Source organism: Zalophus californianus, chromosome 13 (assembly GCF_009762305.2).
Source record: "Zalophus californianus isolate mZalCal1 chromosome 13, mZalCal1.pri.v2, whole genome shotgun sequence".
NCBI lineage: Eukaryota > Metazoa > Chordata > Mammalia > Carnivora > Otariidae > Zalophus > Zalophus californianus.
Genome location: NC_045607.1, coordinates 73,858,084 through 73,929,073, shown reverse-complemented (window position 1 = coordinate 73,929,073; position 70,990 = coordinate 73,858,084). Strand labels below are relative to the sequence as shown.

The window sequence follows — 70,990 nt, the reverse complement described above, 5'->3', positions numbered from 1 at the left end:
TCCCTCCTAGCTCCAGAGAGAACAAATGGTGTCCCCAGTCATAACCTCAGGCCTGATTCCACAAGTCTTAATTCTCTATTCTAGGATTAATCTCGTGTCAGGATGATTAATAGCAGAAACATCTATTCAACAGAGATGTGGTCTAGCTCGATTGTCCTTATTAAGCCAGATAATCACAGAATAATCTTACACTTTTAATACAGTTCCCAAAGCCTGTGGTTTTCAGGATTGTCAATTCTCATCTTTTATGCAGTGATAGCCAAAATGACATGGCCAGAGACAGGAGAAAATTTGAATCCACTGACTAATTTAACTCTCACCTGGCCAGCGCTTTGATGTGCGCTGCCAACTTTTACCTCTGGGTACACTACTCTTTCTACATTTTTATAGGTGACTAACTCTTGATTTTCTAGTGCCATCTTCTTTCTTCTAAAATAACTTCACTGATTCATCAGATTACAGTCAAAACATATAGCAATGTGAGTCATTCTTTCACATATAGGTAACTTAATGTCTTTCTCCACTCCAACTTATTTATTTTCTTACCTTAAAGATTTTATTTATCTATTTTTGAGAGAGAGTAAGCAGGAGGAGGGGCAGAGGGAGAAGCAGACTCCCTGTCGAGCAGGGAGCCCGATGTGGGAATTGATGTGGGACTCGATCCCACCACACTGAGATCATGACCTGAGCCAAAGGGAGACACTTAACCAACTGAGCCACCCAGGCACCCTCCATTTTAAAAAAATGTATTGATTCCATAGTTAAACTCTTAATTACCTTTTCTTTTCAAGTCCTCAGGAGACACCTCTTTGTTGCTGCCATGTATGAACATCATCTTTCCTTCATAGAAGGAAAAAAGCCAATATCCTACAGAGAGTTTCTTGACTGAGCAGTAATATAAATCCCCTTACATTTAAGGGAAAGAGGCCTAAGAATCAAAAGAATTAGGCAACCAGCACCACCACCCTTCACATTGTTTTTTAATTTCTAAAAAAAAGAACATTGGACTAAATGGTTTTAATTAACCATACATCTTGCTCTACAAATCTAAAAACCTACAAGACAATATTTTTAGTCTCCAAGTATTCATTTGCAATAATTTGGAAAGAATTTGAATGGCAGGACAATTACAATGGTTATCGAGTTTTTATATTAGTACCCTCAGTTTTTGTGGTTCAAAATAACAGAAAGGATCAAATTATACTTCTTTTTCTCATTGCATATGATGTCATGTTTGGAAAATCCATGAAATCTCTGAAACCTGGAGGCCGGGAATCTACATAGTAAATAATAAGACAATGCATGGCTCCTGGAACTTTTGGTCATAGTTCCTGAGGGCAAAGGACAATAGCCACAGGAATTGTCAGTCGTGATTTGGAGCTTTAATTTCAAAAATCCTAGATGGCATACATTTGGAAGGGACCTTAGAAATTTGGATGGATGGCCAGAGAAGATCTTTTGTTCCTGAACAATGAGGATGACTCTCTAATGATTTATGGTTTTTCTGGAAGTTACCTGAGGTGACTTTATTTCATTTGGTGAAACAGTTGCTGGGCTTTCCTCTAAACCCGAGGTGAAGATGTAACTCTTGCAAAATTTCTCCAATTATTTCAATTTGTTCCAAAACTCTCTGACCCTACAAACCTCTCTTACTTGAAATACCTCAAAATAATTGTGGTTCACACTTGGAGTTGTAGCTCCCTGAAAGTTTGACCCACGTACTCTATCTTGCTGGGCTTTCAAAACTCCTGGAAACTCCAAAGTACTGAACAACTGAATGTCATGTGGTTCTGGGTATTTACAGCTGCTCTATCACTTATCAGCCGTGTGACCTTGAGCAAGTAGTGAAACTTCTCTAAAGCCTTAGCTTCCTCATCTGAAAGTCAGGAAGTTAGCACAAATGCGTATAATATTATTATAAGAATTAGGTGAGTGGATGTGCAGTGACTGTGGTAAGCATTTAATAATAGAAACAGCAACTTGTTCTCTGTCTTCTAGGATGGTCTTAAAAGTGTATAATCAATCAAACTGGCACCTCTGTGGGATGATAAGATCCTTGGGGATAACAAAAAATCAATTCCCAGCTGATTAATTCTTTTTTTTTCCCCATAATTCTGCTTTGGGAGAAGAGGAAAGAGAGTCAGAAGGAAGCAGGGCGAAGCCATGGAATATTGTCCTCCAGAAGCTGGCTGCCTTTAGCTGGGTGTGCTGTGTCCTGGGAGGATGCGGATTGAGAATGTGACCTGCTGTAACTCTGATGTGGGGGCGTGATCTTCAGCCAGCATGAATTATCCTATTTTAAATGTGTAGCTCTGCTTTCCTTTATATTTATTTTTCTTCTCTTTCTTCTCTTTTTAATGGTCAGCCTCTTTCTTTTGTTTTGGTTTGTTTTTTTTTTTCTCTAGAGCTGCCTAAATAAAGTACGGATTTACACATCCAAATGGATTCATTCAAATTCCTGCCCTGCCCCTGCCCAGGAGTTATTCAACCTTTCTGTAGATCAATGTACTCATTTGATATATAGAATATTAAAATATCTAATAATACATAATAAAAATATCTTTATCCACAAATATTGCATTGCTCAAAATATGAATGTTCCACATTCATTTAGTGAACTCAAGACAATCTTGTGATATTTTCTCTGTGCTCCCCAGCTTTCTTCTTTAAACTCTTTGTTTTTCTTTTTTACCTCCTTTACCTCTCTCTACCTCTCTTCCTATCTTTTATTGTACCTTCTTTCTCCACAACCCCCCCCATCATCTGCTTTAAAGATCTCCTCTACGAAGACTTTCTTGATTCTACAGGCAAGATTTAATCTGAATGCCCCCTCTTTATTCTCCCACACTATTCTGTGAATACCTTTATCTTGGCACTTATATATTAAGGAAAATTTCTGTTTATACATGTCTTTGAAACACATACTGCAAACTACTTGAGGGTAATGATCATCACCATTGTTGGCACATCTTAAATGTGGGTCATGTTAATTTCTGAGTGTCATCTGCCTTCCCCTCCCCCGTCTCCTTACTTTGTCCCCCTACCTTTGGCTTTTCTATCCTTGCTTTCTCTTTCCCATCGCATCTGTCACTCTTGTTTTATTCTCATTCTGATTCCACTATTATGGCCAAGAAAAACCATCTTCAGTACCCCTGTGGTCTCCAAGTTCCTTGCCCCCTTCACTGCTATCCACAAATTCTTAGAAAATATTCGTGGTTGTCTTCTTCGCTTCCTAGCACACCCATTTATTTCATGATCATTTCAGAACATTTGAAAGGTAGTTGGGAATTTTTTTAAAAAACATAATTTTAGTTAGTTTTCTTTTACTGCGGGCATAAGCCTTTTTTTCCTCAGTTTGACTATGCTTAAATCTAGAAGTACTCTAACTCACTGATCCTCCTTACCCCCATATCCAGGCAAAAACACTTGCAAAAACTTAGTCCTTTTTAATACTTGAATTTGTCAAAATGTATGAGAAATAATTCTACCCAAGATCACCAAAGAATAGAGATGCCACAGGTAGAGATTTAGTCCAACTTTATACTGGCCTCCAAGTTGGGTTGGGTGCTAAGTAGCCATTAACTCACTTGAAGATGCCATGAGAGGGAGCCCTTAGAACAAACTGACATGTTAATCCTATAGAAACAGCCTCGTCATTTCCTTACGTAGCTGACAAACTGCCTTCAATTAAGTTATTTAAAGTTAAGGTATTTAAATAACATAAATACTTTAATTTTAAATAACATGAATGATGGATTTCTTTTCGTATATAAATTGGGAGTTTCCAAAGGAGTGTTTCCCCTTGAAATAACTCCTGACTACTACCTCTCTTAGTCACTACAATAGGAAAGGATGAATAAGCAACACATTTTCTCAGCATCAGAGGAACTATTTTCCTGGTAGTCTACAGAATCTCAGAATTCTTAATCTAAAAGATAGATCTGCCAATATCTTATTTCCTTATCTTTTGTCAATATAAACTATCCAATCTATGAAGGTCTCAGTTTCCTCACCTGGGATATGAGGTGAAAACACTGGCTAATATCCGGGACCATTCCAACTTTAACATTCCCTGGATATGAGAGCTAAGCCAAACACAATGACTTGTTTAATAATTAAACTGGCCCTGTCGGAGATCAAACATTCATATCCATATATATTGCAGCGCATTGACTTTTTACAGTACTCAAAGTAACACAATACCTTCACACATAATAAAGGTCACTGCGGTATGGTTTTAGGATTTTCCTTTTTCTGAGACAGGGAATGTAGATCGATGGCTTTCTTTCTCTGCCTTGTTAGTAATACAGGCCTTTCCTTATCTCTTGAATCTTAGAAGATGGGTAGGGTTTTGGCAAGTGGAGCTTAGGTGGGGCCTTCCATGTGTCAGGGACAAGACGAGCAAAGGCAGAGTGAAGAATGGATTTGGGGAATGGCGTGTGATTTTACATGGGGAGAGAAGCGTTTCACAATCTCTGTCCTGCAGAATCCTGGTTTGAAATGATATGAATGTAGTTCTGAGGCAAAAGCATTTGGGAAAATCTAGAGACCACACATCCCCTTGTGAGATTCAACTTACATGTTGTTGCACTATAGACTCTGAGAAGTTTTTGAAGGAAAGGACTGATTTAACTTTGTTTAATTCAGTCTTACTCAAATTTACTTGACAACTGAACCCTTTTCTCAGAGCAAACCTCCAACTGACTAACAGAACTATGTTTTGTGGAAAGCCAGTTTGAGAAATGCTAACACAAGACCATAGGGTATTTCCCTGTTGGACAGCCATATAATTTTTTTCTCTCATAACACCTCACTATTTAACGCCCTAACATTTATCACCTTGCAGGAATCAGGTTTTAGCCTTCGGCTTTTCTTTGACTCATTGTGCCCCTTAAAGAAGCTCAAGAATTCTGGTGGCTTCATCTCTCATGTGGTTACTAAGAACTCTGAAGCATGTTTCATGGCTCTGGGCACTGACCACTCATTTCCTCTTGATTCCTTTTCTCTGACCTCAAATTTCTTGTGAATAGGAGCTAATTGTTTTCTTAACCTCTAGTGTCAAAACCAGCTACCTCTCATGTTCACCGACTTATGGTTATAAGATGCAGTATTAAGTAAGATGACATGTGTAAAAACATAGCTCAGGGATTGACACATAGCATATGCTCGATCATATTGTATTTCCTTTCTTTGTTCAAAGGTGCCCAAACACTGCCAAAGTTCTTAAAGTATAGTAGAGTCATCTAATTTATCCAGCTCATCCAACCATCCAATGTTGATCTTTTTTCTTACCGTTATTACCCCTTATTTCCAATCATGACATTCCATTCCACAGTGAGTACATTATACGTTATTACTGCATTAATACCTTGGCTATTCCTTGACCAAAGTTTTCGTCATTCAGCTGACAGCCTCATTATCCTAATGGGTTTTTGAAAGGTATAAATAGAAACAATAAACACCAATTGCACTGATCATAAATGAATTTTTAGATCTTGATACACCCGTGTATTTGACACCAGATCAAGTTATGTCTAGCACCCTAAAATGTCCTCTGTCACCTCTTCCTACTCCATATTCCTCAGAAGTAACCCTTATACTGACCTCTCTCACCATACACCATATACATGGAAATACAAAGCATGTATTCTCTTGTGTCTGGTATCTTGGCACATATCAAGTATATCAGTAGTCTGTTTCTTTTATTGTGTCCCCCTAATTATTTAAAACCAAACATACAGTGTCAAGGCACCACTGATTTCTAAATATTATTACACTGATCTACACCTTCAGGAACTTTCCATGGTCTCTGTCTTCCTCTGACTTCCTCTCCAGTCTAATTCTCTCTCACATAACCAACCTCTGCCCGTCTTGATGCCATGATTCCCAACACACACCACTGCCCTGGTCAGACAGCGTGGCTCCTTGTTCCATAAACCATCTGTGCTCGCTCCTGACACTGCCTGTTCCTTGCCTTGAAGGCCCTTTGTTTCCTTTCCTACCTATCTGTTTAAGACTCATTTCAGACTCTACATCTTCTAAGGAGACTTCTCAGAAGTCAGTGCTTTTTTTTTGGAATTCTTCTTTAATAAACTCCCATAGCAAGTGTAATCTGTGCCCCCTAATTAATTACTAGTCCCACTGATAAGTGTTTTTTTCCATATGTGTTATTATTGTTCACAAATCAGATTATGATGACTTGAACCAGAAAGGATGTCATTTTCTTTTTCAGTGCAAGGATCTGTGATACTAAATTAAATGAAGCGGCTTTTCCATCACTTCTCATTCACCCCCAGCACTTGTCAAACATAAAGCACAAATAAAACTCATTGGTAAATAGGTTTCCCAGTCCGTGGTTCTGGATCCTAGGTCAAAGGTGTACTTCCATAGTGCTAATGGCTACTCTCATTATTGTCACACAACTCAAGAATTAGCTAAATCATTACAAATTTATAAACAGAGAAGATATTATAAGAAAACCAAGTGGATATCACAAGCTTAGGCCCAGGGGAGAGGTGTTATGTGAGTCATAGGTCAATGGGGCTCATACTTAATGATTTACTCTTCCAATTTTCCATTTTAATTAAGAAAGGGATATGCAAATATATTATTAATATTTAACAGTGTTGATAAAAAGGGAAAGAGAGAGAGGGGGAGGGAGAAGCTACTTTGAGGGCTTTGTGGAATTTATAAACAATTATGATTAGATGGGGAAAAAGAAGGAACAAGGGCCACCAGCCCACAAATGAGCCCAGAGAGAGAGAAGAGCTCATCTGGTTTGCAAGTGGAGAGGCTTGCCCTACAGAATTCTAGAAAACTTCCACAACCTGAGCAGTGTTGGCAGAAGGCAAATTAAATGGTCTTGGAAAATGCTGCAAAACCCTCACACAGAGAAAGTTGTCATGGTGTTCACTGTCTAGTTCCTCCTAACATGCAGACATTTATTAGAGTAAAGTCAGGTCTTCGTCATGTGGATTTCTTATTTGGGCAACTGGGTCAACTCAAAAAAGGCCAACTTAGACTACCAGAGTAAACAAGGAGAAGAAAAATAAAAAGAACAACTCACTCATCAGTATTTCTTCCCCAATATACTTAGCCTCCCTGATAACACATTACCTGCTTCCTACGGATAACACAGGAACTAGGTAGAACAATTAGGTAAACAGGTCCCTAGAGAAATTGAATTAATACAGAGAGTAAAAAACAAACAAACAAACAAACAATGCTTTAAACATAAAACTCAAAATTTTGTTCCCACAAAAAAGTGAGGTGATAGTTCAACAATAAAATAAGAGCAGCTGAGAGCTGAGAACATACAGCAAAGCCGGATCAAGTAAGAGAACATCTGTTTGCGGGCACCAGAATGTTAGAAAAAAGCAAAAGACATATAGGCCAAATTCTGGAGAGAAGGGAAACCCAGGCACAAGCTTGCCTTTTGGCACAGCTTTTCTCCTGGGGCATTTGCTGATTCAAAACTTACAGCCTAGGGGCTAAAAAGCCAAGTAGTTGAAAAGACAGTAAGCACAGAAGCCAAGTGGCAAGAGCTCCTACAAAAAGCAACAAAGACACCGAGAAGCAGGCCTCACAGGGCTGCAGAAACGATGGAGTTTAGATCCCAACAAGTAAAAGATCAGATATTTAAGTGGTAATCCCAGGGGCCACACCCTAAATAGATCACCTAAGTAGATGAGCCTTCACAAAGACAGAAATCGAGCTTTGAATGAGCTCAAACTGAGAATGGACTAAGGTTATCAGTCCCTGTGATAACTGTCTGCCATAAGCAAAAGTCAATCTTCTCAAGGAAAAGGTAACAACTGGAATGTGAAAGTATCTTGACTAGTCAATCTCTATAGTTTTCCAAAATCGATCCCAGTGTGTGTGTATACACATATATATACAAAACACAGCTCGACATACCAGGAAAAAAACTAAATGATCAAAACTAAGGAAAAATAAAAACCTCACACAGGAGAATGAGATATTCGACATACCGGATATATGCAATCTTTTTTTTAATTCCAGTTAGTGAACATACAGTGTAATATTAGTTTCAGGCATAGAATTTATATACAGCACCCGGTGCTCATCACCCCAAGTGCACTCCTTAATCCCCATCACCTGTTTAACTCCTCTCCCTACCTACCTCCCCTCCAGTAACCCTCAGTTTGTTCTCTATAGTTAAGAGTTTGTTTCTTGGTTTGCCTCTCTTTTTCCCCACACTAAATTCACTTGTTTTGATTCTTAAATTCCACATATGAGTGAAATCATATGGTATTTCTTTCTCTGACTGACTTCACTTAGCATAATACTCTCGCTCCATCCATGCATTGTTGCAAATGGCAAGATTTCATTCTTTTTAATGGCTGAGTAATATTCCTTTGCATATGTAGGCCACATCTTTATCCATTCATCAGTTGATGGACATTTGGGCTTTTCCGTAATTCGGCTATTGTTGATAATGCTGTTGTAAACAACACGGTGCATATATGCCTTCAAATTAGATTTTTGTATCCTTTGGGGAAATACCTAGTAGTACAATTGCTGGATCACAGAGTAGCTCTATATTTAACTTTTTCAGGAACCTCCATACTGTTTTCTGGAGTGGCTGCACCAGTTCTCATTCCCACCAACAGTGCAAGAGGGTTCCCCTTTCTCTACATCCTCACCAACACCTGTTGTTTCCTGGGTTGCTAATTTTAGTCATTCTGACTGGTGTTAGTTGATATCTCATTGTAGTTTTGATTTGTATTTCCCTGATGATGAGTGATGTTGAGCATCTTTCATTTGTTTGTGGTTCCATACAAATTTTAGGATTGTTCTAGCTCTGTGAAAACTGCTGTTGGTATTTTGATAAGGATTGCATTAAATGTGTAGATTGTTTTGGATAATATAGACATTTTAACAATGTTTGTTCTTCCAATCCATGAGCATGAAAAGTTTTTCTATTTCTTTGTGTCATCTTTGATTTCTTTTATCAGTGTTCTATAGTTTTCAGAGTACAGATCTTTTGCCTCTTTGTTTAGGTTTATTCCTAAATATCTTATGGTTTTTGGTGCAATTATAAATGGGATTAAGTCCTTGTTTTCTCTTTCTGCCACTTTATTACTGGTGTATAGAAATGCAACAGATTTCTGTACATTGATTTTGTATTCTGTGACTTTACTGAAGTCAGGACTGTATCAGTCCTAGCAAATTTTTGGTGGTCTTTTGTGTTTTCTATATAGAGTAGCATGTCATCTGCCAATAGTGAGAGTTTGACTTCATCCTTGCCAATTTGGATACATTTTATTTCTTTTTGTTGTCTGATTGCTGAGGCAAGGATTTCCAGTACTATGTTAAATAACAGTGGTGAGAGTGGACATCCTGTCTTGTTCCTAATCATAGAGGAAAACTCTCAGTTTTTCCCCATTAAGGATAATATTAGCTATGGGTTTTTCATATATGGCTTTTATTATGTTGAGGTATGTTCCCTCTAACCCCATTTTGTCGAGGGTTTTTATCATGAGTGAATGTTGTACTTTGTCTAATGCTTTTTCTGCATCTATCGAAAGGATCATATGGTTCTTATCCTTTTATTAATGTGATGTATCACAATGATTGCTTTGCAAATATGGAACTACCCTTGCAGCCCAGGGATAAATACCATTTTATCATGGTGAATGATTCTTTTAATGTATTGTTGGATTCAATTTGCTAGTATTATATCAAGAATTTTTGCATCCATGTTCATCAGGGATATTGGCCTTATAGTTCTCTATCTTGGTGTTTTGTCTGGTTTTGGTACCAGGGTAATGCTGGCCTCATAGAATGAATCTGGAAGTTTTCCTTCCATTTCTATTTTTTGGAATACTTTGAGAAGACTAGGTATTAACTCTTCTTTAAATGTTCGGTGGAGTTCCCCCTGTGAAGCCATTTGGCCCTCTTGTTTTGTTTGTTGGGATATTTTTGATTACTGAATCAATTTCTTTCCTGGTTATAGGTCTGTTCAAGTTTTCTATTTCTTCCTGTTTAAGTTTTGGTAGTTATATGTTTCTAGGAATTTATCCATTTCTTCCAGTTTGTCCAATTTGTTGGTATGTAATTTTTCATAATATTCTCACAATTGCTTGTATTTCTGTTATGTTGATTGTGATCTCTCCTCTCTCATTTACTTTTTTTATTTATTTGGGTCCTTTCTCTTCTTTTTGATAAATCTGGCTAAGAATCTATCAATTTTATTATTTTTTTCAAAGAACCAGATCCTGGTTTCAATGATCTTTTTTTTTTTTTTTTTTTAGTTTCTATATCATTTATTCCTGCTCTAATCTTTATCATTTCCCTTCTTTTGCTGGCTTTAGGTTTTCTTTGTTGTTCTTTTTCTAGCCCCTTTAGGTGTAAGGTTAGGTTGTTTATTTGAGATTTTTCTTGCTTCTTAAGGTAGGCCTGTATTGCTATATACTTCCCTCTCAGGACCGCTTTTCCTGGATCCCAAAGGTTTTGGACCATCATGTTTTCATTTTCATTTGTTTCCACGTATTTTTTTCATTATTCTTTGATTTTCGAGTTGACCCATTCATTGTTTAGTAGCATGTTGTTTAACCTCCATGTATTTGTGGTATTTCCAAATTTTTTCTTATGGTTGACTTCAACTTTCATAGCATTGTGGTCAGAAAATATGCATGGCATAATCTCAATCTTTTTGTACTTGTTGAGGTCTGATTTGTGACCTAGTATGTAGTCTATTCTGGAGAATGACTCATGTGCACACTTAAAGAACATTTAGTCTGCTGCTTTAGGATGGAATGTTCTGAATATATCTGTTAAGTCCATCTGGTCCAGTGTATCATTCAAAGCTATTGTTTCCTTGTTGATTTTCTGCTTAGATGATCTGTCCATTGATGTAAGTGGGGTATAAAGGTCCCCTACTGTTATTGTATATTATTATCAATGAATTCCTTTATGTTGTTATTGTTTTACATATTTGGGTGTTTCCATGTTGGAGGTATAAATATTTACACTTGTTAGGTATTCTTGTTGGATAGTCCCCTTTAGTATGATATAGTGCTCTTCTTCATTTCTTGTTAGTCTTTGGTTTAAAATCTAGTTTGTCTAAGTATTGCTACTCTGGCATTCTTTTGAAATCCATTTGCATGATAAATGTTTCTCCATCCCCTCACTTTTAATCTTCAGGTGTCTTTGGGTCTAAAATGAGTCTTTTGTAGGCAGCATATATCTGACACCCTCTGTCTTTTGATTGAAGCATTCAGTCCATTTACATTCAGAGTAATTTTGATAGATATGCATTCCATGCCATTTTATTACTTGTTTGGTCATTGTTTCTGGAGATTTTTTCTGTTCCTTTCTAGTCTTTGTCATTTTTGGTCTTTCCTCTCCACTCAAAGAGTCCCCTTTAATATTTCTTGCAGGGCTGGTTTAGTGGTCATGAACTCCTTTAATTTTTGTTTGTTCTGAATTCTGAACGATAGCTTTGCTGGATAGAATATTCCTGGCTGCATATTTTTCCCATTCAGCGTGTTGGATATATCATGCCACTCCCTTCTGTCTTGCCAAGTTTCTATGGAGAGATCTACAGCTAGCCTTATGGGTCTTCCCTTGTACATTAGGGACTTCTTTGTCATGCTGCTTTCAGGATTTTTACTTTATTGTTATATTTTGCAAATTTAATTACAATGCATCTTGGTGTTGGCCTGCTTTTGTTGATTTTGATGGGAGTTCTCTGTGTCTCCTGGATCTGGACATCTGTTTCTTTCCCCAGATTAGAGAAGTTTTTGCCTACAATCTCTTCAAATAAATTTTCTGCTCCCTCCCTTTCTTCTTCTTCTTCTGGGACTTCTGTGATATTAATGCTATTATGTTTGATAGGGTCACTGAGTCCTCTAAGTTTATTCTCATGGTCCATAATTCTCTCTTTTGTTCAGCTTCATTATTTTCCATTGTTTTATCTCCTATATCTCTTATTTGTTCCTCTGCTTCTTCCATCCTTGTGGACATTACATCCACTCAATTTCAAATTTCAGTTATTGCATTTTTCATTTCTGATTGATTGTTTCTTAATTTTATTATCTCTCTGGTAGGGGCCTCCTTATGAAAGTCTTCATTCTTTTCTCAAACCCAGTGAGTATCTTTATGATTGTTACTTTAAATTCTCCATCAGGCGTATTATTTATATCTGCTTTGATCAGATCTCTGGCTGTGACCTTATCTTGTTCTTTCTTTTGGGATGAATTCCTCTGTCTTGGTCTAAGTCTCTGTCTTCTTCTGCGTGTTAGAAAAGCTGCTATGTTTCCTGTTCCTCAGAGTAATGCCTTTATGAAGAAGAGATCATATAGTGTCCAGGGCCTGGTGATTCAGGGAGTATTTATGGTGTGTGCTGTGTGCACTATGCTGCTGTGTTTTGGTTGCTCTGTCCCTCAGGCCAGTCATCTTTAGAGCTTCTCCATGCCTGCAGTGGACAGTGTTTGGTCCTTGGCCAGAGTGTGGTGAGTTTTAATGAGGTGGGCTCTGGTCTTCTTGTTAAATGAGACCTGATGCTACTTCCACTAGAACTAAAACCTTGTAAAACTCCCTGGTCTGGAGTTGTGGTATGTGTGTGGGGGGGGGGCGGTGGGGGATCTGCTGGTCTTTTGGGGAAGGGGCCCACTGTGCTGACCCTTAGGCACACTTGCCAGAGAAAAGCAGTGTCAACAAGGTGCAGGAGGGCAGGACTTCGTGTAAGCAGGTTAGGCAGCCAGTGTTGACGCCATGCTGTTTAAGGAAGCTGTATGCTGTGGGGCAGGGGTTGGGGGGGTGGGGGGGTGGATGTGCCTGCAGGCTTCTTTGTTCCCAGAGAGGCACTTCTGCAAATGCCACTCCTCACAGACACATTCCAAGAAGAGTGAACAATGTCTCCCTTATGAGCCTTAGTCATGTCTCATATCTCACTCTCTGCCCCAGGGTTGTAAGTCTGCCTTCTTTCCAGGAGTAGGGCGCTACCCTCAGGGCACTATCCCAGCCAAGAACACTGACCTTTAAAACTCCAGTCTTTGAGCCCCGCTGGTTGTGAAAACTCATAAAAATCAGCCTCTCTCATTTTCCCAGCCAATGGTTTTGGGGAATCGTTCTCCATGTGCTTTCCCCTGTGTACTTCTATGTCTCGCCTTTTTCCACAAGTAGAACTCCTTTCTCTATGCAGCACCCGCAATCCATTTCTCTCCAAACCACATCTCCACACTTCCCACCTTCCTCCATGTGGCCTCTCTTCTCCCTCTAGTTGTGTAGTTTGTTTTGTCAGTACTCAGGTCAATTTTATGGATATTCAGAATGATTTGTTAGTTATCTAGTTGTGCTTTAGGGATGAGATGAGCATGGGTCCTCCTCCCATGCCATCATCTTAGCTCCCCTTCTCCCTCTAATCTGGATATATATATGATTTAATAAAGAAAATAACAGATGGCAAATAAGCATATGAAAAGATGCTACACATATGTCATCAGCAAATTTTAAATTAAAACAATAATGAGATACCACTACACACCTAGTCAAATGGCTGGAATCCAAAAACTGTAATACCAAAGCTGGTAAATGTGCAGAACATCAGGAAATCATGGCTAGTGGGAATGCAAAATGTTACAGTTACTTTGAAAGATGTTTGGCAGTTTTTTACCAAACTAAACATACTCTCACCATATCATCTAGTAATCATGCTCCTTGGAATTTACCCAAAGAGGTTGAAAAGTAATGTCCATGTAAACATCTACATGTGGATGTTTATAGCAACTTTTTTCATAATTGCCAAAGCTTAGAATCAACCAAGATGTTTTTCAATAGGTGAATGGATAAACAAACTGTGGTGTATCCATATAAAGGAATAGCATTCAGCAATACAAAGAAAAAGCTATCAAGCCATGAAAAGATATGGAAGAAGCTTCAATGCATATTACTAAGTGAAAAAAGCCATCTGCAAAGGCTACGTCTTATTTGATTCCAACTATATGAAGTTCAGGGAAAAGTAAAACTATAGAGATAGCAAAAAGATCAGTGGTTGCCAGAGGTTGGGGGGTAGGAGAGAGAGATTAATAAGTGCAGAACCGGAGGGGGGAGCTTTAGGACAGTAAAACTACTGTGTAAGATATTGTAATGGTGGATACATGTCATTACACATTGTCAAAACCTGTATAATGCACAAAACAATGAGTGAACTCTAAAGTGAACTATACACGTTAGTTAATAATAATGTATTAATATTGGTTCATTAACTGTAACAAATGTATTGCCCTAATGTTAGATGTTAATAATAGGGGAAGCTAGGTAGAAAGGTAAGGGGATATATAAGGACTCTGTACTTTCTGCTTAATTTTTCTGTAAACCAAAAACTGGTAAAAAAAAAAAAATAGCCTAGCAATTTAAAAAAATTTGCTAGACTTCCACACAAATCTTGCACACAAATACAGCCATAGCAGCAGTATTTCTAATAGCCAAAAACTGGAAATAACCAAATGTCCATTAGCTGATGAATGGAAAAGTAAAACATGATATATCCATACTATGGAATATTATTCAGCCATCCAAAGAAATGAAGTGCTGATATATATGCTACAGTGTGGATGAACCTTGAAAATGTGCTATAAAAGAAGCTAGTCACAAAAGGCTGCATAGTATATGATTCCATTTGTATGGAATGTATGGAATAGGTAAATCTGTAGAGACAGAAAGTATATTAGTGGTTGTCTAGGGTTGGGGGAAATAGGGAGTGAGTGACTACTAATAGGTATCATTTTCTTTTGGAGGAGGAGGCGATGAAAAATGTAAAATTGACTGTGGCAATAGATGCGCAACATATTAAATTGTACATTTAAATTGTATGGAAAGTAAATTATATCTTAATGAAGCTATTATTTAAAAACCGTGATTAGTGTATTCAAGAAAATCCATGGACAACATATGCAATTTAAGCAAAATTATCAATGGAAAGCAACCAAAGGAAAATTCTAGAATTAAAAAAGCAATAGTTGAAATGAAGCACTCAGTTGATTGGTTTAATATTACATTAGTCAAACACAAGAAAGGATTACTAAAGTCAATTTAAAAAATAACCAGACTAAAATTTGGAGGAGAAAATGATATAAAATAGAGAAATAAATATATAAGACATACGGAGTATATATAAAATCCTGTGACTTACTAGGCCCAAATTATGGGGGGCGGGGCAGGGACATGCAACCCATCTGAATCATAAGGGCTTCTCTTAAGGAAAAACGAGGTTCTGATGCCAGAGGTAGAAGGAATAAATTACAGAGAGAGAAAAAAAAAAAACAACAACAAACAATAGTAAACTATAATCCAGATACTCTAATAAATATAAGAGCTTCCATGGGGTTTTAACCTAGTACAAACAGTAAGAATATTACGTGACACATGGCACAGGGTGCTCAATATTGCTAAGGAAAAATGTCCTGGGGAGAAGTGTATTTAATTTTTTAATTTTTTTAGAGTCCTTACATAAGTGATACCATGTAGTATTTGTTTTTCTCTATCTGGCTTATAATGCCCTCCAGTTTGATCCATGTTGTTGCAAATGATAGGATTTCCTTCTTTTCTTAGGTTGAAAAATATTCCATTATATATCCGTATACCACATTTTCTTTATCCTTTCATCTGTCTGTGGACACCTAGGTTGTTTCCATACCTCAGCTGTTGTGAATAATGCTGCAATGAACAGAGTACAGGTAGCTCTTCAAGTAATGGTTATGTTTCCTTTAAACATGCATTTGACCAATGTTCTGTGGAATCGAAAAATCCATGTACAACTTTCAACCCCCCAAAAACTTAACTGTTAATAGCCTACTATTGACTGGAATCCTTACTGATAACATAAACAGTCAACTAACTAATACATAGTTAGTAGGTTATATGTATTATAAACTGTGTTCTTACAATCAAGTAAAGCTAGAGAAAAGAAAATGTTATTTAAAAAATCATAAGAAAGAGAAAATACAGTAGAGTACTGTACTATAAAATATCTACATATAAGTGGACCTGAACAGTTCAAACCTGTGGTTTTCAAGGGTCAACTGTATACCCAGAAATGGGAGGAAGGCTTTAAGACAAACTGACCATGTATAAAAGATGTGTGGGAATGGAAAACTCTGGACACCTAGAAAGGGGGACTATGGAGTGTTTGAAAGGACCATTGTTCCAGGTTATATACAGTTTAAGTTATGACATTTCAGCAAGCCTGTGTATGAAGACTTGCTTATTTTTCTGGATTTGAATAGACTGCAAAGGAGTCTTGCTAAGTTTTTGACCCACACCAAAAAAGGAGTGGAAATATTGTTTCTTTTATGATGAAACCGGAGGAAAGGCAAGCCTTATAAGCAGCATGAAGGCCCACTAGAATTTTCCCTGATGGTAGTGTTAATTCAGGAGAAGGGTCTAAGGCCATCGACCAATTCTGAAAGCAGAATATGGTTGCCGAGTCTTCACCCAGTGTATGAGATTACATTTCAGTGGCACATGATGAAGTGGCTATGTCACTGCTGGCAGAGCTGGTTGAGATGTTGAAAATGGCTCTCGAAGGAACTGGACAGTGGACACAGAAAAAGAACAAGTAAATCCAAAAGAGTGAAAGGACAAAATTAATAAACAGGAAAGCTAAAATAAAGAAAAGCTGTAACCTTGACAAATAAAACCAAAGAATTGTTCTTTAAAAAGACCATTAAAATAAGCAATATTTGGCAAATATGATAGACATGTGATTAGCCATAAAGCAGAGATTTTTAAAATTTTTTAAAAGATTTTATTTATTTATTTGACAGAGAGAGAGAGAGAACACAGGTTGGGGAGGCAGCACAGGGGGAGGGAGAAGTAGGCTCAATGAGGGGCTCCATCCCAGGAGCCTGGGATCATGACCTGAGCCAAAGGCAGATGCTTAGCTGACTGAGCCACCCAGGTGCCTCCAAAGACTTTTTTAAATTACAAAAGACTACCATGCTAAGTTTATACCAACACATTTGAAAATCTAGACAAGGTGCATGACTATTGAATAAATTGTAGGTATACTGACTTATATTGTGAGCAGAAAATACAAATAGCTTTGTGTAATTAGAGAGCATAATCAAAGATCTACACCTTAGAAAGGCATTGGTTGCCTTCCAATTCGTTAAAAAAAAAAAGCTAGAAAGACCCTAACACAAAAATCAGACATGGGAAATACACCAAAAAAGCAACCAGAGGTTGCTAGAGTACATTTCTTTTAAGCTCTTAGGTTCTAATTAATAGTAGCAAATGGATTCCAGCAACATATTGAAAAAAATATGTCATTAGGATCAAGTACGACTTGTCACCATAAAGCAGATTTGTAAAAGTAAAATAGTAGTTGGAAGGAAGAAAGAAATGTCCATATCCAATATCAAAATATACTACAAAGTTTTAAAAATATAAAAAGTTGTGGCAGTACATCACTATATCATTGAACCGGAAGAGGAACCCATGCATATTTGGGAAATAAAATATAGGAGAAATAAAGTACAGGCTGTCCTCGCTTGCGGAACTGCTAAGGTGGCAGGCAAGCTGATCTGTTTAAAGTGTTCTTAGTGAGAAAAATAGGACTGTTCCATGACCTTAAACGTTTTCTGACAAAACATTAGAAACTCTCTTCCTATTGGTTACAAAGGTATAGATGAATTTAAAAAATAGTAAACCTTATATTTAGTGAATAGACCATGATGAAAACATTAGAAATACTTAGAATTAACACGGTTTATTCCATTGTAAATATCTCATGATGCTTTCAGTTTCCGGTCCAGCATGCAAGGAGCTTGGAAGTCACAACTCCGTCCTAACGAGTAAAAAGCTGAACAAACTGAAAAATCAACAATTCTTCTTAGATTCATTAGGAGCGTGGAATCACAAGGACAAATCACTGTCCACAAAATTGGAGAGGCAGACAGGCAGATACAGAGAAGGGCAACTTACCAGAGCGGAAACCCAAGAGCAGAAATCTACGCAGAAACCAGTACCCAGGTAGGAAAACCTGAACTAGAATTGGCAAATTGCTAGAGGCTTACTATAAAAAAAAGAGTCTGTGAGTTAAAACTCCAGGGAAGCCCCATAATTTTGTGAGTTTTCCTTCTTGAAGCTCTACCAAAATGTCATTTTGCAGATGAGAGAAAAATCCCCTTAGGGTTCCGGCAGGGGGAGGAGAAAAGGCACAATTTTGAAATACAGCAGAGCATTCAGTCACTCTTACAGCCTGTCCTCAAGAGAAGCTATTTTGCCAGAGGCCTAACCTCTTGGGGTTTTGTCAAAGTCTAACTGAGCTAGAGGAAGGGAAATACCCAACTCCAGCCCTGTTGGGGGGAAAACCGAGAGGCACTTGTGAAGGGCGCAGCTCAGGGGCACAGGCTCACTACAAGACTGAAATCCAGTTGTAGGACTCTAGAATGCTTCCATGTCGCCACACCATCACATTACATCACTAAAGGCTTATTTACTGCAGTTAATCTCATCCAGTGCATCAAGTCGGGATTTTTTAAAGGATGGAAAATGGAATCATATAAAATGCTTAACTAACACCACAAATGGCAGAAAAAGAGTGGTAGACAAAAATAGGAAGAAAATGGGTTGCCTGGGTGGCTCAGTGAGTTAAGCGTCTGCCTTTGGCCCCAGTCGTGATCCCAGGGTCCTGGGATCGAGCCCTGCATCGGGCTCCCTGCTCAGCGGGGAGCCTGCGTCTCCCTCTCCCTCTGCCTGCAGCCCCCCTGCTTGTGCTCTCCCCCACCCCACATCAAGTAAATAAATAAAATCTTTGTAAAAAAAAAAGGGAGGAAAGAACAAGGGCAACAAATACAAAACAGTAACAAATATGGTAGATATTAATCCAATTATACCAATAACCACTTTAAATTGCAACAGTCTAAATATAACAATTAAAAGAGGGAGATTATCAGAGAGGATCAAAAAATAAGGTCTAACTATAAGAAACCTACTTTAAATGTAAAAATACATATAACTTAAAAGTAACTGGGTGGAGAAAAACATACCGTGCTAACACGAATCAGTGTGAGGAGCTATATTAATTTCAGACAGAGAAGACCTCAGGACAAAGAATAGTATCAGACACAAAGAGAGGTATTATATAATAATAAAGGGCTCGATTCTCCAAGGAGACAACAGTTTTTAATGTGTATGTACCTAACAACAAAGCATCCAAGTTTGTGAGACAAAACCTGATAAAAATGCAAGGAGAAAGAGATGAAGCCACGATTATAGCTGGAGATTTCTATATCCCTTCATCGTAAATGGATAGATCCAGCAGGTAGCAAATCAGTAAGAACTTGGCTGAATTTCACAAAACCATCGACCAAATGCATATAACAAACAGCTATAGACCACTTCATTTAACAACAGCAGAATACACGTCTCAAGCTCAGGTGGACTATACACCAAAACAGACCACGTTTTGGGCCCTAACACACAGCATGACAAATTTAAAACAACAGAAATCATAATGTCTGTTCTCGGACCACACTGAAACAAAACTAGGAATCAAGAACAAATAGATAGCTAGAAAATCCCCAAATACTTGGGAGATTAAACAACACACTTCTAAATAATACATGGGTCCAAAAAAAAAAAAAAATCTCAAGAGAAATTTTAAAATATTTTGAACAAAATGAAAATGAGAACAGAGCAAAACTTGTGGGATGCAGCAAAAACAGAGCATCGGGGAAATTTATAGCATTGAATGCATAACTAGAAAAGAAGAAAGATCTAAAAATCAATCACCTAAGCTTCTGCCTTAGGAAACTAGGAAAAGAAGAGCAAATACAATCCAAATTAAGCAGAAAAAAAGAAACAATAAAAAATCAGAGCAATAAATCAGAGAAATTGAAAACAGGAAATCAACAAAGTCACAAAAGCCAAAATCTGATTCTTTGAAAAGATAACTAAAATTAAAAAGGCTCTAACCAGGTTAATGAGACAGAGAAGTGACAAATTATTAATATCAGAAACGGAGGAAAGGATATCATCAATGAATATCCCATGGACATTAGAAGGATAGCAAAGGAATACTATGAGCAACCTATGCCCACACAGTTAAGAACCTGGATGACACAGACCAATTCCTTGAAAGACAAAATCTGTGAAAACTCACACAAAGAGAAAGATAATCTGAATAAACCTCCATTTATTTTAAAAGTTGAATCAATAATTAATAACTTTCAAAACAGAAAGCACCAGACCCAGATGCATTTACTGATTAACTTTACCATTTAAGGAAGAAATTATACCAATTCTTTTTTTCAAAATTTTATTATGTTATGTGAATCACCATACACTACATCATTAGTTTTTGATGTAGTGTTCCATGATTCATTTATACCAATTCTTCACAATATCTTTCAGAGGATTAAAGCACGGGGAATACTTCCTAACTCATTCTATGAGGCCAGCAATTACCCTAACATCATACTTCATGGTGAGAAACTAAAATCTTTCCTGCCAAGATTAGGAGCAAGGCAAGGAGTTTCCCTCCCAACACTCCATCTCAACATTATACTGGAAATCCTAACTAATGCAATGAGCCAAGAAAAGGAAATAAAATGAGTACAGATTTAAAAGGAGAAACTAAAATGGTCTTTATTTTTGCAGATGACATGACTATCTATATAAAAAAATCAGAAAAATATCAAAAACTTCTGAAACTAATAAGAGATTATAGGAAAGTTGCTCCAGACCTGCTAGAAAGGCCAGCATCCAGAACCCCCTCAACATCAGATGCTGACTACCGACAAGATTGTGAAGCAACACAAACTCTCATTCACTGTTGGTGTGAATGCAAAATGGTACAGCCACTGTGGAAGATAGTTTGGTGGTTTTATATGAAACTAAACACACTGTTAAAACAAACAAATAAAAAAAAAAAACAAAAAGCAGAATCAGACCTATAAATACAGAGAACAAACTGATGGTTGCCAGAGGGAAGGGGGGTGGGCAGATGGATAAAATGTGTGAAGGTGAGTGGGAGATACAGGCTTCTAGTTATGGAATGAATTAAGTCACAGAATAAAAGATAGAACATAGCGGATATAGTCAATGATATCGTAAGAATGTATGGTGACAGATGGTAGCCACACTTGGGGTGAGCACAGCATAACCTATGGCCTTGTGGAATCACCATGTTGTACACCTGAAACTAATGTAAACTCGTGTGTCAACTATACCCAAATAAAAAAATTCAAAAAGAAAAACTAACATATTTTGCCATGCAACCTAGCAATTGCTTTCCTTCAAAGGAGTTGAAAAGTTGAGTCCACATAAAAACCTGCATAAGGATGTCTATAGTGGCTTTAATTGCCACTATATAGCATTGAATGCATAACTAGAAAAGAAGAAAGATCTAAAAATCTTTGTTATCAACCAAGGTATACTTCAGTTGGGTGAATGGATGAATATCTGTGGTACATCCAGACACTAGAATACTTACTCAGTGTTAAAATAAAATGGGCTCTCAGGCCGTGAAAAGACATGAAAGAAATTTAAATACATATTGCTAAGTGAAAGAGGCCAATCTGAGAGAATACATATGGTATGATACCCTATGATATATGGGAATAGGCAATAATATGGAGATGGTAAAATTCCAGGGATTAGGGTGAGGGAAGGGATGAATAGGCAGAGCAGAGAGGATTTTTAGGGCAGACAACAAATCACTCGATATAATACTATAGAGATAGATATATGTCATTAGTCATTTGTCCAAACCCATAGAATGTAGAACACGAAGAATGAATCAAGGTGACTGTTGACTCTGAGCCATAATAATGTTTCAATGCAGACTCATCAATTATAAAAAATATGCCACTCTGGTGTTTTGGGAACTTGACACTGCCTATGTGGGGGCAAAAGATGTAGGCGAACTCCCTACTTTCTGCTCAATTTTGCTGTGAACCTAAAACCACTTTAAAAATAAAGTCTATTTTAAAGGAGAAAAGAAAAAACTTATCAAGACTAGTTTGCACAGTGCTTGCCCTCCCCTTGCTGTACAGTTTACAATAAAGAGTAAGAATCTTTTCCATACCTTGGCAAATTCTCATACACCATTCTTGAGTTTGTTATCGGCTTCAGACATTTTATCTTTTGTGCTTTCGTGTAGGAAAACATATCTGAAAGCCTTTGATGTGAAGCTTTGGGCTGATGTAATTTATGCTCGGACATCTTCATCCTTTTGTCCTGACCACTTTCCTCAGGTACTGATTTTGCCTTTACTAAATTGCTTTGGCTGCGTATTTACTCTCGCTGTGCCTGCAGGTTCAACATTTCCAGAGGCAGCTGTCTTTACAGTGTTCCCTTAACATTTTATGAGAATTTCACTTCCAGCCCCCTCGTCTTTGTTGCCTCTCGCTCCTGCTTGCGATTATCCTGCTTTGTGATCTGTGATGTGGATGTTCACTAGGAGGACAAGGAAGCAGCAGCATGACACGTTTTGCTGTCTGTGTGTGACCTGAATAACGTGCACAGTGACCCAGCACTGGCAGATCGTGAAAGAAGTGACCACTGATCATGATGCACATCTGTTATTTACATGGTGATTTGAGTTCTGAGGAACTAGCTGTCAAGTTTGTACTTTAAGTACTTTCTAATCCTTCATATACTGTGGTAACTGTCATGTGAATTGTGTTGTTCCGGGGCTGGGATTATTTAACTAAATCATGGTAACTGCAATTCATGCAGAGTTGTACCGTGCAGAGCCAGGACTGCCTGTGTAGTATGCATTTGGTAATATTTTATTGTTAAGAAAAGAAATACATAGGGACACCTGGGTGGCCCAGTGGTTAAGTGACTGCCTTTGGCTCAGGTCATAATCCCGGAGTCCCAGGATCAAGTCCCACATTGGGCTCCCTGCTCAGCTGGGATTCTGCTTCTCCCTCTGACCCTCTCCCCTCTCATGCCCTCTCTCACTCTCTCTCTCTCTCAAATAAATAAATAAAATCTTTTAAAAAAAAAAAGAAAAATGTAGAAGAATGTAAGGTAGGATGAGAAATACTATTCCTTTTTTTTTTTAAGATTTTATTTATTTATTTGGGAGAGAGAGCATGAGAGGGGGGAAGATCAGCAGGAGAAGCAGACACTCTGCTGAGCAGGGAGCCCAATGCAGGACTCAATCCTGGGACCCCAGGATCATGACCTGAGCCAAAGGCAGTCGCTTAACCAACTGAGCCACCCAGGTGCCTGAGAAACACTATTCTCGTTACAATGAAGTCATTCCCTAGACAGAACGTGAAAGTGAGATATCAGAAAGAAAAAGACGGTGGATTTGACTTTGTAAACCCTAAAAAATTCTACATGGCAAAAGCTAATCTTAACAGAGTTAAAAGACAAATGACAAATTAGGAAATATAAACATCTGACCAAGAATTTGGCCAATCATTCCTTCCTCCACAACAGTATAAGGGTGGGAAATCTCAGGGAGTCGAACTCCATGAGTCAATAGTTGAGAGGTTAAACTCGGTTTCTCATGGTGTGGACTTCATTTTATGGAATGCAGAGTACCTTCCAACAGAAAAGGCAGAGTATTGCCAGTCTAATCCAGATCCTGTGCAGTGCACTTAGAGAAAGGTTGAGTAACTATGTGATAGATGAATCTGTTTTCTGTTCTATAAGAAAAGAACAATTAAGAGAATGTCTATTTCTCCTGGGGCAGATTTCCACTATTGTCTCTGCACCACTGAGTTTTGCAAAACATCCAAACACACAGTCTCTAGCAAATCATACTTAAACAATCAAGAGGGAAAGAAATGGAAAAGCTAACGAACTTGCCAATTACCCTTGTAGCCCTGGCTCCTGAAAATAAGGATGATGGGGAAATACCTGATGTCAGGTAGGGAGACCTTATGGGCAGAGAGATTCAAATGAAGCTGAGTAGGGAAGAATGGCTCTGATAACCCACCAGGGTTGAATTATTTAGCGTCTCAACTGGGAAATGTTGATTAAGAAATGAGAGGATACAGGCAGGAGCAGCTCCTGAAATTGTGCCTAAATACCTCAAATATTCCTCAGGAATCCCGCGGACAACGGTGTCAGAGCGGAGCTGACAAATGGAGTATAATAAGCATGGAGATCATGCCCTTGTCAGCCAGCATACGGAGAGCATTACTGATCCTAAGCAAATCATTACTGATCCTCAGAAAAATGTACTGTGACTGGGTCTAAAACCTGACTGGAATTTTCCATAGATGTGTGATATTGGAGATGGGTTTGCAGCTGCACTTGCCAAATCACCTTTGCAAAGCACAGTAGGTCATGGCCAGAGAAGCAAACACTGCTCTGCTCTTTCTCAAGCAGAAAAGGATTTTAAAAGTGCCAAGATCTCTCCCACAAAGGATGGGGATAGCCAATTACGGATTCATGATTAGTACAAGTATCTGTGATCCCTCAACTAATTTCAGTCTTTGAAGTTGGGGTATAAGATCTCAGGTGCTGGGTGATCAGTCACAATGCCTGCAAACCAGTGCTTAATCAGGACTGGGTAGGATGCATTCAGGCTTGACAGGTGGTACGAGCACTTTCTCTGCCCTCCACAAGTCCCTCACGCCTTTGCATCTATAGTTTTTGTTGTTTTGGTGTTTAAGTACATAAAAAATAGTGATAACACTACTTAGTGACATAATCGATTAAAAAAAATTCTTCACTACCAAGTGCAAACTGAAAAATGAATGCTTTCTCATAGTAAGCCTGAAAGGTAGTTTTCTGAAATTTTTTACTCTGGACAACGTTCATAAATATACCAGGAGAACAAAGTGAAAAAGGAGACCACACAGAGCCTTTTATACAATGTGGTCTTGAAATGTGTGACTCTTTTTTAAGATTTTATTTATTTGACAGAGAGAGAAAGGTAGAGAGGACAAGCACAGGGAGTGGCAGAAGAAGAGGGAGAAGCAGACTCCCCACTGAGCAGGGAGCCCGATGTGGGGCTCGATCCCAGGACCCTAGAATAAAGACCTGAGCCAAAGGCAGACGCTTAACCGACTGAGCCAACCAGGCGCCCTGAAACGTGTGACTCTTAACCAGGCCTACACACACCGTGGTTAAGAACACAGGTTAACAGCGGTTGAATGTGTCCTAACGTCAGCATGCCAGGAGTTCAATCGCCACTCGGAAGCATGGTAAGGTCTTGGGACAAATTACTTACCTAACCTTCTTTTTTTCCTGCATCTTAGAAAAATAATAGTATCTCCCTTAAGAAAGGCTGAATAATACGCTTGCTCCAAAGTGTCCTTGTCCTAATCCCCCAAGCCTGAGAATGTCCCCTTAAATGGCAAAAGGGATTTGACAGATGGGATTGTTAAGGATCTTAAGAGCGAGAGAGTCTTTTGGATTATCTGATGCACCCTGAACGTAATCCCAAGTGTTGTTCTAAGAGAAAGGGAGAAGGAGACTTTACTACAAAGATAGTGTGTCCATGAAGCAGGGATCAGATTGATGTGGCCAAAAGCCAAGAAATTCTGGCAGCCACCAGAAGCTAGAAAAGGCAAGGACTGGATTCTCCCTTAGAGCTTGCAGAGGGAGCACAGCCCTGTGAACTCCTGGTTTCAGCCTAGTGAAAATGTTGTCAGACACCTGACTTCCAGAACCGTGGGAGGATAAATGTGTTTTAAGCCACCAAGTTTGTGGTGATTTGTTACAGCAACCGTAGGGAACTCATCGCTCAAAGGAACTCTTAACTCCAGATACGATGTGTGACTGGAAATACACTTAGCAATGCGTCTAATGCACAGTGGGGCTGCTGTAAATGTATGTCACTCTTGGAAACTGAGGCTTTGGTTTTGCGGGATCATCGAAACCAGTACAATGGTCACCATTTTTCTCCATGTTCACCCTGGTAAAAATGCCTGGACACCCTTGTTAGGAAGATCTCCCTCCTCCCCCACAAACTCCCTCTTCTCCTAATGCTTAGAGGGGAAAGATTCCTTTTCCTTACTTAAGTCACATTATTTTCCTCTCTACTTTTTTTCATTACTTTTCATTCAGCCAGTCTTTCTGAACTTTCAAGAAAACAAAGGCATTTCTCAATGGATTCAGGGACTGCCTGAAATTAACATCCAACCGGAATCTTCTTATTTCTAGGTCTTATTACCAGCCATTTCTGAACTTAACTCCTCCCCAGTTCCTGCTGTCATTCATTTCCTCATTTCTCTCTTCTGCTTTGAGTTCATTCTTGTCAACTTAGTCCTCTTCCTAAACACAGCTTATAAGAAGGTAACGCAGCCAAGTGATAAAAGCCTAGATGGTCAGGTTTTAAATCCCAGGTTTTGCTACCTACCAGTTGTGTGACATTGGACAAGCTATTTAACCTCTCTCATTTCCCCCCAAAAGTTTTCCCCCCAAAAGGGGATATTATGAGTAATACCTACCTTGGGGTTACTTTTATGAGGATTCAGTGAGTTAATCTCACTAAGTCCTTAGAATAGTACTTGTCACAGTGTCAGCAATAGAAATGTGTGTGTTAACAATGATAATTGCAAATTCCAGGCACATAACTTTCTCAACTTTCTGTCATCACTTTCAGATACATATTTGGTGAAATCAATGAAATTCTTTTCAAGGGAAACAGAAAGGTATTCCTAACCAGAAAAATAATTTTGAGTGATTGTCCATGTGGCTAACTTAGGTATTTCACGACAGCCTGTGTTCCCCAATTTCCATATGACAGCCTGGATTAGTCCAATGGAAAACTAGGAACTGAACTTCTCTTTTAAACCCTTTATCTCAAAGCCTCCCACCCCCTCTCTTTACCCATAAACTTTCATTTGTCCTCCATGTTATGAAAATCTACTTCTAAGTCTGATGTCAAGCTTAGCATGGATTTAACACAAAGGCTCTGTTTACATCAGAGACCATTTTTCGGGCATGGTTTGTCTGGTTTTGTTCGGTTGCCCTCTTCACACCTGTAACCTCAGACAAAATCAGGAGATCCATGTCATGGCTCTAATTCTTGCACCTGTTTGATTCTGCCAGCCTCAGTTTTCCTATTCGGAAGGGGTATCTGAGGACAACACTCTGTCTTGGGACTGCTGAAAAGAACATTTCCAGGGGCGCCTACCTGGCTCAGTCGGTTATCTGCCTTCGGCTCGGGTCCTGATGGGATCGAGCCCCGCATCAGGCTCCCTGCTCCGCGGGAAGCATGCTTCTCCCTCTCCACTCCCCCCCGCCCGCCCCGCTTCTGTTCCCTCTCTTGCTGTCTCCCTGTCAAATAAATAAATAAATTTTTTTTTTAGAAAAAAAGAACATTTCCTGCTCCGTCTCAGATGAAGTATGGAGTGCTGCCGGAAAGCCTGGTTACATCACATCACTCTGGGATCGTAGCAGTGACTGGGTCAGGAAGGGCCTGCGCGGGCCCATCACACCCAGGTGGTTTCTAGGTCTCCAAAATGAATATATTTTAGGAAAAACAATTAAAAATATATGAGAAAATAATAGCTGAAGTATAAAGCAAACTGAAATACAGCATGCTTCTAAGGGGTGCCTGGGTGGCTCAGTCGGTTAAGCGTCTGCCTTCAGCTCAGGTCATGATCCCGGAGTCCTGGGATCGAGCCCCTCATCGGGCTGCCTGCTCAGCGGGAGCCTGCTTCTCCCTCGCCCTCTGCCTGCCCACCCCCTGCTTGTGCGTTCTCTCTTTCTCTCTCTGTCAAGTAAATAAATAAAATCTTAAAAATATGTATATAGCATGATTTTAAACAATGGATGCCAAAGACAAGTAGGAGCACCATAACGACGGAGTAGAAAATACAATCCCAGCACACTATTTTCCCCAGGACTAAGCAATACTTAGTCAATACAGTTTATTGCTTTTCAACCCTTAGAGCCAAGCTGTGGGTAAAACACAGAACGCTTTGCTACAGTTGTACGGCAAAATGTAAATGCTACCAGCACCAACAAAAGCAAACATGTAAATGACAGAAAGTGAGTTGTGCAGGGTGCCTGGGTGGCTCAGTCGTTAAGCGTCTGCCTTCGGCTCAGGTCATGATCCCAGGGTCCTGGGATTGAACCCCGCATCGGGCTCCCTGCTCAGGGGAAGCCTGCTTCTCCCTCTCCCACTCCCCCTGCTTGTGTTCCCTCTCTCCCTGTCTCTCTCTCTCTCTCTGTCAAATCAATCAATAAATAAAATATTTTAAAAAAAAGGTAAGTTTGTACAAGGGGAAAGGGCAAGTCAGAGCCGTTATGGGGCACAGTCTCATGCGTAGAGAAAATCATGAGATTAGGGTGAAAGTTAATGATGTAAGGAATAAATAATAGCTACTCTTTCTTGAGCTCTCCTGTGTGTTAGACCCTAAAGGTTGCAAATGCATTATTATTTGCGTTATTGCAAGCAACCCCATAGGTAGGAAGTGATTCTAATTGAAGTGGCCCATCACCGGAACCGGTGCTTTTAGCCCTATGCTGTCACTTCCGTCACCAATGAAGCCAGCAAAATTTCATGAAGTTACTTACAAAAGGGAAGCAGCAAAATTAATTGAACAGGACATTTTGGAAAGGAAGAGGGAGGGAAAACAGTGGGAGTGGAGTTTATCTTCTTCCATCATGTGAGAGTGGTAAAAGCATCGTCTAAAATGTGTATGACGTGATGCAGCAGGTTAGGCACAACGTTTAGAATTATGGGGGTAACATCAAAGTAGGAAAAATCTGTCTCTGGAGAGGGGAGCTTGAGGGAGAAGGGTTGCATTTCAGTATCATTCAAGTTGCCCTTATGCTTATGTATTATTTTCTAAAAATAAGAGAAAATGTCTATTTAAGAAATTGCTTCTACTGTGTCAGGGCATCAAAACATGAAATTCAAAATCATTTTTACCTCTATCCCAGATTTGTTAAATGTTTGCCTTATCAGGATATAACTTTTAGCCTGAAGGCTTTAAAAAAAAAAAAGTCAAGAGGCATGAATTTTTAAAAGTTGTCCCTGGTAACATTAGCAGGCACGGTTGAGGGAGGGTGCAGGACTATTAGAAGCAAACTGGATTTGAACCTGCTTCTGAGAGGCAGTTCTGTCTACAAAGGGCAGGCGATTCTTTGCAGCCAGGAAGGAGGAGCTTTGATCCTCTGGAACTGTAATAAACAACTTAGAGTAAATGAATCAGGCAGCAGGGTGCCTGGAGGGGTCCAGCAGCCTCTGTGTGCTGGTGTTCTTTGTTTTTACAGGGCTAATCTCATAAATGTTGCACTAGGCTCAGTGCTGTGCGTTTTTAAGCTCAGTTATCATATTTTTCCACGTGTTTACTTCATAAAAGTAGGCACTTTTATGCTCCTGTTAAAATGGGATCTCCTGGGCTCCTGGGTGGCTCAGTTGGTTGGGCGACTGCCTTCGGCTCGGGTCATGATCCTGGAGTCCCGGGATCGAGTCCCGCATCGGGCTCCCTGCTTAGCAGGGAGTCGGCTTCTCCCTGTGACCCTCACCCCTCTCATTCTCTCTCTGTCATTCTCTCTCTCTCTCAAAAGTAAATAAAATAAAAAAAAAACTGGGATGTCCTATTTGAACTGCTTGGTGAAGGCACCTAAGGCACTTTTGCCTAAGGACCTCATTAAACATGCATCTATATGTATATACCCTGTCTCCATCCGTCTCTCTGGGTATCTGTCTATCAATCTCCCTACCTACCTATCATCTGTGCATCTATCCTTATTTATAGAAGAATAACAACATGGCTCGTGAATTACTTCCTTACCGTATTTGAACCTTCCAAAAATCATGCAAGGTAAATTGGCCACGGAAAAAAGCCCTGAGTTCACTGAGACACTTGAAGGTTGGGTCTACCGTTTGTCAATGCACAAGCAATAAATAGTGCCGAGAATTCACCCCTCATCTTCTCTGTCCTCCTCTCTTCCCTCCCTCTGCTGACCGTATGCCGGCCACATTAGTTTATAACTGCTCCTTGAGGGTATCAGGGACCCTTCCTCTGGGTCTTTGCAGTGATCATTCCCATTATCTGGAATGCTTTCCCCTCAGATACTCGATTCTTTCACCTCCCTCTAGCCTGTTCAAATTCCACTTTGAGTGAGACTTACCCTGTCCACTGTTCAAATTGAAAGCTGTGCCGCTCTCTGCCTACAATCTTGATGCTCCGGGTGCTACTTTATTCTCCACAGCACTTGTACCTGGCTACCCTACCAGCTAACTTACATGTCTGTATTTTTCTCCCCTCCAGCTAGAATGAAGACTCCACAGAGTCAGGAATTTTGCCTTTATTAAGTTTCTTGGCGTTCCAGAAAAGTGTAGGGTCAGGCAGAACTGGGCACGCTTGTAACGTATGTGAGTTGATGCTTTAGTGATTTAGATCCGAGCTGGGTTGATTATTGAAGAGGATCTTTTCCCCTGCGTTTAAACAGCACTGATAAATTCTCAGTAAACTGAAATTTACAACAATTACAGAGCAGGCAAGCGCTCTTTCTCCCTTTGTTCCTCCAGGCTCCAATCTGTCCTCTCTGGGTGAAGTGGGAACATGGCAGAATGACTGGCCTACGTCTAAATTAAATAAGAAGGCACACACGAAAACATTTAAAGATTTTTAAAAACTAAAATCATAAAGAGTGACTTCCTTTGACACATCAGGGGTTATCCCACTGCTAGGGAGGTCATAGTGGGGGTGGGGAGAGGAGAGCGAAACACAGAGGGAAGAGGCGAGGGTGAGTCACCTCATCTCTCCCTCCTTTGAACCTCATTTCCTCCTGGATTGTCATCCCTTACACTCAAAATGCAGACTCCAGGAGTCAGCACTAGAAGGCATAATATGTGGCTACTTCCACATCCCAGTCACTGAGATACAGAAAATTTTGCAGAGTTAATTTCGAAAACAAAACAAAACAAACCCCATAGTTGGTGGTTCAACCCATCACCACTCACACAGGTTACTTCCTTCTCCACTGTTGAGACAAGAAGACACATGGGCAAAGGCAGATTAAGAAGAACAAAGTTTTATAGATATAGAAGTATGTATAGATAATCTGGGAAAGGTAAGAGTCCTAGGAGGCAAATAGGTAGGGGGAAAGGAAGTATCTGTAGACGGCAGTGGCACCCTGCCAGTTCCAAGACTCGGGAAAACTGGCCCGGAGCTTCGGTCAGCCAAGTTAACATCAAGCCAGGGATGGCAGACACACAGCTGATGATACATGCGGCTTGCTTCTATTCTCCAACCCTGGAACTTCTCGAATCTCGTGTAGTGCTAACCTGGGCTCCTGTGCCCCTCGCCTGCCAACACACACACCCCACTACCCCTGCAGGGTGGCTCCTTCTGACTTGTGGTAGAAAGAGAACAGGTTAAGTTTCATTTAAAGGGGCCGAGCCCCTTTCTGGTACAGCAAAGTCCATTTACTGTTACATATAATTGGCAGAGGAACACGTGTTCCATATTCGTTGAGACTCGTGTCAAAAGAAAGAACCTGGTTGGTGGTTCCGATGAAGCCCTAGGCAGGTTATGAAGGTGCCATGCCCAGAGCATAGGAACAGTGGGCCAGGAGCCTCCAAACACTTTACTGGCTCCTCCAAAGTCAGAGGAGTACCCTGACTAGGGGCAGGCCCACGTGTTCCGAGTGGAGATTTCTAAAATTCCATGGGGCTATCCCCCATTGAACCATCAGTGCTGTGGTTGGGGGTGCTCCATGTGGTCTGTGTGCATGGGGGACCATTCGTGTTTCCAGTCGTAGTAGATGTGGTGCTGATCCCCATAGCACCACCTGTCTTAGTGCTAGGTAGGCTCCGAGTGTTCTGATGGCAGCTGGTGACCCAGAGGCCTGCCATCATAGATACGATATCTTTTCCAGCTGTACCCCCTGTGTTTGCATCAGGTGGGCCACTGTTACGCTGATGTAAAGCAGGAATACCAGGATTTCCGGTCTTGGGAGTGATGTTGTTCCCGTCCTTCACGCCACCTGTATGCTGGGCAGGTGGGCCCAAGGTGCTTGGAGGGAGGTGAGAACTAGAAGTGGGTTGTAGCATATAGTTGGTGCTGGTACTTGCAACTGCAACAGAGGTCGTGTGGCCAGGCGAGCCCCAGGTGTTCTGTAAGGGGGAGACACGCGTGTCCCTTGACACATCTCTCTTCACCTTGGTGGTGGCTCTCCCACCCGGAGCAGGTTTTCTTCGTTTGGATGAGCCCCAGGTGCACTTACGGGTGGTGGGCACACTAGAGCCTCCCACGGTGGGAGCAGGGCTGTCCTTTCGCACTACGGCACCACCCGTGTTGTGGGCGGGTCGGCCCTTGGCGCTCCGATTTAAGGGGAAAGCAGACACGCCTCTTGACCCATTTCTCTCCTCGGTGGTGGTGGCGTTTCTGCCTGGAGCATATTTTCTTTTTTTGGATGAGCCCTGGGTACACTTATGGGTAGTGAGCACACTAGAGGCTCCCACGGTGGGAACGTTGTTGCCTTTTCCCAGTAGCGCACCACCCGTGTTTTGGATGGGCTGGCCCCAGGTGCCTGGATTTAAAGTGGAACTGGCCATATTTCCAAATCCTGGGACAGTACTTGCCCCTCCTACAGCTGCAGCCATGTTGTATTGAGAGGGACCAAAAAGAGGAGCGGAAGTGGTGCTGGGTGCCCCGTTCAGTCCTGCCCCATAGTTGAGTGCTCCAGATGCCTGTGAGTGAGCGGGACCTGGGACGGACACACCAAATCCAAAGCTCCCACCGCCCGTGGGGGCTGCAGTTCCCGTAAACACAGGTGGGCCCGGAGTAGTTAGTGTAAGCGGGGAGCTACTGAGCCCAGCACTGGGCATCCCAGTGGCAACTGCAGAGCCAGTAGTGGTAGATACACCAATAGGGAGAACACCTGTCTTGTCACCAAAGGCCGTCTGGTAGTTGACAGTAGTGCCAAATGCAGAGCCTGCAAGACCTGATTGCATTCTGCTGTCTTTGGGTAGCTGGGCTACGGGAGCGGTTGGGCCTATGGCTTGTGTCGGGGCTCCTGGGTTTCCCAACAGGTAGGAACTGCCAGCCTGCTGCCCATTCTGGTTCCCAAATGCGGGCTGAGAGGTGATTCCTGGGGCAGAGTAGTTAGAAACCGAGGTCTGTGTGATGGCTGACTGTGCAGGTAATTGGGTAGAGTTATGGGCCACGGCAGTGCTGCTACTGGGCGGTGTGTTGTCAGAACCAGGAAGTGCACTGTAGAATGGGAAGTGGCTTGCCCCGGACTGAGGGGGAGAGTGAAAGATAACGGCCTGTGAAGGAGGTGTGGTATCCATAGCATCAGGGTCAGAGTGAGGGTTGCAGTTTGCAGAGGTGCTGCCTACTGCCGTGGCGGTGATTCCAGAATTCATGAGGGGTAAGCCAGTGGTGGAAAGTACCAACCCTGTCTGCTGTTGCCCCGCCAGGGTCCCCTGTGTGGGCTGAGAGGTGATGTTGAGGCTGACGGGTTGATTAAGAACTTGGGTGGGGCAGGCGGCCACCGATGTTGATGGGCCGGTGGAGACTGGAACCTTTGCAGTCTGTGTCTGATTGCTACTGCAGTGGCCCTGGGATAATAAAGGAGAGCTCACCCCGGGGCCTGGGGGAGATCTGAACATGACAGCATGAGAAGGAGGAGTAGTGTCCATGTCAGTGACATCCGAATTTGAAGTACCATCAGACGTCAAATTTGCAGATGACGTGGCTGTGATGGCAGATGGAACCGCCTTAGAAGTGATAGCCTGAGCCACAAAAACAGGGCTCACTGGGGAAGGGACTGGAAGAGGGGTGGGTAGGGAAAGAGGGGGAGAATCTACACACATAGGGGTCGGGGATTCTCCTTTGGAGGAGGGCGGCTGTAATGAGAAGGTTGAGGTGTTAGGAGGTGTGGAGTGGTCCGAAATAGGTGTTACAGCGGTGACTGGATGAAGAGGGTGTCCATTCTTAAGTGGAATTTTCCCAGTGGGACTGGAACTAAGAGGAGGAAGAGAATCGGTATTTCCTGTTGGGGAAGATGGAGGGACAGATGGGATTGGGGGCCTGGCAGATAGGTCAGCCAAGTCAGTAGTAGGAACGGGGACTTGGAAAGCGTGAGTGGCCGGGGGCAGGGAGTCTGCAGTCTCCGAGGCAAGTGGGGAAGAGGAAGGGGCAGGTTGAGTGGCCCAGCAGTCTGCCAGGGTCTCTGTTCCATCCTCCAAGATCTTATTCCTCTGACCCTTGGTCTTCTTCAGGGTGCCCAGGTTTTTGTCAATAACTATGCAAGGAAGCTTAGGAGGTGGGGGCAACTCGCCTCTACCCCACTGCAGTGGTAATGGTGATGGCAGAGGCACAAAACGCGGCATGGATATTTTCCTTTTGCAGGGCCTACTGGTGGCAGATACTGGTGGAAAAGAGTACTTGGAGGAGATGCCTGAAGGCTTATCGCCCTCTGTCTCCTTCCCTGGTAAGTGTGGTATGCTCTGGATAGGCCGATGGTTTTCAGCCCCCACTTCCTTTGTTAATCTCTCCTGCAGCAAGGGGCAGCTTGGGCTTGGGTCGGAGAGCCTTACCGCATCTGTATCTGGCTTCGGAAGAGGAACAACATCGCCAGCAGGGCCATGTGAGGAGGTGACAACAGGGCCCTCAGAGGGGGAGCTCACCAGAGATATCTGAGCGTTCTCCCCCAAGCTGTCTCCCGGGGGATTGGGAGACTGCTCCACAGGTGCAGGGCTGCACTGGTGGGAACTGAGCACTCCACCGGTCTCCAGGGGCCTGGATGTCAACGGTGTATCCCCACTGCCCTGGGGGGCCCTGTTCCCATCATCCTGTCCGCTGCTCTCTACAGAATCCTCCATCCCTTCTCTGGGCACTGCTTGGACCTTCTCCTCCATCCCCTTTGAGCTCGGAGGGGGTTGGTGATTGGATGGTACCGGCTTCACAGCCTCGACTACGGGCTCAGGTAGCGAACGCAGGACAGTCCATTTGCGCCCTGGAGGAGGGATCCTCACAGTTCTCGAGGGTCTGAACATCCTGGAATTATGGACGGACAGCACAGGTTGTTTCGGAGGGTCCCTCCAGTTCACTAAGGGGAGGAGGCCCAGAGGGGAACAGACGGCCTGAGGGATCGGATACCGCCTCTTTGGCTCCACGTGAAAGCTCGCTGTTAAAGCCGCACGATGCCGCTGGCATGGCCCGCACCTAGGGCAGGGGGCAAGTGCAGGAACAGCAGGGTGGTCCCGGCCAGGATGGGCAACGGCGCAGGCATGAGTGGCCCGCGGGCGAAAAAGGCCTGGCAGGAGACGGCGCTTGGGCGGGGGACGAAACTTACACAGCAAGTTGCCCATGTGCAAGTTGTGCGCTGAACGATCGCGAGATCGGAGTGTAAAACCCGGAGAGAGCCTCCGGAGTTTGTTACTCTTCTCGAGGTCAAGCAAGCACTGGGCAACGCAGCCTGGCGCTTGTGACGCGGTCCCTGAAGAATTTACAGAGAAGGGCGGCGCATGCCCAGCGCGGGAAGTGAACACTTCAGAGGGCAAAGGGCGAGGCCCCGGAGCCCCGCCCACTAGCCTCCAGCCTTGAGACTTCCTGCTGCCATTGGGAGTTGGTTAGCACCGACATGGGCACCACGGCGCGTACTGCGTGGGACTGTGTGGGACGGTGTGGGACTGCGGTGCCCCCCCCCCCCCCCCCCCCCGCCGGGCCCTTCAGCGCCTGGGTGTGTGTCGCCAGCCCTTCCCTCGAGCAAGCCAAACAAGCCAAGCATGGGAGCCTCCCAGCGCTGCGAGGGGATGGCCCTATGCCTGACGGAACTGCCCTGCTTCCGCGTGAGGCCTGGGAGCCAGGCCACCAGAGGCACCTGCCGGGCGGCGGAGGTTTCAGAGCCGACTCCGAACCCTGACCCGACTAGATGCTGCATCCCGTGACCTCCCTTTGTGGCAGGCAAGTTCTTTCTTTCTTTTTTAGGAATTTGGCAAAACTGCATGTATCATGTAGATCATGGCTTACTTTACTGAAGTGTTTTCTCTCTCATGGGGCTGATGTAGGACATTAGGAACATGACATGCAGACGTTTCAGAACCAAGAATCATACGATCAGAAAAAAATATATACACATTATAAAGTTTTACATATATTTATTTGTTATATTTAAAATAGCATTGGACTTGATTCATTTGTTACAAAATTAGTTTTAGAGCTCTGTTGGTGAGATTCCTTTTACAGTATGTTAGAGCAAATTTGGACTTCCATCCCCAACAAACTTTGAGGTTGGCAGGACACAGAAGGTCTCACTCAGACCCACATTCTGTTTGAAAAAAAGGAGAAATATTATAAGCCCTTTCTAACCTCTCTAGGAGCAGAAATGATCTACAGCTATGACATTTATCCATAATTCCTTGATATCATTTGAGAAGAGTTCAGTAAGGAACAATTTCTTGATTTTGTTTGTTTGAACAAAAATAGCAAGTTTGTACAAATTTTGGGCAAAGATTTCTTATAGAAACTCTGAAAAAGGTGGTCACGTCAGACATATTTGAAAACCATAAATTACAGTCATATTCTTCCTTTTTTTTTTTTCCCCAAGAAGGAAGAATTAAACATATGATGAGTATTAGGACTTCAGGACAATAAAAGGAAATTTGGACAAGGATATCCCAGAAAAATCTACCTCTTTATTTTTCTTGTCAAATGGGAATAGGGACAAGGTGCTTTTTTGAAATATCGACCATTCTCTTACTTGTCCTTGTAAGGCAAAATAATTTAGATGGCAAGTGGTCATTCTGAGATAATACGGCTTGGCAGAAGCAAACATGTGGAGACAGAATTTGTCAAGGTAATGTTTTTAAATGATTAATCATTAATAAAAATATTTTAATAGTAACAGCAATTTATAGATGCCAGGAAGATTACTTCTCATTTGACAATTTATAAAGCGGTCATCTCCAGTTATGGCAAATGAAGCCATGGGTGGGCAGCCTTGGATGGAATTTGTAGTAGTGACGGTGAACTATAGCTAACAACCTGTGGTTGACCACTCATTCCCCGTGGCCTTGTCTTGCTCGCCAGCAATCTGTTGTAATTCATACAGAGTAATATGGAGGGCAGACCGAATGATCCATGGAGCTCATTAAATGAACTTTTATTCCCTAAAAGAACTTTTGTCTCCTCGTTTTCAGCTCCTCTTCTCTCTTCTCTTTACTATAATCAAGGCTCAGCAGAAGTAAACTGGCTTTGTGCAGCCCCTTCTCAGGGTGGTCTTTTCTTGATCATTCTATTCATCACTCCTACATTTCACTTTTTGCCTTCTAGAAATGTATCAAGATCTTTCTGTGGTTGATGACTTCCACAATCTCTTGGCTTTGATTGGTATTCATTTTGGTATTTCTACACTTTGATTAAAGATGATTTCAAAGGGAACAGAAAGTAAATACGTTTTTCTAGTCGGCCATCTAGAACTGAAAATACCTGTTGATTTTAGCATCCAGTATTCCCATAGGAAAAAAAAAAACAAAACCGAACCTGACCGTTCACAGATGTAACATTCAAGATTTCAACTTTTCTTGAGAAATCACTAAAGATTTAGGATGCAGTAATTTCTGATGGGAAAGTAATACCTGTCTCATGGAGTTGATTTGAGGATTAAATGAGATCATGAACATGAAAATTCTTTGTAAAGTTTAAAGTTTATAAAAATGTTTTTTATTTTTTATTTTTTGCTATTTCACTTTGAAAGTTGTTTATGACATTGCTTATGTGAGAAAATGCCTTCTGGTTTACTGTTTGTTTGTTTTTTTTTTTTAATGATTTTACTTATTTATTTGAGTGCGAGAGAATGAGAGATAGCACGAGAGGGAAGAGGGTCAGAGGGAGAAGCAGACTCCCTGCTGAGCAGGGAGCCTGATGCGGGACTCAAACCCGGGACTCCAGGATCATGACCTGAGCTGAAGGCAGTCGCCCAACCAACGGAGCCACCCAGGCGCCCTGGTTTACTCTTTTCAGAAAGAGACTATTTTTCATTAGATCAATGGAAATGACATTGCTTTTGAAGGTTAGGGGTAAAAACACAGATGTTCCTTGACACCTGTATAAGTTTATAATATTTTCAGCAAGTAATTTACTCATGTATTCCTCCTTCCAGTTCTGTCGGGGACCTACTACCAGCCAGCTTTGTATCAGGTACTGGAAAACTTTTTTCAAGTTTTAAATATTTTAGGCTTTGTGGGCCATGTACAGTTTCTGTAGCCTCTTCTTCTCCTTCCTCAGCAGGCTTTCAAAATGTAAGAACCGTTATTATCTCATAGATCATACAAAAACAGGCTGAGAACCCGATTTGACCTGTGGACCGTTACTCACTAATCCCTGCTCTACATCTTCACTGAGTAGAAGGTACATCTCTTTGAGTAATTCACTTCTTCTTCTTTTTTTTTTAATATTTTATTTATTTATTTATTTGAGAGAGTGAGAAAGAGCACAAGCAGGGGAAAGGCAGAGGGAGAGGGAGAAGCAGACTCCCCGCTGAGCAGGGAGCCGGATGCAGGGCTCGATCCCAGGACCCTGGAATCAAGACCTGAGCCAAAGGCAGATGCTTAACCAACTGAGCCACCCAGGCGCCCTGAAACGTGTGACTCTTAACCAGGCCTACACACACCGTGGTTAAGAACACAGGTTAACAGCGGTTGAATGTGTCCTAACGTCAGCATGCCAGGAGTTCAGTCGCCACTCGGAAGCATGGTAAGGTCTTGGGACAAATTACTTACCTAACCTTCTTTTTTTCCTGCATCTTAGAAAAATAATAGTATCTCCCTTAAGAAAGGCTGAATAATACGCTTGCTCCAAAGTGTCCTTGTCCTAATCCCCCAAGCCCGAGAATGTCCCCTTAAATGGCAAAAGGGATTTGACAGATGGGATTGTTAAGGATCTTAAGAGCGAGAGAGTCTTTTGGATTATCTGATGGACCCTGAACGTAATCCCAAGTGTTGTTCTAAGAGAAAGGGAGAAGGAGACTTTACTACAAAGATAGTGTGTCCATGAAGCAGGGATCAGATTGATGTGGCCAAAAGCCAAGAAATTCTGGCAGCCACCAGAAGCTAGAAAAGGCAAGGACTGGATTCTCCCTTAGAGCTTGCAGAGGGAGCACAGCCCTGTGAACTCCTGGTTTCAGCCTAGTGAAAATGTTGTCAGACACCTGACTTCCAGAACCGTGGGAGGATAAATGTGTTTTAAGCCACCAAGTTTGTGGTGATTTGTTACAGCAACCGTAGGGAACTCATCGCTCAAAGGAACTCTTAACTCCAGATACGATGTGTGACTGGAAATACACTTAGCAATGCGTCTAATGCACAGTGGGGCTGCTGTAAATGTATGTCACTCTTGGAAACTGAGGCTTTGGTTTTGCGGGATCATCGAAACCAGTACAATGGTCACCATTTTTCTCCATGTTCACCCTGGTAAAAATGCCTGGACACCCTTGTTAGGAAGATCTCCCTCCTCCCCCACAAACTCCCTCTTCTCCTAATGCTTAGAGGGGAAAGATTCCTTTTCCTTACTTAAGTCACATTATTTTCCTCTCTACTTTTTTTCATTACTTTTCATTCAGCCAGTCTTTCTGAACTTTCAAGAAAACAAAGGCATTTCTCAATGGATTCAGGGACTGCCTGAAATTAACATCCAACCGGAATCTTCTTATTTCTAGGTCTTATTACCAGCCATTTCTGAACTTAACTCCTCCCCAGTTCCTGCTGTCATTCATTTCCTCATTTCTCTCTTCTGCTTTGAGTTCATTCTTGTCAACTTAGTCCTCTTCCTAAACACAGCTTATAAGAAGGTAACGCAGCCAAGTGATAAAAGCCTAGGTGGTCAGGTTTTAAATCCCAGGTTTTGCTACCTACCAGTTGTGTGACATTGGACAAGCTATTTAACCTCTCTCATTTCCCCCCAAAAGTTTTCCCCCCAAAAGGGGATATTATGAGTAATACCTACCTTGGGGTTACTTTTATGAGGATTCAGTGAGTTAATCTCACTAAGTCCTTAGAATAGTACTTGTCACAGTGTCAGCAATACAAATGTGTGTGTTAACAATGATAATTGCAAATTCCAGGCACATAACTTTCTCAACTTTCTGTCATCACTTTCAGATACATATTTGGTGAAATCAATGAAATTCTTTTCAAGGGAAACAGAAAGGTATTCCTAACCAGAAAAATAATTTTGAGTGATTGTCCATGTGGCTAACTTAGGTATTTCACGACAGCCTGTGTTCCCCAATTTCCATATGACAGCCTGGATTAGTCCAATGGAAAACTAGGAACTGAACTTCTCTTTTAAACCCTTTATCTCAAAGCCTCCCACCCCCTCTCTTTACCCATAAACTTTCATTTGTCCTCCATGTTATGAAAATCTACTTCTAAGTCTCTGATGTCAAGCTTAGCATGGATTTAACACAAAGGCTCTGTTTACATCAGAGACCATTTTTCGGGCATGGTTTGTCTGGTTTTGTTCGGTTGCCCTCTTCACACCTGTAACCTCAGACAAAATCAGGAGATCCATGTCATGGCTCTAATTCTTGCACCTGTTTGATTCTGCCAGCCTCAGTTTTCCTATTCGGAAGGGGTATCTGAGGACAACACTCTGTTTTGGGACTGCTGAAAAGAACATTTCCAGGGGCGCCTACCTGGCTCAGTCGGTTATCTGCCTTCGGCTCGGGTCCTGATGGGATCGAGCCCCGCATCAGGCTCCCTGCTCCGCGGGAAGCATGCTTCTCCCTCTCCACTCCCCCCCGCCCGCCCCGCTTCTGTTCCCTCTCTTGCTGTCTCCCTGTCAAATAAATAAATAAATTTTTTTTTTAGAAAAAAAGAACATTTCCTGCTCCGTCTCAGATGAAGTATGGAGTGCTGCCGGAAAGCCTGGTTACATCACATCACTCTGGGATCGTAGCAGTGACTGGGTCAGGAAGGGCCTGCGCGGGCCCATCACACCCAGGTGGTTTCTAGGTCTCCAAAATGAATATATTTTAGGAAAAACAATTAAAAATATATGAGAAAATAATAGCTGAAGTATAAAGCAAACTGAAATACAGCATGCTTCTAAGGGGTGCCTGGGTGGCTCAGTCGGTTAAGCGTCTGCCTTCAGCTCAGGTCATGATCCCGGAGTCCTGGGATCGAGCCCCTCATCGGGCTGCCTGCTCAGCGGGAGCCTGCTTCTCCCTCGCCCTCTGCCTGCCCACCCCCTGCTTGTGCGTTCTCTCTTTCTCTCTCTGTCAAGTGAATAAATAAAATCTTAAAAATATGTATATAGCATGATTTTAAACAATGGATGCCAAAGACAAGTAGGAGCACCATAATGACGGAGTAGAAAATACAATCCCAGCACACTATTTTCCCCAGGACTAAGCAATACTTAGTCAATACAGTTTATTGCTTTTCAACCCTTAGAGCCAAGCTGTGGGTAAAACACAGAACGCTTTGCTACAGTTGTACGGGAAAATGTAAATGCTAACAGCACCAACAAAGGCAAACGTGTAAATGACAGAAAGTGAGTTGTACAGGGTGCCTGGGTGGCTCAGTCGTTAAGCGTCTGCCTTCGGCTCAGGTCATGATCCCAGGGTCCTGGGATTGAACCCCGCATCGGGCTCCCTGCTCAGGGGAAGCCTGCTTCTCCCTCTCCCACTCCCCCTGCTTGTGTTCCCTTCTCGCTGTCTCTCTCTCTCTCTCTGTCAAATCAATCAATAAATAAAATATTTTAAAAAAAAGGTAAGTTTGTACAAGGGGAAAGGGCAAGTCAGAGCCGTTATGGGGCACAGTCTCATGCGTAGAGAAAATCATGAGTTTAGGGTGAAAGTTAATGATGTAAGCAATAAATAATAGCTACTCTTTCTTGAGCTCTCCTGTGTGTTAGACCCTAAAGGTTGCAAATGCATTATTATTTGCGTTATTGCAAGCAACCCCATAGGTAGGAAGTGATTCTAATTGAAGTGGCCCATCACCGGAACTGGTGCTTTTAGCCCTATGCTGTCACTTTCGTCACCAATGAAGCCAGCAAAATTACATGAAGTTACTTACAAAAGGGAAGCAGCAAAATTAATTGAACAGGACATTTTGGAAAGGAAGAGGGAGGGAAAACAGTGGGAGTGGAGTTTATCTTCTTCCATCATGTGAGAGTGGTAAAAGCATCGTCTAAAATGTGTATGACGTGATGCAGCAGGTTAGGCACAACGTTTAGAATTATGGGGGTGACATCAAAGTAGCAAAAATCTGTCTCTGGAGAGGGGAGCTTGAGGGAGAAGGGTTGCATTTCAGTATCATTCAAGTTGCCCTTATGCTTATGTATTATTTTCTAAAAATAAGAGAAAATGTCTATTTAAGAAATTGCTTCTACTGTGTCAAGGCATCAAAACATGAAATTCAAAATCATTTTTACCTTTATCCCAGATTTGTTAAATGTTTGCCTTATCAGGATATAACTTTTAGCTTGAAGGCTTTAAAAAAAAAAAAAGTCAAGAGGCATGAATTTTTAAAAGTTGTCCCTGGTAACATTAGCAGGCACGGTTGTGGGAGGGTGCAGGACTATTAGAAGCAAACTGGATTTCAACCTGCTTCTTAGAGGCAGTTCTGTCTACAAAGGGCAGGCGATTCTTTGCAGCCAGGGAGGAGGAGCTCTGATCCTCTGGAACTGTAATAAACAACTTAGAGTAAATGAATCAGGCAGCAGGGTGCCTGGAGGGGTCCAGCAGCCTGTGTGTGCTGGTGTTCTTTGTTTTTACAAGGCTATTCTCCTAAATGTTGCACTAGGCTCAGTGCTGTGCATTTTTAAGCTCAGTTATCATATTTTTCCACGTGTTTACTTCATAAAAGTAGGCACTTTTATGCTCCTGTTAAAATGGGATCTCCTGGGCTCCTGGGTGGCTCAGTTGGTTGGGCGACTGCCTTCGGCTCGGGTCATGATCCTGGAGTCCCGGGATCGAGTCCCGCATCGGGCTCCCTGCTTAGCAGGGAGTCGGCTTCTCCCTGTGACCCTCACCCCTCTCATTCTCTCTCTGTCATTCTCTCTCTCTCTCAAAAGTAAATAAAATAAAAAAAAAAACTGGGATGTCCTATTTGAACTGCTTGGTGAAGGCACCTAAGGCACTTTTGCCTAAGGACCTCATTAAACATGCATCTATATGTATATACCCTGTCTCCATCCGTCTCTCTGGGTATCTGTCTATCAATCTCCCTACCTACCTATCATCTGTGCATCTATCCTTATTTATAGAAGAATAACAACATGGCTCGTGAATTACTTCCTTACCGTATTTGAACCTTCCAAAAATCATGCAAGGTAAATTGGCCACGGAAAAAAGCCCTGAGTTCACTGAGACACTTGAAGGTTGGGTCTACCGTTTGTCAATGCACAAGCAATAAATAGTGCCGAGAATTCACCCCTCATCTTCTCTGTCCTCCTCTCTTCCCTCCCTCTGCTGACCGTATGCCGGCCACATTAGTTTATAACTGCTCCTTGAGGGTATCAGGGACCCTTCCTCTGGGTCTTTGCAGTGATCATTCCCATTATCTGGAATGCTTTCCCCTCAGATACTCGATTCTTTCACCTCCCTCTAGCCTGTTCAAATTCCACTTTGAGTGAGACTTACCCTGTCCACTGTTCAAATTGAAAGCTGTGCCGCTCTCTGCCTACAATCTTGATGCTCCGGGTGCTACTTTATTCTCCACAGCACTTGTACCTGGCTACCCTACCAGCTAACTTACATGTCTGTATTTTTCTCCCCTCCAGCTAGAATGAAGACTCCACAGAGTCAGGAATTTTGCCTTTATTAAGTTTCTTGGCGTTCCAGAAAAGTGTAGGGTCAGGCAGAACTGGGCACGCTTGTAACGTATGTGAGTTGATGCTTTAGTGATTTAGATCCGAGCTGGGTTGATTATTGAAGAGGATCTTTTCCCCTGCGTTTAAACAGCACTGATAAATTCTCAGTAAACTGAAATTTACAACAATTACAGAGCAGGCAAGCGCTCTTTCTCCCTTTGTTCCTCCAGGCTCCAATCTGTCCTCTCTGGGTGAAGTGGGAACATGGCAGAATGACTGGCCTACGTCTAAATTAAATAAGAAGGCACACACGAAAACATTTAAAGATTTTTAAAAACTAAAATCATAAAGAGTGACTTCCTTTGACACATCAGGGGTTATCCCACTGCTAGGGAGGTCATAGTGGGGGTGGGGAGAGGAGAGCGAAACACAGAGGGAAGAGGCGAGGGTGAGTCACCTCATCTCTCCCTCCTTTGAACCTCATTTCCTCCTGGATTGTCATCCCTTACACTCAAAATGCAGACTCCAGGAGTCAGCACTAGAAGGCATAATATGTGGCTACTTCCACATCCCAGTCACTGAGATACAGAAAATTTTGCAGAGTTAATTTCGAAAACAAAACAAAACAAACCCCATAGTTGGTGGTTCAACCCATCACCACTCACACAGGTTACTTCCTTCTCCACTGTTGAGACAAGAAGACACATGGGCAAAGGCAGATTAAGAAGAACAAAGTTTTATAGATATAGAAGTATGTATAGATAATCTGGGAAAGGTAAGAGTCCTAGGAGGCAAATAGGTAGGGGGAAAGGAAGTATCTGTAGACGGCAGTGGCACCCTGCCAGTTCCAAGACTCGGGAAAACTGGCCCGGAGCTTCGGTCAGCCAAGTTAACATCAAGCCAGGGATGGCAGACACACAGCTGATGATACATGCGGCTTGCTTCTATTCTCCAACCCTGGAACTTCTCGAATCTCGTGTAGTGCTAACCTGGGCTCCTGTGCCCCTCGCCTGCCAACACACACACCCCACTACCCCTGCAGGGTGGCTCCTTCTGACTTGTGGTAGAAAGAGAACAGGTTAAGTTTCATTTAAAGGGGCCGAGCCCCTTTCTGGTACAGCAAAGTCCATTTACTGTTACATATAATTGGCAGAGGAACACGTGTTCCATATTCGTTGAGACTCGTGTCAAAAGAAAGAACCTGGTTGGTGGTTCCGATGAAGCCCTAGGCAGGTTATGAAGGTGCCATGCCCAGAGCATAGGAACAGTGGGCCAGGAGCCTCCAAACACTTTACTGGCTCCTCCAAAGTCAGAGGAGTACCCTGACTAGGGGCAGGCCCACGTGTTCCGAGTGGAGATTTCTAAAATTCCATGGGGCTATCCCCCATTGAACCATCAGTGCTGTGGTTGGGGGTGCTCCATGTGGTCTGTGTGCATGGGGGACCATTCGTGTTTCCAGTCGTAGTAGATGTGGTGCTGATCCCCATAGCACCACCTGTCTTAGTGCTAGGTAGGCTCCGAGTGTTCTGATGGCAGCTGGTGACCCAGAGGCCTGCCATCATAGATACGATATCTTTTCCAGCTGTACCCCCTGTGTTTGCATCAGGTGGGCCACTGTTACGCTGATGTAAAGCAGGAATACCAGGATTTCCGGTCTTGGGAGTGATGTTGTTCCCGTCCTTCACGCCACCTGTATGCTGGGCAGGTGGGCCCAAGGTGCTTGGAGGGAGGTGAGAACTAGAAGTGGGTTGTAGCATATAGTTGGTGCTGGTACTTGCAACTGCAACAGAGGTCGTGTGGCCAGGCGAGCCCCAGGTGTTCTGTAAGGGGGAGACACGCGTGTCCCTTGACACATCTCTCTTCACCTTGGTGGTGGCTCTCCCACCCGGAGCAGGTTTTCTTCGTTTGGATGAGCCCCAGGTGCACTTACGGGTGGTGGGCACACTAGAGCCTCCCACGGTGGGAGCAGGGCTGTCCTTTCGCACTACGGCACCACCCGTGTTGTGGGCGGGTCGGCCCTTGGCGCTCCGATTTAAGGGGAAAGCAGACACGCCTCTTGACCCATTTCTCTCCTCGGTGGTGGTGGCGTTTCTGCCTGGAGCATATTTTCTTTTTTTGGATGAGCCCTGGGTACACTTATGGGTAGTGAGCACACTAGAGGCTCCCACGGTGGGAACGTTGTTGCCTTTTCCCAGTAGCGCACCACCCGTGTTTTGGATGGGCTGGCCCCAGGTGCCTGGATTTAAAGTGGAACTGGCCATATTTCCAAATCCTGGGACAGTACTTGCCCCTCCTACAGCTGCAGCCATGTTGTATTGAGAGGGACCAAAAAGAGGAGCGGAAGTGGTGCTGGGTGCCCCGTTCAGTCCTGCCCCATAGTTGAGTGCTCCAGATGCCTGTGAGTGAGCGGGACCTGGGACGGACACACCAAATCCAAAGCTCCCACCGCCCGTGGGGGCTGCAGTTCCCGTAAACACAGGTGGGCCCGGAGTAGTTAGTGTAAGCGGGGAGCTACTGAGCCCAGCACTGGGCATCCCAGTGGCAACTGCAGAGCCAGTAGTGGTAGATACACCAATAGGGAGAACACCTGTCTTGTCACCAAAGGCCGTCTGGTAGTTGACAGTAGTGCCAAATGCAGAGCCTGCAAGACCTGATTGCATTCTGCTGTCTTTGGGTAGCTGGGCTACGGGAGCGGTTGGGCCTATGGCTTGTGTCGGGGCTCCTGGGTTTCCCAACAGGTAGGAACTGCCAGCCTGCTGCCCATTCTGGTTCCCAAATGCGGGCTGAGAGGTGATTCCTGGGGCAGAGTAGTTAGAAACCGAGGTCTGTGTGATGGCTGACTGTGCAGGTAATTGGGTAGAGTTATGGGCCACGGCAGTGCTGCTACTGGGCGGTGTGTTGTCAGAACCAGGAAGTGCACTGTAGAATGGGAAGTGGCTTGCCCCGGACTGAGGGGGAGAGTGAAAGATAACGGCCTGTGAAGGAGGTGTGGTATCCATAGCATCAGGGTCAGAGTGAGGGTTGCAGTTTGCAGAGGTGCTGCCTACTGCCGTGGCGGTGATTCCAGAATTCATGAGGGGTAAGCCAGTGGTGGAAAGTACCAACCCTGTCTGCTGTTGCCCCGCCAGGGTCCCCTGTGTGGGCTGAGAGGTGATGTTGAGGCTGACGGGTTGATTAAGAACTTGGGTGGGGCAGGCGGCCACCGATGTTGATGGGCCGGTGGAGACTGGAACCTTTGCAGTCTGTGTCTGATTGCTACTGCAGTGGCCCTGGGATAATAAAGGAGAGCTCACCCCGGGGCCTGGGGGAGATCTGAACATGACAGCATGAGAAGGAGGAGTAGTGTCCATGTCAGTGACATCCGAATTTGAAGTACCATCAGACGTCAAATTTGCAGATGACGTGGCTGTGATGGCAGATGGAACCGCCTTAGAAGTGATAGCCTGAGCCACAAAAACAGGGCTCACTGGGGAAGGGACTGGAAGAGGGGTGGGTAGGGAAAGAGGGGGAGAATCTACACACATAGGGGTCGGGGATTCTCCTTTGGAGGAGGGCGGCTGTAATGAGAAGGTTGAGGTGTTAGGAGGTGTGGAGTGGTCCGAAATAGGTGTTACAGCGGTGACTGGATGAAGAGGGTGTCCATTCTTAAGTGGAATTTTCCCAGTGGGACCTGGAACTAAGAGGAGGAAGAGAATCGGTATTTCCTGTTGGGGAAGATGGAGGGACAGATGGGATTGGGGGCCTGGCAGATAGGTCAGCCAAGTCAGTAGTAGGAACGGGGACTTGGAAAGCGTGAGTGGCCGGGGGCAGGGAGTCTGCAGTCTCCGAGGCAAGTGGGGAAGAGGAAGGGGCAGGTTGAGTGGCCCAGCAGTCTGCCAGGGTCTCTGTTCCATCCTCCAAGATCTTATTCCTCTGACCCTTGGTCTTCTTCAGGGTGCCCAGGTTTTTGTCAATAACTATGCAAGGAAGCTTAGGAGGTGGGGGCAACTCGCCTCTACCCCACTGCAGTGGTAATGGTGATGGCAGAGGCACAAAACGCGGCATGGATATTTTCCTTTTGCAGGGCCTACTGGTGGCAGATACTGGTGGAAAAGAGTACTTGGAGGAGATGCCTGAAGGCTTATCGCCCTCTGTCTCCTTCCCTGGTAAGTGTGGTATGCTCTGGATAGGCCCATGGTTTTCAGCCCCCACTTCCTTTGTTAATCTCTCCTGCAGCAAGGGGCAGCTTGGGCTTGGGTCGGAGAGCCTTACCGCATCTGTATCTGGCTTCGGAAGAGGAACAACATCGCCAGCAGGGCCATGTGAGGAGGTGACAACAGGGCCCTCAGAGGGGGAGCTCACCAGAGATATCTGAGCGTTCTCCCCCAAGCTGTCTCCCGGGGGATTGGGAGACTGCTCCACAGGTGCAGGGCTGCACTGGTGGGAACTGAGCACTCCACCGGTCTCCAGGGGCCTGGATGTCAACGGTGTATCCCCACTGCCCTGGGGGGCCCTGTTCCCATCATCCTGTCCGCTGCTCTCTACAGAATCCTCCATCCCTTCTCTGGGCACTGCTTGGACCTTCTCCTCCATCCCCTTTGAGCTCGGAGGGGGTTGGTGATTGGATGGTACCGGCTTCACAGCCTCGACTACGGGCTCAGGTAGCGAACGCAGGACAGTCCATTTGCGCCCTGGAGGAGGGATCCTCACAGTTCTCGAGGGTCTGAACATCCTGGAATTATGGACGGACAGCACAGGTTGTTTCGGAGGGTCCCTCCAGTTCACTAAGGGGAGGAGGCCCAGAGGGGAACAGACGGCCTGAGGGATCGGATACCGCCTCTTTGGCTCCACGTGAAAGCTCGCTGTTAAAGCCGCACGATGCCGCTGGCATGGCCCGCACCTAGGGCAGGGGGCAAGTGCAGGAACAGCAGGGTGGTCCCGGCCAGGATGGGCAACGGCGCAGGCATGAGTGGCCCGCGGGCGAAAAAGGCCTGGCAGGAGACGGCGCTTGGGCGGGGGACGAAACTTACACAGCAAGTTGCCCATGTGCAAGTTGTGCGCTGAACGATCGCGAGATCGGAGTGTAAAACCCGGAGAGAGCCTCCGGAGTTTGTTACTCTTCTCGAGGTCAAGCAAGCACTGGGCAACGCAGCCTGGCGCTTGTGACGCGGTCCCTGAAGAATTTACAGAGAAGGGCGGCGCATGCCCAGCGCGGGAAGTGAACACTTCAGAGGGCAAAGGGCGAGGCCCCGGAGCCCCGCCCACTAGCCTCCAGCCTTGAGACTTCCTGCTGCCATTGGGAGTTGGTTAGCACCGACATGGGCACCACGGCGCGTACTGCGTGGGACTGTGTGGGACGGTGTGGGACTGCGGTGCCCCCCCCCCCCCCCCCCCCCGCCGGGCCCTTCAGCGCCTGGGTGTGTGTCGCCAGCCCTTCCCTCGAGCAAGCCAAACAAGCCAAGCATGGGAGCCTCCCAGCGCTGCGAGGGGATGGCCCTATGCCTGACGGAACTGCCCTGCTTCCGCGTGAGGCCTGGGAGCCAGGCCACCAGAGGCACCTGCCGGGCGGCGGAGGTTTCAGAGCCGACTCCGAACCCTGACCCGACTAGATGCTGCATCCCGTGACCTCCCTTTGTGGCAGGCAAGTTCTTTCTTTCTTTTTTAGGAATTTGGCAAAACTGCATGTATCATGTAGATCATGGCTTACTTTACTGAAGTGTTTTCTCTCTCATGGGGCTGATGTAGGACATTAGGAACATGACATGCAGACGTTTCAGAACCAAGAATCATACGATCAGAAAAAAATATATACACATTATAAAGTTTTACATATATTTATTTGTTATATTTAAAATAGCATTGGACTTGATTCATTTGTTACAAAATTAGTTTTAGAGCTCTGTTGGTGAGATTCCTTTTACAGTATGTTAGAGCAAATTTGGACTTCCATCCCCAACAAACTTTGAGGTTGGCAGGACACAGAAGGTCTCACTCAGACCCACATTCTGTTTGAAAAAAAGGAGAAATATTATAAGCCCTTTCTAACCTCTCTAGGAGCAGAAATGATCTACAGCTATGACATTTATCCATAATTCCTTGATATCATTTGAGAAGAGTTCAGTAAGGAACAATTTCTTGATTTTGTTTGTTTGAACAAAAATAGCAAGTTTGTACAAATTTTGGGCAAAGATTTCTTATAGAAACTCTGAAAAAGGTGGTCACGTCAGACATATTTGAAAACCATAAATTACAGTCATATTCTTCCTTTTTTTTTTTTCCCCAAGAAGGAAGAATTAAACATATGATGAGTATTAGGACTTCAGGACAATAAAAGGAAATTTGGACAAGGATATCCCAGAAAAATCTACCTCTTTATTTTTCTTGTCAAATGGGAATAGGGACAAGGTGCTTTTTTGAAATATCGACCATTCTCTTACTTGTCCTTGTAAGGCAAAATAATTTAGATGGCAAGTGGTCATTCTGAGATAATACGGCTTGGCAGAAGCAAACATGTGGAGACAGAATTTGTCAAGGTAATGTTTTTAAATGATTAATCATTAATAAAAATATTTTAATAGTAACAGCAATTTATAGATGCCAGGAAGATTACTTCTCATTTGACAATTTATAAAGCGGTCATCTCCAGTTATGGCAAATGAAGCCATGGGTGGGCAGCCTTGGATGGAATTTGTAGTAGTGACGGTGAACTATAGCTAACAACCTGTGGTTGACCACTCATTCCCCGTGGCCTTGTCTTGCTCGCCAGCAATCTGTTGTAATTCATACAGAGTAATATGGAGGGCAGACCGAATGATCCATGGAGCTCATTAAATGAACTTTTATTCCCTAAAAGAACTTTTGTCTCCTCGTTTTCAGCTCCTCTTCTCTCTTCTCTTTACTATAATCAAGGCTCAGCAGAAGTAAACTGGCTTTGTGCAGCCCCTTCTCAGGGTGGTCTTTTCTTGATCATTCTATTCATCACTCCTACATTTCACTTTTTGCCTTCTAGAAATGTATCAAGATCTTTCTGTGGTTGATGACTTCCACAATCTCTTGGCTTTGATTGGTATTCATTTTGGTATTTCTACACTTTGATTAAAGATGATTTCAAAGGGAACAGAAAGTAAATACGTTTTTCTAGTCGGCCATCTAGAACTGAAAATACCTGTTGATTTTAGCATCCAGTATTCCCATAGGAAAAAAAAAAACAAAACCGAACCTGACCGTTCACAGATGTAACATTCAAGATTTCAACTTTTCTTGAGAAATCACTAAAGATTTAGGATGCAGTAATTTCTGATGGGAAAGTAATACCTGTCTCATGGAGTTGATTTGAGGATTAAATGAGATCATGAACATGAAAATTCTTTGTAAAGTTTAAAGTTTATAAAAATGTTTTTTATTTTTTATTTTTTGCTATTTCACTTTGAAAGTTGTTTATGACATTGCTTATGTGAGAAAATGCCTTCTGGTTTACTGTTTGTTTGTTTTTTTTTTTAATGATTTTACTTATTTATTTGAGTGCGAGAGAATGAGAGATAGCACGAGAGGGAAGAGGGTCAGAGGGAGAAGCAGACTCCCTGCTGAGCAGGGAGCCTGATGCGGGACTCAAACCCGGGACTCCAGGATCATGACCTGAGCTGAAGGCAGTCGCCCAACCAACGGAGCCACCCAGGCGCCCTGGTTTACTCTTTTCAGAAAGAGACTATTTTTCATTAGATCAATGGAAATGACATTGCTTTTGAAGGTTAGGGGTAAAAACACAGATGTTCCTTGACACCTGTATAAGTTTATAATATTTTCAGCAAGTAATTTACTCATGTATTCCTCCTTCCAGTTCTGTCGGGGACCTACTACCAGCCAGCTTTGTATCAGGTACTGGAAAACTTTTTTCAAGTTTTAAATATTTTAGGCTTTGTGGGCCATGTACAGTTTCTGTAGCCTCTTCTTCTCCTTCCTCAGCAGGCTTTCAAAATGTAAGAACCGTTATTATCTCATAGATCATACAAAAACAGGCTGAGAACCCGATTTGACCTGTGGACCGTTACTCACTAATCCCTGCTCTACATCTTCACTGAGTAGAAGGTACATCTCTTTGAGTAATTCACTTCTTCTTCTTTTTTTTTTAATATTTTATTTATTTATTTATTTGAGAGAGTGAGAAAGAGCACAAGCAGGGGAAAGGCAGAGGGAGAGGGAGAAGCAGACTCCCCGCTGAGCAGGGAGCCGGATGCAGGGCTCGATCCCAGGACCCTGGAATCAAGACCTGAGCCAAAGGCAGATGCTTAACCAACTGAGCCACCCAGGCGCCCTGAAACGTGTGACTCTTAACCAGGCCTACACACACCGTGGTTAAGAACACAGGTTAACAGCGGTTGAATGTGTCCTAACGTCAGCATGCCAGGAGTTCAGTCGCCACTCGGAAGCATGGTAAGGTCTTGGGACAAATTACTTACCTAACCTTCTTTTTTTCCTGCATCTTAGAAAAATAATAGTATCTCCCTTAAGAAAGGCTGAATAATACGCTTGCTCCAAAGTGTCCTTGTCCTAATCCCCCAAGCCCGAGAATGTCCCCTTAAATGGCAAAAGGGATTTGACAGATGGGATTGTTAAGGATCTTAAGAGCGAGAGAGTCTTTTGGATTATCTGATGGACCCTGAACGTAATCCCAAGTGTTGTTCTAAGAGAAAGGGAGAAGGAGACTTTACTACAAAGATAGTGTGTCCATGAAGCAGGGATCAGATTGATGTGGCCAAAAGCCAAGAAATTCTGGCAGCCACCAGAAGCTAGAAAAGGCAAGGACTGGATTCTCCCTTAGAGCTTGCAGAGGGAGCACAGCCCTGTGAACTCCTGGTTTCAGCCTAGTGAAAATGTTGTCAGACACCTGACTTCCAGAACCGTGGGAGGATAAATGTGTTTTAAGCCACCAAGTTTGTGGTGATTTGTTACAGCAACCGTAGGGAACTCATCGCTCAAAGGAACTCTTAACTCCAGATACGATGTGTGACTGGAAATACACTTAGCAATGCGTCTAATGCACAGTGGGGCTGCTGTAAATGTATGTCACTCTTGGAAACTGAGGCTTTGGTTTTGCGGGATCATCGAAACCAGTACAATGGTCACCATTTTTCTCCATGTTCACCCTGGTAAAAATGCCTGGACACCCTTGTTAGGAAGATCTCCCTCCTCCCCCACAAACTCCCTCTTCTCCTAATGCTTAGAGGGGAAAGATTCCTTTTCCTTACTTAAGTCACATTATTTTCCTCTCTACTTTTTTTCATTACTTTTCATTCAGCCAGTCTTTCTGAACTTTCAAGAAAACAAAGGCATTTCTCAATGGATTCAGGGACTGCCTGAAATTAACATCCAACCGGAATCTTCTTATTTCTAGGTCTTATTACCAGCCATTTCTGAACTTAACTGCTCCCCAGTTCCTGCTGTCATTCATTTCCTCATTTCTCTCTTCTGCTTTGAGTTCATTCTTGTCAACTTAGTCCTCTTCCTAAACACAGCTTATAAGAAGGTAACGCAGCCAAGTGATAAAAGCCTAGGTGGTCAGGTTTTAAATCCCAGGTTTTGCTACCTACCAGTTGTGTGACATTGGACAAGCTATTTAACCTCTCTCATTTCCCCCCAAAAGTTTTCCCCCCAAAAGGGGATATTATGAGTAATACCTACCTTGGGGTTACTTTTATGAGGATTCAGTGAGTTAATCTCACTAAGTCCTTAGAATAGTACTTGTCACAGTGTCAGCAATACAAATGTGTGTGTTAACAATGATAATTGCAAATTCCAGGCACATAACTTTCTCAACTTTCTGTCATCACTTTCAGATACATATTTGGTGAAATCAATGAAATTCTTTTCAAGGGAAACAGAAAGGTATTCCTAACCAGAAAAATAATTTTGAGTGATTGTCCATGTGGCTAACTTAGGTATTTCACGACAGCCTGTGTTCCCCAATTTCCATATGACAGCCTGGATTAGTCCAATGGAAAACTAGGAACTGAACTTCTCTTTTAAACCCTTTATCTCAAAGCCTCCCACCCCCTCTCTTTACCCATAAACTTTCATTTGTCCTCCATGTTATGAAAATCTACTTCTAAGTCTCTGATGTCAAGCTTAGCATGGATTTAACACAAAGGCTCTGTTTACATCAGAGACCATTTTTCGGGCATGGTTTGTCTGGTTTTGTTCGGTTGCCCTCTTCACACCTGTAACCTCAGACAAAATCAGGAGATCCATGTCATGGCTCTAATTCTTGCACCTGTTTGATTCTGCCAGCCTCAGTTTTCCTATTCGGAAGGGGTATCTGAGGACAACACTCTGTTTTGGGACTGCTGAAAAGAACATTTCCAGGGGCGCCTACCTGGCTCAGTCGGTTATCTGCCTTCGGCTCGGGTCCTGATGGGATCGAGCCCCGCATCAGGCTCCCTGCTCCGCGGGAAGCATGCTTCTCCCTCTCCACTCCCCCCCGCCCGCCCCGCTTCTGTTCCCTCTCTTGCTGTCTCCCTGTCAAATAAATAAATAAATTTTTTTTTTAGAAAAAAAGAACATTTCCTGCTCCGTCTCAGATGAAGTATGGAGTGCTGCCGGAAAGCCTGGTTACATCACATCACTCTGGGATCGTAGCAGTGACTGGGTCAGGAAGGGCCTGCGCGGGCCCATCACACCCAGGTGGTTTCTAGGTCTCCAAAATGAATATATTTTAGGAAAAACAATTAAAAATATATGAGAAAATAATAGCTGAAGTATAAAGCAAACTGAAATACAGCATGCTTCTAAGGGGTGCCTGGGTGGCTCAGTCGGTTAAGCGTCTGCCTTCAGCTCAGGTCATGATCCCGGAGTCCTGGGATCGAGCCCCTCATCGGGCTGCCTGCTCAGCGGGAGCCTGCTTCTCCCTCGCCCTCTGCCTGCCCACCCCCTGCTTGTGCGTTCTCTCTTTCTCTCTCTGTCAAGTGAATAAATAAAATCTTAAAAATATGTATATAGCATGATTTTAAACAATGGATGCCAAAGACAAGTAGGAGCACCATAATGACGGAGTAGAAAATACAATCCCAGCACACTATTTTCCCCAGGACTAAGCAATACTTAGTCAATACAGTTTATTGCTTTTCAACCCTTAGAGCCAAGCTGTGGGTAAAACACAGAACGCTTTGCTACAGTTGTACGGGAAAATGTAAATGCTAACAGCACCAACAAAGGCAAACGTGTAAATGACAGAAAGTGAGTTGTACAGGGTGCCTGGGTGGCTCAGTCGTTAAGCGTCTGCCTTCGGCTCAGGTCATGATCCCAGGGTCCTGGGATTGAACCCCGCATCGGGCTCCCTGCTCAGGGGAAGCCTGCTTCTCCCTCTCCCACTCCCCCTGCTTGTGTTCCCTTCTCGCTGTCTCTCTCTCTCTCTCTGTCAAATCAATCAATAAATAAAATATTTTAAAAAAAAGGTAAGTTTGTACAAGGGGAAAGGGCAAGTCAGAGCCGTTATGGGGCACAGTCTCATGCGTAGAGAAAATCATGAGATTAGGGTGAAAGTTAATGATGTAAGGAATAAATAATAGCTACTCTTTCTTGAGCTCTCCTGTGTGTTAGACCCTAAAGGTTGCAAATGCATTATTATTTGCGTTATTGCAAGCAACCCCATAGGTAGGAAGTGATTCTAATTGAAGTGGCCCATCACCGGAACTGGTGCTTTTAGCCCTATGCTGTCACTTTCGTCACCAATGAAGCCAGCAAAATTACATGAAGTTACTTACAAAAGGGAAGCAGCAAAATTAATTGAACAGGACATTTTGGAAAGGAAGAGGGAGGGAAAACAGTGGGAGTGGAGTTTATCTTCTTCCATCATGTGAGAGTGGTAAAAGCATCGTCTAAAATGTGTATGACGTGATGCAGCAGGTTAGGCACAACGTTTAGAATTATGGGGGTGACATCAAAGTAGCAAAAATCTGTCTCTGGAGAGGGGAGCTTGAGGGAGAAGGGTTGCATTTCAGTATCATTCAAGTTGCCCTTATGCTTATGTATTATTTTCTAAAAATAAGAGAAAATGTCTATTTAAGAAATTGCTTCTACTGTGTCAAGGCATCAAAACATGAAATTCAAAATCATTTTTACCTTTATCCCAGATTTGTTAAATGTTTGCCTTATCAGGATATAACTTTTAGCTTGAAGGCTTTAAAAAAAAAAAAAGTCAAGAGGCATGAATTTTTAAAAGTTGTCCCTGGTAACATTAGCAGGCACGGTTGTGGGAGGGTGCAGGACTATTAGAAGCAAACTGGATTTCAACCTGCTTCTTAGAGGCAGTTCTGTCTACAAAGGGCAGGCGATTCTTTGCAGCCAGGGAGGAGGAGCTTTGATCCTCTGGAACTGTAATAAACAACTTAGAGTAAATGAATCAGGCAGCAGGGTGCCTGGAGGGGTCCAGCAGCCTGTGTGTGCTGGTGTTCTTTGTTTTTACAAGGCTATTCTCCTAAATGTTGCACTAGGCTCAGTGCTGTGCATTTTTAAGCTCAGTTATCATATTTTTCCACGTGTTTACTTCATAAAAGTAGGCACTTTTATGCTCCTGTTAAAATGGGATCTCCTGGGCTCCTGGGTGGCTCAGTTGGTTGGGCGACTGCCTTCGGCTCGGGTCATGATCCTGGAGTCCCGGGATCGAGTCCCGCATCGGGCTCCCTGCTTAGCAGGGAGTCGGCTTCTCCCTGTGACCCTCACCCCTCTCATTCTCTCTCTGTCATTCTCTCTCTCTCTCAAAAGTAAATAAAATAAAAAAAAAACTGGGATGTCCTATTTGAACTGCTTGGTGAAGGCACCTAAGGCACTTTTGCCTAAGGACCTCATTAAACATGCATCTATATGTATATACCCTGTCTCCATCCGTCTCTCTGGGTATCTGTCTATCAATCTCCCTACCTACCTATCATCTGTGCATCTATCCTTATTTATAGAAGAATAACAACATGGCTCGTGAATTACTTCCTTACCGTATTTGAACCTTCCAAAAATCATGCAAGGTAAATTGGCCACGGAAAAAAGCACTGAGTTCACTGAGACACTTGAAGGTTGGGTCTACCGTTTGTCAATGCACAAGCAATAAATAGTGCCGAGAATTCACCCCTCATCTTCTCTGTCCTCCTCTCTTCCCTCCCTCTGCTGACCGTATGCCGGCCACATTAGTTTATAACTGCTCCTTGAGGGTATCAGGGACCCTTCCTCTGGGTCTTTGCAGTGATCATTCCCATTATCTGGAATGCTTTCCCCTCAGATACTCGATTCTTTCACCTCCCTCTAGCCTGTTCAAATTCCACTTTGAGTGAGACTTACCCTGTCCACTGTTCAAATTGAAAGCTGTGCCGCTCTCTGCCTACAATCTTGATGCTCCGGGTGCTACTTTATTCTCCACAGCACTTGTACCTGGCTACCCTACCAGCTAACTTACATGTCTGTATTTTTCTCCCCTCCAGCTAGAATGAAGACTCCACAGAGTCAGGAATTTTGCCTTTATTAAGTTTCTTGGCGTTCCAGAAAAGTGTAGGGTCAGGCAGAACTGGGCACGCTTGTAACGTATGTGAGTTGATGCTTTAGTGATTTAGATCCGAGCTGGGTTGATTATTGAAGAGGATCTTTTCCCCTGCGTTTAAACAGCACTGATAAATTCTCAGTAAACTGAAATTTACAACAATTACAGAGCAGGCAAGCGCTCTTTCTCCCTTTGTTCCTCCAGGCTCCAATCTGTCCTCTCTGGGTGAAGTGGGAACATGGCAGAATGACTGGCCTACGTCTAAATTAAATAAGAAGGCACACACGAAAACATTTAAAGATTTTTAAAAACTAAAATCATAAAGAGTGACTTCCTTTGACACATCAGGGGTTATCCCACTGCTAGGGAGGTCATAGTGGGGGTGGGGAGAGGAGAGCGAAACACAGAGGGAAGAGGCGAGGGTGAGTCACCTCATCTCTCCCTCCTTTGAACCTCATTTCCTCCTGGATTGTCATCCCTTACACTCAAAATGCAGACTCCAGGAGTCAGCACTAGAAGGCATAATATGTGGCTACTTCCACATCCCAGTCACTGAGATACAGAAAATTTTGCAGAGTTAATTTCGAAAACAAAACAAAACAAACCCCATAGTTGGTGGTTCAACCCATCACCACTCACACAGGTTACTTCCTTCTCCACTGTTGAGACAAAAAGACACATGGGCAAAGGCAGATTAAGAAGAACAAAGTTTTATAGATATAGAAGTATGTATAGATAATCTGGGAAAGGTAAGAGTCCTAGGAGGCAAATAGGTAGGGGGAAAGGAAGTATCTGTAGACGGCAGTGGCACCCTGCCAGTTCCAAGACTCGGGAAAACTGGCCCGGAGCTTCGGTCAGCCAAGTTAACATCAAGCCAGGGATGGCAGACACACAGCTGATGATACATGCGGCTTGCTTCTATTCTCCAACCCTGGAACTTCTCGAATCTCGTGTAGTGCTAACCTGGGCTCCTGTGCCCCTCGCCTGCCAACACACACACCCCACTACCCCTGCAGGGTGGCTCCTTCTGACTTGTGGTAGAAAGAGAACAGGTTAAGTTTCATTTAAAGGGGCCGAGCCCCTTTCTGGTACAGCAAAGTCCATTTACTGTTACATATAATTGGCAGAGGAACACGTGTTCCATATTCGTTGAGACTCGTGTCAAAAGAAAGAACCTGGTTGGTGGTTCCGATGAAGCCCTAGGCAGGTTATGAAGGTGCCATGCCCAGAGCATAGGAACAGTGGGCCAGGAGCCTCCAAACACTTTACTGGCTCCTCCAAAGTCAGAGGAGTACCCTGACTAGGGGCAGGCCCACGTGTTCCGAGTGGAGATTTCTAAAATTCCATGGGGCTATCCCCCATTGAACCATCAGTGCTGTGGTTGGGGGTGCTCCATGTGGTCTGTGTGCATGGGGGACCATTCGTGTTTCCAGTCGTAGTAGATGTGGTGCTGATCCCCATAGCACCACCTGTCTTAGTGCTAGGTAGGCTCCGAGTGTTCTGATGGCAGCTGGTGACCCAGAGGCCTGCCATCATAGATACGATATCTTTTCCAGCTGTACCCCCTGTGTTTGCATCAGGTGGGCCACTGTTACGCTGATGTAAAGCAGGAATACCAGGATTTCCGGTCTTGGGAGTGATGTTGTTCCCGTCCTTCACGCCACCTGTATGCTGGGCAGGTGGGCCCAAGGTGCTTGGAGGGAGGTGAGAACTAGAAGTGGGTTGTAGCATATAGTTGGTGCTGGTACTTGCAACTGCAACAGAGGTCGTGTGGCCAGGCGAGCCCCAGGTGTTCTGTAAGGGGGAGACACGCGTGTCCCTTGACACATCTCTCTTCACCTTGGTGGTGGCTCTCCCACCCGGAGCAGGTTTTCTTCGTTTGGATGAGCCCCAGGTGCACTTACGGGTGGTGGGCACACTAGAGCCTCCCACGGTGGGAGCAGGGCTGTCCTTTCGCACTACGGCACCACCCGTGTTGTGGGCGGGTCGGCCCTTGGCGCTCCGATTTAAGGGGAAAGCAGACACGCCTCTTGACCCATTTCTCTCCTCGGTGGTGGTGGCGTTTCTGCCTGGAGCATATTTTCTTTTTTTGGATGAGCCCTGGGTACACTTATGGGTAGTGAGCACACTAGAGGCTCCCACGGTGGGAACGTTGTTGCCTTTTCCCAGTAGCGCACCACCCGTGTTTTGGATGGGCTGGCCCCAGGTGCCTGGATTTAAAGTGGAACTGGCCATATTTCCAAATCCTGGGACAGTACTTGCCCCTCCTACAGCTGCAGCCATGTTGTATTGAGAGGGACCAAAAAGAGGAGCGGAAGTGGTGCTGGGTGCCCCGTTCAGTCCTGCCCCATAGTTGAGTGCTCCAGATGCCTGTGAGTGAGCGGGACCTGGGACGGACACACCAAATCCAAAGCTCCCACCGCCCGTGGGGGCTGCAGTTCCCGTAAACACAGGTGGGCCCGGAGTAGTTAGTGTAAGCGGGGAGCTACTGAGCCCAGCACTGGGCATCCCAGTGGCAACTGCAGAGCCAGTAGTGGTAGATACACCAATAGGGAGAACACCTGTCTTGTCACCAAAGGCCGTCTGGTAGTTGACAGTAGTGCCAAATGCAGAGCCTGCAAGACCTGATTGCATTCTGCTGTCTTTGGGTAGCTGGGCTACGGGAGCGGTTGGGCCTATGGCTTGTGTCGGGGCTCCTGGGTTTCCCAACAGGTAGGAACTGCCAGCCTGCTGCCCATTCTGGTTCCCAAATGCGGGCTGAGAGGTGATTCCTGGGGCAGAGTAGTTAGAAACCGAGGTCTGTGTGATGGCTGACTGTGCAGGTAATTGGGTAGAGTTATGGGCCACGGCAGTGCTGCTACTGGGCGGTGTGTTGTCAGAACCAGGAAGTGCACTGTAGAATGGGAAGTGGCTTGCCCCGGACTGAGGGGGAGAGTGAAAGATAACGGCCTGTGAAGGAGGTGTGGTATCCATAGCATCAGGGTCAGAGTGAGGGTTGCAGTTTGCAGAGGTGCTGCCTACTGCCGTGGCGGTGATTCCAGAATTCATGAGGGGTAAGCCAGTGGTGGAAAGTACCAACCCTGTCTGCTGTTGCCCCGCCAGGGTCCCCTGTGTGGGCTGAGAGGTGATGTTGAGGCTGACGGGTTGATTAAGAACTTGGGTGGGGCAGGCGGCCACCGATGTTGATGGGCCGGTGGAGACTGGAACCTTTGCAGTCTGTGTCTGATTGCTACTGCAGTGGCCCTGGGATAATAAAGGAGAGCTCACCCCGGGGCCTGGGGGAGATCTGAACATGACAGCATGAGAAGGAGGAGTAGTGTCCATGTCAGTGACATCCGAATTTGAAGTACCATCAGACGTCAAATTTGCAGATGACGTGGCTGTGATGGCAGATGGAACCGCCTTAGAAGTGATAGCCTGAGCCACAAAAACAGGGCTCACTGGGGAAGGGACTGGAAGAGGGGTGGGTAGGGAAAGAGGGGGAGAATCTACACACATAGGGGTCGGGGATTCTCCTTTGGAGGAGGGCGGCTGTAATGAGAAGGTTGAGGTGTTAGGAGGTGTGGAGTGGTCCGAAATAGGTGTTACAGCGGTGACTGGATGAAGAGGGTGTCCATTCTTAAGTGGAATTTTCCCAGTGGGACCGGAACTAAGAGGAGGAAGAGAATCGGTATTTCCTGTTGGGGAAGATGGAGGGACAGATGGGATTGGGGGCCTGGCAGATAGGTCAGCCAAGTCAGTAGTAGGAACGGGGACTTGGAAAGCGTGAGTGGCCGGGGGCAGGGAGTCTGCAGTCTCCGAGGCAAGTGGGGAAGAGGAAGGGGCAGGTTGAGTGGCCCAGCAGTCTGCCAGGGTCTCTGTTCCATCCTCCAAGATCTTATTCCTCTGACCCTTGGTCTTCTTCAGGGTGCCCAGGTTTTTGTCAATAACTATGCAAGGAAGCTTAGGAGGTGGGGGCAACTCGCCTCTACCCCACTGCAGTGGTAATGGTGATGGCAGAGGCACAAAAAGCGGCATGGATATTTTCCTTTTGCAGGGCCTACTGGTGGCAGATACTGGTGGAAAAGAGTACTTGGAGGAGATGCCTGAAGGCTTATCGCCCTCTGTCTCCTTCCCTGGTAAGTGTGGTATGCTCTGGATAGGCCCATGGTTTTCAGCCCCCACTTCCTTTGTTAATCTCTCCTGCAGCAAGGGGCAGCTTGGGCTTGGGTCGGAGAGCCTTACCGCATCTGTATCTGGCTTCGGAAGAGGAACAACATCGCCAGCAGGGCCATGTGAGGAGGTGACAACAGGGCCCTCAGAGGGGGAGCTCACCAGAGATATCTGAGCGTTCTCCCCCAAGCTGTCTCCCGGGGGATTGGGAGACTGCTCCACAGGTGCAGGGCTGCACTGGTGGGAACTGAGCACTCCACCGGTCTCCAGGGGCCTGGATGTCAACGGTGTATCCCCACCGCCCTGGGGGGCCCTGTTCCCATCATCCTGTCCGCTGCTCTCTACAGAATCCTCCATCCCTTCTCTGGGCACTGCTTGGACCTTCTCCTCCACCCCCTTTGAGCTCGGAGGGGGTTGGTGATTGGATGGTACCGGCTTCACAGCCTCGACTACGGGCTCAGGTAGCGAACGCAGGACAGTCAGTTTGCGCCCTGGAGGAGGGATCCTCACAGTTCTCGAGGGTCTGAACATCCTGGAATTACGGACAGACAGCACAGGTTTTTTCGGAGGGTCCCTCCAGTTCGCTAAGGGGAGGAGGCCCAGAGGGGAACACAGGGCCTGAGGGATCGGATACCGCCTCTTTGGCTCCACCTGAAAGCTCGCTGGTAAAGCCACAGGATGCCGCTGGCAGGGCCTGCGCCCAGGGCAGGGGGCAAGTGCAGGAACAGCAGGGTGGTCCCGGCCAGGATCGGCAGCGGCGCAGGCATGAGTAGCCCGCGGGCGAAAAAGGCCTGGCAGAAGACGGCGCCTGGGCGGGGGACGAAACTTACATAGCAAGTTGCCCATGTGCAAGTTGTGCGCTGAACGATCGCGAGATCGGAGTGTAAAACCCGGAGAGAGCCTCCGGAGCTTGTTACTCCTCTGGAGGTCAAGCAAGCACTGGGCAACGCAGCCTGGCACTTGTGACGCGGTCCCTGAAGACTTTACAGAGAAGGGCGGCGCATGCCCAGCGCAGGGAAGTGAACACTTCAGAGGGCAAAGGGCGAGGCCCCGGAGCCCCGCCCACTAGCCTCCAGCCTTGAGACTTCCTGCTGCCATTGGGAGTTGGTAGCACCGACATGGGCACCACGGCGCGTACTGCGTGGGACTGTGTGGGACGGTGTGGGACTGCGGTGCCCCCCCCCCCGCCGGGCCCTTCAGCGCCTGGGTGTGTGTCGCCAGCCCTTCCCTGGAGCAAGCCAAACAAGCCAAGCATGGGAGCCTCCCAGCGCTGGGAGGGGATGGCCCTATGCCTGAGGGAACTGCCCTGCTTCCGCGTGAGGCCTGGGAGCCAGGCCACCAGAGGCACCTGCCGGGCGGCGGAGGTTTCAGAGCCGACTCCGAACCCTGACCCGACTAGATGCTGCATCCCGTGACCTCCCTTTGTGGCAGGCAAGTTCTTTCTTTCTTTTTTAGGAATTTGGCAAACCTGCATGTATCATGTAGACTGCTTCTGGGCTCACAAAGACGGTAATGCCTTAGCCGGGATTCGAACCGAGCCCGAGTGATCCCAGAGCTCTTACTCAGGAGTGTGTGTTACCATTTTTTTTTTAAGTTTTATTTTTCATAGTTCTTGGGGTACTTAGCACAGTGTTGTACGTATAATGAGCACAGGCGCTGCCCAATATGAAGTCTTCTTTTGTTCAAATCGATCAGGGAGCACACTGGCTTCTGATCCCAGAAGACGGAAGTCATGGGCCACCAGTTGTCAGCATAGCACTATGCTACAGTCGTAATTCAGCCTTGCAGCCCCGCTTTGGTCTTTGGGCTGCTTTGAAGGATCCAAATATGTAAGATTATATGTGAAGATTTTAGGTAAATATATAAGTATATAGATAAATTGTGATCTACCTGAAAGGAATGCACCAGTGGATTATTCCATATGGATTAGGAGCTGGTTTCTCTGGCCTTCTAGGAATATGTCTAGTAAGGCATTTCATTCATGTCTAGAAAGCAAATACGTCATTCATTGCAAGTTAATAGTGGAGCAATGTAATGGATTAAAGGAAGATCGACATAATTTGGTCACTGTGAGAATGCCAGCCAGGTTCACCCTTCACCTCACACTGTTGGCACCTAAATGTGATTCTAGAAATTCTTATGCCGAGAGAGGAGACAGAATCTTGGCTGTTGGGCAAGGGTGACACATATGATGGTCTAGGAGCCGGAAGCTTCAGCATGATAAAGATTTTAAAAACCCTGTCCTGCACGTGGGTGGCTTTACCTGGTTTGAATCTTGTTTCTTTGGCTTACTTCGTTGCTGTTTGTTTTTTTTGGGGGGGGGGAGACTTTATTTATTTACTTGTTAGAGAGAGAGCACAAGCAGGGGGAACGGAAGGCAGAGGGAGAAGCAGCCTCGCGCTGAGCAGGGCACCCGATGTGGGGCTCGATCCCAGGACCCTGGGATTATGACCTGCCTGAGCCACCCAGGCGCCCCCTTGGCTTACTTTACTGAAGTGTTTTCTCTCTCATGGGGCTGATGTAGGACTTTAGGAACATGACATGCAGACGTTTCAGAACCAAGAATCATACGATCAGTAAAAAAATATATACGCATTATAAAGTTTTACATATATTTATTTGTTATATTTAAAGTAGCATTGGACTTGATTCATTTGTTACAAAGTTAGTTTTAGAGCTCTGTTGGTGAGATTCCTTTTACAGTATGTTAGAGCAAATTTGGACTTCCATCCCGAACAAACTTTGAGGTTGGCAGGACACAGAAGGTCTCACTGAGACCCACATTCTGTTTGAAAAAAAGGAGAAATATTATAAGCCCTTTCTAACCTCTCTAGGGGCAGAAATGATCTACAGCTATGACATTTATCCATAATTCCTTGATATCATTTGAGAAGAGTTCAGTAAGGAACAATTTCTTGATTTTGTTTGTTTGAACAAAAATAGCAAGTTTGTACAAATTTTGGGCAAAGATTTCTTATAGAAACTCTGAAGAAGGTGGTCACGTCAGACATATTTGAAAACCATAAATTACAGTCATATTCTTCCTTTTTTTTTTTTCCCCAAGAAGGAAGAATTAAACATATGATGAGTATTAGGACTTCAGGACAATAAAAGGAAATTTGGACAAGGATATCCCAGAAAAATCTACCTCTTTATTTTTCTTGTCAAATGGGAATAGGGACAAGGTGCTTTTTTGAAATATCGACCATTCTCTTACTTGTCCTTGTAAGGCAAAATAATTTAGATGGCAAGTGGTCATTCTGAGATAATACGGCTTGGCAGAAGCAAACATGTGGAGACAGAATTTGTCAAGGTAATGTTTTTAAATGATTAATCATTAATAAAAATATTTTAATAGTAACAGCAATTTATAGATGCCAGGAAGATTACTTCTCATTTGACAATTTATAAAGCGGTCATCTCCAGTTATGGCAAATGAAGCCATGGGTGGGCAGCCTTGGATGGAATTTGTAGTAGTGACGGTGAACTATAGCTAACAACCTGTGGTTGACCACTCATTCCCCGTGGCCTTGTCTTGCTCGCCAGCAATCTGTTGTAATTCATACAGAGTAATATGGAGGGCAGACCGAATGATCCATGGAGCTCATTAAATGAACTTTTATTCCCTAAAAGAACTTTTGTCTCCTCGTTTTCAGCTCCTCTTCTCTCTTCTCTTTACTATAATCAAGGCTCAGCAGAAGTAAACTGGCTTTGTGCAGCCATTCTCAGAGTGGTCTTTTCTTGATCATTCTATTCATCACTCCTACATTTCACTTTTTGCCTTCTAGAAATGTATCAAGATCTTTCTGTGGTTGATGACTTCCACAATCTCTTGGCTTTGATTGGTATTCATTTTGGTATTTCTACACTTTGATTAAAGATGATTTCAAAGGGAACAGAAAGTAAATACGTTTTTCTAGTCGGCCATCTAGAACTGAAAATACCTGTTGATTTTAGCATCCAGTATTCCCATAGGAAAAAAAAAAACAAAACCGAACCTGACCGTTCACAGATGTAACATTCAAGATTTCAACTTTTCTTGAGAAATCACTAAAGATTTAGGATGCAGTAATTTCTGATGGGAAAGTAATACCTGTCTCATGGAGTTGATTTGAGGATTAAATGAGATCATGAACATGAAAATTCTTTGTAAAGTTTAAAGTTTATAAAAATGTTTTTTATTTTTTATTTTTTGCTATTTCACTTTGAAAGTTGTTTATGACATTGCTTATGTGAGAAAATGCCTTCTGGTTTACTGTTTGTTTGTTTTTTTTTTTAATGATTTTACTTATTTATTTGAGTGCGAGAGAATGAGAGATAGCACGAGAGGGAAGAGGGTCAGAGGGAGAAGCAGACTCCCTGCTGAGCAGGGAGCCTGATGCGGGACTCAAACCCGGGACTCCAGGATCATGACCTGAGCTGAAGGCAGTCGCCCAACCAACGGAGCCACCCAGGCGCCCTGGTTTACTCTTTTCAGAAAGAGACTATTTTTCATTAGATCAATGGAAATGACATTGCTTTTGAAGGTTAGGGGTAAAAACACAGATGTTCCTTGACACCTGTATAAGTTTATAATATTTTCAGCAAGTAATTTACTCATGTATTCCTCCTTCCAGTTCTGTCGGGGACCTACTACCAGCCAGCTTTGTATCAGGTACTGGAAAACTTTTTTCAAGTTTTAAATATTTTAGGCTTTGTGGGCCATGTACAGTTTCTGTAGCCTCTTCTTCTCCTTCCTCAGCAGGCTTTCAAAATGTAAGAACCGTTATTATCTCATAGATCATACAAAAACAGGCTGAGAACCCGATTTGACCTGTGGACCGTTACTCACTAATCCCTGCTCTACATCTTCACTGAGTAGAAGGTACATCTCTTTGAGTAATTCACTTCTTCTTCTTTTTTTTTTAATATTTTATTTATTTATTTATTTGAGAGAGTGAGAAAGAGCACAAGCAGGGGAAAGGCAGAGGGAGAGGGAGAAGCAGACTCCCCGCTGAGCAGGGAGCCGGATGCAGGGCTCGATCCCAGGACCCTGGAATCAAGACCTGAGCCAAAGGCAGATGCTTAACCAACTGAGCCACCCAGGCGCCCTGAAACGTGTGACTCTTAACCAGGCCTACACACACCGTGGTTAAGAACACAGGTTAACAGCGGTTGAATGTGTCCTAACGTCAGCATGCCAGGAGTTCAGTCGCCACTCGGAAGCATGGTAAGGTCTTGGGACAAATTACTTACCTAACCTTCTTTTTTTCCTGCATCTTAGAAAAATAATAGTATCTCCCTTAAGAAAGGCTGAATAATACGCTTGCTCCAAAGTGTCCTTGTCCTAATCCCCCAAGCCCGAGAATGTCCCCTTAAATGGCAAAAGGGATTTGACAGATGGGATTGTTAAGGATCTTAAGAGCGAGAGAGTCTTTTGGATTATCTGATGGACCCTGAACGTAATCCCAAGTGTTGTTCTAAGAGAAAGGGAGAAGGAGACTTTACTACAAAGATAGTGTGTCCATGAAGCAGGGATCAGATTGATGTGGCCAAAAGCCAAGAAATTCTGGCAGCCACCAGAAGCTAGAAAAGGCAAGGACTGGATTCTCCCTTAGAGCTTGCAGAGGGAGCACAGCCCTGTGAACTCCTGGTTTCAGCCTAGTGAAAATGTTGTCAGACACCTGACTTCCAGAACCGTGGGAGGATAAATGTGTTTTAAGCCACCAAGTTTGTGGTGATTTGTTACAGCAACCGTAGGGAACTCATCGCTCAAAGGAACTCTTAACTCCAGATACGATGTGTGACTGGAAATACACTTAGCAATGCGTCTAATGCACAGTGGGGCTGCTGTAAATGTATGTCACTCTTGGAAACTGAGGCTTTGGTTTTGCGGGATCATCGAAACCAGTACAATGGTCACCATTTTTCTCCATGTTCACCCTGGTAAAAATGCCTGGACACCCTTGTTAGGAAGATCTCCCTCCTCCCCCACAAACTCCCTCTTCTCCTAATGCTTAGAGGGGAAAGATTCCTTTTCCTTACTTAAGTCACATTATTTTCCTCTCTACTTTTTTTCATTACTTTTCATTCAGCCAGTCTTTCTGAACTTTCAAGAAAACAAAGGCATTTCTCAATGGATTCAGGGACTGCCTGAAATTAACATCCAACCGGAATCTTCTTATTTCTAGGTCTTATTACCAGCCATTTCTGAACTTAACTCCTCCCCAGTTCCTGCTGTCATTCATTTCCTCATTTCTCTCTTCTGCTTTGAGTTCATTCTTGTCAACTTAGTCCTCTTCCTAAACACAGCTTATAAGAAGGTAACGCAGCCAAGTGATAAAAGCCTAGGTGGTCAGGTTTTAAATCCCAGGTTTTGCTACCTACCAGTTGTGTGACATTGGACAAGCTATTTAACCTCTCTCATTTCCCCCCAAAAGTTTTCCCCCCAAAAGGGGATATTATGAGTAATACCTACCTTGGGGTTACTTTTATGAGGATTCAGTGAGTTAATCTCACTAAGTCCTTAGAATAGTACTTGTCACAGTGTCAGCAATAGAAATGTGTGTGTTAACAATGATAATTGCAAATTCCAGGCACATAACTTTCTCAACTTTCTGTCATCACTTTCAGATACATATTTGGTGAAATCAATGAAATTCTTTTCAAGGGAAACAGAAAGGTATTCCTAACCAGAAAAATAATTTTGAGTGATTGTCCATGTGGCTAACTTAGGTATTTCACGACAGCCTGTGTTCCCCAATTTCCATATGACAGCCTGGATTAGTCCAATGGAAAACTAGGAACTGAACTTCTCTTTTAAACCCTTTATCTCAAAGCCTCCCACCCCCTCTCTTTACCCATAAACTTTCATTTGTCCTCCATGTTATGAAAATCTACTTCTAAGTCTCTGATGTCAAGCTTAGCATGGATTTAACACAAAGGCTCTGTTTACATCAGAGACCATTTTTCGGGCATGGTTTGTCTGGTTTTGTTCGGTTGCCCTCTTCACACCTGTAACCTCAGACAAAATCAGGAGATCCATGTCATGGCTCTAATTCTTGCACCTGTTTGATTCTGCCAGCCTCAGTTTTCCTATTCGGAAGGGGTATCTGAGGACAACACTCTGTTTTGGGACTGCTGAAAAGAACATTTCCAGGGGCGCCTACCTGGCTCAGTCGGTTATCTGCCTTCGGCTCGGGTCCTGATGGGATCGAGCCCCGCATCAGGCTCCCTGCTCCGCGGGAAGCATGCTTCTCCCTCTCCACTCCCCCCCGCCCGCCCCGCTTCTGTTCCCTCTCTTGCTGTCTCCCTGTCAAATAAATAAATAAATTTTTTTTTTAGAAAAAAAGAACATTTCCTGCTCCGTCTCAGATGAAGTATGGAGTGCTGCCGGAAAGCCTGGTTACATCACATCACTCTGGGATCGTAGCAGTGACTGGGTCAGGAAGGGCCTGCGCGGGCCCATCACACCCAGGTGGTTTCTAGGTCTCCAAAATGAATATATTTTAGGAAAAACAATTAAAAATATATGAGAAAATAATAGCTGAAGTATAAAGCAAACTGAAATACAGCATGCTTCTAAGGGGTGCCTGGGTGGCTCAGTCGGTTAAGCGTCTGCCTTCAGCTCAGGTCATGATCCCGGAGTCCTGGGATCGAGCCCCTCATCGGGCTGCCTGCTCAGCGGGAGCCTGCTTCTCCCTCGCCCTCTGCCTGCCCACCCCCTGCTTGTGCGTTCTCTCTTTCTCTCTCTGTCAAGTGAATAAATAAAATCTTAAAAATATGTATATAGCATGATTTTAAACAATGGATGCCAAAGACAAGTAGGAGCACCATAATGACGGAGTAGAAAATACAATCCCAGCACACTATTTTCCCCAGGACTAAGCAATACTTAGTCAATACAGTTTATTGCTTTTCAACCCTTAGAGCCAAGCTGTGGGTAAAACACAGAACGCTTTGCTACAGTTGTACGGGAAAATGTAAATGCTAACAGCACCAACAAAGGCAAACGTGTAAATGACAGAAAGTGAGTTGTACAGGGTGCCTGGGTGGCTCAGTCGTTAAGCGTCTGCCTTCGGCTCAGGTCATGATCCCAGGGTCCTGGGATTGAACCCCGCATCGGGCTCCCTGCTCAGGGGAAGCCTGCTTCTCCCTCTCCCACTCCCCCTGCTTGTGTTCCCTCTCTCCCTGTCTCTCTCTCTCTCTCTGTCAAATCAATCAATAAATAAAATATTTTAAAAAAAAGGTAAGTTTGTACAAGGGGAAAGGGCAAGTCAGAGCCGTTATGGGGCACAGTCTCATGCGTAGAGAAAATCATGAGTTTAGGGTGAAAGTTAATGATGTAAGCAATAAATAATAGCTACTCTTTCTTGAGCTCTCCTGTGTGTTAGACCCTAAAGGTTGCAAATGCATTATTATTTGCGTTATTGCAAGCAACCCCATAGGTAGGAAGTGATTCTAATTGAAGTGGCCCATCACCGGAACTGGTGCTTTTAGCCCTATGCTGTCACTTTCGTCACCAATGAAGCCAGCAAAATTACATGAAGTTACTTACAAAAGGGAAGCAGCAAAATTAATTGAACAGGACATTTTGGAAAGGAAGAGGGAGGGAAAACAGTGGGAGTGGAGTTTATCTTCTTCCATCATGTGAGAGTGGTAAAAGCATCGTCTAAAATGTGTATGACGTGATGCAGCAGGTTAGGCACAACGTTTAGAATTATGGGGGTGACATCAAAGTAGCAAAAATCTGTCTCTGGAGAGGGGAGCTTGAGGGAGAAGGGTTGCATTTCAGTATCATTCAAGTTGCCCTTATGCTTATGTATTATTTTCTAAAAATAAGAGAAAATGTCTATTTAAGAAATTGCTTCTACTGTGTCAAGGCATCAAAACATGAAATTCAAAATCATTTTTACCTTTATCCCAGATTTGTTAAATGTTTGCCTTATCAGGATATAACTTTTAGCTTGAAGGCTTTAAAAAAAAAAAAAGTCAAGAGGCATGAATTTTTAAAAGTTGTCCCTGGTAACATTAGCAGGCACGGTTGTGGGAGGGTGCAGGACTATTAGAAGCAAACTGGATTTCAACCTGCTTCTTAGAGGCAGTTCTGTCTACAAAGGGCAGGCGATTCTTTGCAGCCAGAGAGGAGGAGCTCTGATCCTCTGGAACTGTAATAAACAACTTAGAGTAAATGAATCAGGCAGCAGGGTGCCTGGAGGGGTCCAGCAGCCTGTGTGTGCTGGTGTTCTTTGTTTTTACAAGGCTATTCTCCTAAATGTTGCACTAGGCTCAGTGCTGTGCATTTTTAAGCTCAGTTATCATATTTTTCCACGTGTTTACTTCATAAAAGTAGGCACTTTTATGCTCCTGTTAAAATGGGATCTCCTGGGCTCCTGGGTGGCTCAGTTGGTTGGGCGACTGCCTTCGGCTCGGGTCATGATCCTGGAGTCCCGGGATCGAGTCCCGCATCGGGCTCCCTGCTTAGCAGGGAGTCGGCTTCTCCCTGTGACCCTCACCCCTCTCATTCTCTCTCTGTCATTCTCTCTCTCTCTCAAAAGTAAATAAAATAAAAAAAAAACTGGGATGTCCTATTTGAACTGCTTGGTGAAGGCACCTAAGGCACTTTTGCCTAAGGACCTCATTAAACATGCATCTATATGTATATACCCTGTCTCCATCCGTC

General features: G+C 43.9%; 3 protein-coding genes and 3 long non-coding RNA genes across 9 annotated transcripts; 3 read left to right on the top strand and 3 right to left on the bottom strand.

The window, feature by feature from the left end:
* Nucleotides 1–31,567: 31,567 nt before the first annotated feature.
* On the bottom strand, nt 31,568–35,230 carry LOC118356181 (nuclear pore-associated protein 1-like). Its single transcript, XM_035723479.1, has one exon. It carries the CDS (start codon nt 35,228–35,230, stop codon nt 31,568–31,570), a length of 3,663 nt encoding a protein of 1,220 aa, XP_035579372.1.
* Nucleotides 35,231–37,868: 2,638 nt separating this feature from the next.
* On the top strand, nt 37,869–41,043 carry LOC118356171. 2 transcript variants are annotated; one of them, XR_004819505.1, is made up of 3 exons: nt 37,869–38,060; nt 38,151–38,270; nt 40,730–41,043. It is a non-coding gene; the product is annotated as an uncharacterized LOC118356171 (long non-coding RNA). The 2 variants fall into 2 exon arrangements; XR_004819504.1 differs by having other exon boundaries at nt 38,148–38,270.
* A 6,281-nt stretch (nt 41,044–47,324) lies between these two features.
* Nucleotides 47,325–49,295, bottom strand: LOC118356180 (nuclear pore-associated protein 1-like). The gene has a single exon (XM_035723478.1). It carries the CDS (start codon nt 48,702–48,704, stop codon nt 47,325–47,327), a length of 1,380 nt encoding a protein of 459 aa, XP_035579371.1. The 5' UTR covers nt 48,705–49,295.
* A 2,046-nt stretch (nt 49,296–51,341) lies between these two features.
* LOC118356208 lies at nt 51,342–54,516 on the top strand. 2 transcript variants are annotated; one of them, XR_004819539.1, is made up of 3 exons: nt 51,342–51,533; nt 51,624–51,743; nt 54,203–54,516. It is a non-coding gene; the product is annotated as an uncharacterized LOC118356208 (long non-coding RNA). The 2 variants fall into 2 exon arrangements; XR_004819538.1 differs by having other exon boundaries at nt 51,621–51,743.
* A 3,996-nt stretch (nt 54,517–58,512) lies between these two features.
* On the bottom strand, nt 58,513–62,175 carry LOC113912199 (nuclear pore-associated protein 1-like). The gene has a single exon (XM_027575116.2). The coding sequence runs from the start codon at nt 62,173–62,175 to the stop codon at nt 58,513–58,515; it is 3,663 nt and encodes a 1,220-aa protein (XP_027430917.2).
* A 3,616-nt stretch (nt 62,176–65,791) lies between these two features.
* LOC118356224 lies at nt 65,792–68,966 on the top strand. Of its 2 annotated transcripts, none has more exons than XR_004819545.1 (3): nt 65,792–65,983; nt 66,074–66,193; nt 68,653–68,966. It is a non-coding gene; the product is annotated as an uncharacterized LOC118356224 (long non-coding RNA). The 2 variants fall into 2 exon arrangements; XR_004819544.1 differs by having other exon boundaries at nt 66,071–66,193.
* The last annotated feature ends 2,024 nt before the right edge of the window (nt 68,967–70,990 follow it).

Coding starts and splice junctions, on each gene's coding strand:
- LOC113912199 (XM_027575116.2), bottom strand. CDS start 62,175: ATGGGCAACTTGCTATGTAAGTTTCGTCCCCCGCCCAGGCGCCGTCTT.
- LOC118356181 (XM_035723479.1), bottom strand. CDS start 35,230: ATGGGCAACTTGCTGTGTAAGTTTCGTCCCCCGCCCAAGCGCCGTCTC.
- LOC118356180 (XM_035723478.1), bottom strand. CDS start 48,704: ATGGGCAACTTGCTGTGTAAGTTTCGTCCCCCGCCCAAGCGCCGTCTC.